Source organism: Benincasa hispida, chromosome 6 (genome assembly GCF_027475165.1).
Source record: "Benincasa hispida cultivar pf3 chromosome 6, pf3_genome.v1.1, whole genome shotgun sequence".
NCBI lineage: Eukaryota > Viridiplantae > Streptophyta > Magnoliopsida > Cucurbitales > Cucurbitaceae > Benincasa > Benincasa hispida.
In genome coordinates, this window is record NC_143483.1 from 52330149 (window position 1) to 52402237 (window position 72089).

At 34.7% G+C, this 72089-nt stretch overlaps 4 protein-coding genes across 4 annotated transcripts; 2 read left to right on the top strand and 2 right to left on the bottom strand.

Moving 5' to 3' along the window:
• Positions 1 to 18513: 18513 nt before the first annotated feature.
• LOC120080014 (light-inducible protein CPRF2) lies at positions 18514 to 23123 on the top strand. The gene is made up of 6 exons (XM_039034536.2): positions 18514 to 18989; positions 20972 to 21059; positions 21250 to 21472; positions 21964 to 22039; positions 22138 to 22263; positions 22462 to 23123. The coding sequence occupies exons 1-6, from the start codon at positions 18585 to 18587 to the stop codon at positions 22846 to 22848; spliced, it is 1305 nt and encodes a 434-aa protein (XP_038890464.1). The 5' UTR covers positions 18514 to 18584; the 3' UTR covers positions 22849 to 23123.
• Positions 23124 to 26050: 2927 nt separating this feature from the next.
• Positions 26051 to 28881, top strand: LOC120080274 (Tetratricopeptide repeat (TPR)-like superfamily protein). Its single transcript, XM_039034896.2, has one exon. The coding sequence runs from the start codon at positions 26329 to 26331 to the stop codon at positions 28282 to 28284; it is 1956 nt and encodes a 651-aa protein (XP_038890824.1). The 5' UTR covers positions 26051 to 26328; the 3' UTR covers positions 28285 to 28881.
• Positions 28882 to 29186: 305 nt separating this feature from the next.
• On the bottom strand, positions 29187 to 53934 carry SWP (RNA polymerase II transcription mediator). Its single transcript, XM_039034398.2, has 8 exons — positions 53543 to 53934; positions 38002 to 39066; positions 37165 to 37262; positions 35922 to 36096; positions 34768 to 35785; positions 33632 to 34638; positions 31620 to 32704; positions 29187 to 30548 (listed from the first exon to the last, which is right to left on the bottom strand). Exons 1-8 carry the CDS (start codon positions 53753 to 53755, stop codon positions 29744 to 29746), a joined length of 5466 nt encoding a protein of 1821 aa, XP_038890326.1. The 5' UTR covers positions 53756 to 53934; the 3' UTR covers positions 29187 to 29743.
• A 10118-nt stretch (positions 53935 to 64052) lies between these two features.
• LOC120079037 (auxin-induced protein 22D-like) lies at positions 64053 to 66088 on the bottom strand. Its single transcript, XM_039033219.2, has 4 exons — positions 65719 to 66088; positions 65135 to 65346; positions 64935 to 65034; positions 64053 to 64565 (listed from the first exon to the last, which is right to left on the bottom strand). The coding sequence occupies exons 1-4, from the start codon at positions 65925 to 65927 to the stop codon at positions 64487 to 64489; spliced, it is 600 nt and encodes a 199-aa protein (XP_038889147.1). The 5' UTR covers positions 65928 to 66088; the 3' UTR covers positions 64053 to 64486.
• Between the last annotated feature and the right edge of the window lie 6001 nt (positions 66089 to 72089).

Consider the following 72089-nt stretch of genomic DNA (forward strand, 5'->3'; position numbering starts at 1 on the left):
GGACCTTTTGTCTAAGGCGGGTTCTAGCTAGGCTGGGGTACTTAAGTTGACGGAAAGGTAACACCCCTACCAGGGAACCTACCTAGAAAGGTGAGTTAGATAGATTTTCAACAAGCATGCGACGATTTGGTCAAAGATTCCATTAAAGAGTTTAATAGATGAGGATCAAAAGTTGTTTCACTATCCAAGGTAAAAGTTACTCTTGCAAAAACCTAAAAGACACTTAGTTAAAATCCTTAGCCATGTTTTTTCTAAGTAAACTAAACCCTAGATTATAAAATACTCAGTGGGAGAAAGAGGCGTATCAGATATGTCTATGATTCCACTCACGTTTCTCGCTGTATGTTCACACCGTGGGATTCATGCTTGGCCTCGAGATGCCCAGGATGCATTCCCCTTCAGATGGTGTTTGCATGAGTCAATATCAAAGTGGACGGAGAGAGTGTTTAGAGTAAGTGGGTGAAGGGTGTGTGTCAACACATCCTATGGTCTCTATCATTAGTTCACACCATGAGATCATTCTGTATGCCCTCGTGTCACCTTCAAAGCGTCCCCTTTCAGATGGGTTTATGCAGTTGGTCAATATCAAGGTAAACTCCAGAAATGGATGGGTCACTTTAGGTTTTGCCCCAATCGGATTTTTTCCCTTTGGATTGGCCTTTTGGGACGGACCTCTAGGGCTTAAAATGGCGGGTCACACTTATGAGAAATTGTTAGTTAATGATCTCTTGGCCAAATCAATGATGGCTTGTCGTTATAGAAACAAGAGTTGTTCTAGTATTAATGACTGGTTGAGAACTTCTCAATTCAGAGGAGGAATAGCTGACCTCCCTTCGTCGGCTTTTGTCCTAAACCTTTGAAGCGTCATTGCAAAACTAGATGTCACACGGGGTTCATGTTGGTTTTGCTAAAACCTTATTGGATGTTGTTTTGTTTTACAGTGGGTATTTGCTTAAAATCTAACATAGGTCAATGTTTTTTCTTTTTAGCAACTCGTTAGTATTTCCGTTTAAAGCTTTTAAAAATGACCGACTACTTACAGTGGAAAGAATCATGTGAAACAAATTTCGTGGCAAACGACCTCCATTCCACTACTCTCCAAAAGAGGAGACAAGATAGTAAATATGATTTATTAGTCTTGGAGACATGTTTGGTAAAGAATGATGATTCTGCATAGATCCTCGATTCAGGTGCTACCAATCATGTCAGTTCCTCTTACCAAGGATTCAGGTCCTGGCAAGCATTGCCATGGGGAGAGATGACTCTTCGAGTCAGAACTAGTGAGGTTGTTTCAACTGTTGCTGTAGACAGGCTGATTTGTTGACAAGAAACGTTATCTGTTACTGGATAATGTTTTTATAGTTCCTCATATTAAGAGGAACTTAATTTCAGTTTTTTGTCTCATTGAACAAGGCTACATCGTCTCCTTTTCTAAGAATAAAGTGTTTATTTTCAAGAATGGAATGGAGATTGGTTATGGTTCAATGGAAAATAACTTATATGTACTAAGGCCGTTAGTCATAAAGCCTTGTTTAACACTGAACTGTTCAATACGGCAACAACAGCTAAAAGACCAAAGGTTTCTCCGAAGGAAAATGCCCATCTTTGGCATCTTAGTTTAGGTCACATCAACCTCAATAGGATTGAGAAGTTGGTGAAAAGTGGACTTCTAAAAAGTTTAGAAGAAAACTCCTTGTCGATATGTGAATCATGCCTCGAAGGCAAGATGACCAAACGACCTTTTACTGGAAAAGGTTACAGAGCCAAGAAAGCCTTGGAGTTTGTACATTCAGACCTCTGTGGTCCGATGAATGTTAGAGCTCAAGATGGGTATGAATACTTCATCTCTTTCATAGATGATTATTCAAGGTTTGGGTATCTCTTCCTAATGCAATGTAAGTCTGAAGCCCTTGACAAATTCAAGGAGTATAAGGCTGAAGTTGAAAACTTGTTAGGTAAGAAGATAAAAACACTATGATCTAATCGTGGTGGAGAGTATATGAACCTCCAATTCCAGAACTATATGATAGAACATGGAATTTCATTCCAACTCTCGGCTCCTGGTACATCTCAGTAGAATGGTGTATCAAAAAGGAGAAACAGGACCTTGTTGGACATGGTTCGATCTATGATGAGTTATCCTCATCTTCCAGACTCGTTTTGGGGTTATGCAGTGCAAACTGCATGTTATATCCTCAACAACGTTCCCTCAAAAAGTGTTTCTGAAACACCTTTTGAGTTATGGAGAGGCCGTAAAGGTAGTTTATGCCATTTTAGGATTTGTAGTTGTCCAGCACATGTGTTAGTGACTAACCCAAAGAAGTTGGAACCGCGTTCGAAGGTTTTCCTCTTTGTAGGCTACCCCAAGGAAACGAGAGGAGGATACTTCTATGATCCAAGTGAGAATAAAGTGTTTATTTCCACTAATGCTATCTTCTTGAAAGAAGACCACACGAGGGATCATAAGCCACGAAGTAAGCTCGTTTTATGTGAAATCTCTAGTGAGACTGAAACTGCTGAGGGTTCAATAAAGGCCGACAAATCAACAAGAGTTGTTGAGGTCGGAACGTCTAGTCAACCAGCTCAAGAATTGAGTCTGCCTCGACGTAGTGGAAGGGTTATGAACCCACCAGATCGCTACATGGGTTTGACTGAAGCCCATAACATCATTACGAATGATTGAGTCGAGGATTCGTTGTCTTTTAAGAAAGTAATGGAGGATGTTGACAAAGATGAATGGGTTAAAGCCATGAACCAGGAAATGGAGTCTATGTACTTCAATAACGTCTAGAAGCTTGTTGATCCACTTGATGGGGTAAGGCCTATTGGGTGTAAGTGGATCTATAAGCGAAAGAGAGGTGTAGATGGAAAGGTGCAAACCTTTAAGGCTAGACTTGTGGCAAAGGGTTATACCCAGTTTGAGGGAATTGACTATGAGGAAACTTTCTCACTTGTTGTCATGCTGAAGTCTATCAGGATTCTCCTGTCCATAGCCACATTTTATGATTATGAAATATGGCAAGTGGACGTCAAGATTGCCTTTCTTAATGGTAATATTGAGGAGACCATCTATATGACTCAACTAGAGGGGTTCGTAGTTCCAGATCAAGAGCAAAGAGTTTGCAAGCTTAATAGGTCCATTTATGGGCTGAAACAAGCATCTAGATCTTGGAACATCAAATTTGACACTGCTGTCAAGTCGTTTGGCTTTTATCAGAACGTTGATGAGCCTTGTGTTTACAAGATCATCAACAGCTCAGTAGCTTTCCTGGTACTGTATGTGGATGATATCCTACTCATTGAGAATGATCTAGGGTATCTAACGACATTAAGAGTTGGCTAGCTGCCCAGTTCCAAATGAAAGATTTGGGTGAGGCACAGTATGTTCTCGGGATTCAGATTATTCGGGATCGCAAGAACAAATGGTTAGCCCTATCTCAGGCATCGTACATTGATCAAATGTTAATCAGATACAGGATGCAGGATTCCAAGAGGGGTTTGTTACCCTTCAGGCATGGAATCATTTTGTCTAAGGATCAATGTCCTAAGACACCTCAAGAAGTTGAGGAGATGAGACAGATTCCCTATGCTTCTGCTGTAGGAAGCTTGATGTATGCAATGTTGTGTACTCGACCCGATACTTACTATGCAATAGGGATTGTCAATCGGTATCAGTCTAATCCAGGATTTTATCACTGGATGGCGGTCAAGACGATCCTCAAGTATCTTCAGAGAATGAGAGACTATATGATTGTATATGGAGATAAGGATCTGATCCTTATAGGATACAACGTTGCTGATCCCTTTACAAAGGCCCTCACGACTAAAGTGTTCGAGGGTCACCTGGAGAGTCTGGGTCTGCAGGACATGCGTCATCTTGTCTAGGGCAAGTGGGAGATGATGCTGGGGTATGCCCTAGTTTATTGTATATTGTACATTTTTATATTGTATTGTACATTAGTCTCCCGAGTCATTAGAACAAGTGGGAGATTGTTGGGATTGGTGTCCTACTTCTCCCAGAGTCTCATTGTTTTCTAAAGATACACATTGTTTAATGAATAAAATAAGTGTTATTGAATTCTGGCATTTACTCATATCCAATAAACAAAGCTCCTTGGTTATCTTATGTGAACTTAAGCATGTATATGTGATATACAAGTGGATCATGACTTAAGTGATAACCTAAATAGCTCTGTAGTATAAGGATTAAGGTGAGATAACTGATCCCTGTGACACTACGGATACGGCATGCTTTGTAAAGGTTTTCAAGTGTTGTACACTACTACAGATGGTAGATCCTGACCATTCATGTGGAGACGTGCGAGCGAGGGTGTCATATACAAAGAGTTTATATAACACCTGGACCACGAGATGACTACACTCTGTATATAACGCCGTTGATACTAGAGACTTACATCTCACCTAAATGACCATAGATGATACGATCTTAATCCTGAATGTTTTGAGAACTCCTACCTTTGAGGGCGGTTCTTTGATTAGTATGGGTGAGAGTGGCCAGATTGCCAACTCAACATACCTACCTTTTTGGGGACTTGTCTGATCTAGGAGTTGGGAACTCAATCCATAAGATGGAATTTACTCCTTTCCCGAAGTAGGGATAAGTAGAGAGATTGCTCCCTTAAGGGTTGATTCTGGGGCTTGAACATAGTGGCCACAGCTTCTCTTTGAAAGAGAAGATCAGTCATAGTAGGACTATGACTTATGTTCATTAGAGGGATCAGTGGTACTTAAGGAGACAGATGTAACTATAGGGGCATAACGGTTATTGGCCCAGTTGTACTTACGAGCAATCTGTGAAGGGTTGTCGCACTGCTGATTGGTTAAGATGGACACATAATATATCTATAGTAAGAAGAGTTCAGCTATCGGTCTTTAGTGGAGTGCTGGCAGTTAATGGATGGTGAATCCCGTGACTAAAGAGTTTAGTCAGTTATTCACGTAACGTTGGAGGTTCGAGCTACAGGTTCATGAGGTCCCCTTGGTAGCTCAATGGATTCAGTTGAGGATCAATTCTTGGTGTTGACTTAAAATGTTCAATTGACAAGAGGTATTTTGATTATATATGATATAATCGATATGATGTATGAGATACATCTAATGGAGGATTGATGTAAATGAGATTTACATTAAATATCATGGAATAGAAAAAGAACTATGGTTTATATGTTTCATGAGATGAAATATTAAAACTATAGATTATAAATATAGTATGATAAATTGGTTATCATTTATATTTATAATAATATTAATTATTGGATAATTAATTCTTTTTATTTTAAATAACCATATGAATGGGTGGTTATTGAATCATGATAACTGTAAGTTTAAAAGAAAAATGGTTTTCCTATTTTAAAAAGAAGTTTTTGACAAACGCTAAAAAGGTTTTGAGTTTTCTCTCCGCGCAAAAGAAACTCACGAAGTCGTCAAGTAAATTCGAATTTACTAAACGATGGCTGGACGAGCTAAAAGATCGTGCATAGTAGAGCTAAACGATCGTGCAGTATTTACTAAACGATCATATAGTTTTGCTAAACGATCACTGGTCCACGGTAAACGATCATGTAAAGTCTATAGGCGACAGACCGAGCTAAACGATGAGTTAAACTATCGCATAGCTAGACAATCGCTTAGCTTTATCTAAGCGATTGGGCATCGATCTCCCACTTGCCCAATCGTGTACGCGATCGGTGTTTCCTCCGTTCGTCTGCCTCATACCAAGTACGAACAGAGCCCACCCTCTGGATTCTCACACCGAGAATACCAAAGTCGCCTTGTTGGTGGTGTCAAACTCAACTCGACACCGTCAAGGTTTTTTGGAGGCCGTTCGTGGTGCTGTCGAGGTCGTTCGTTTTGCAGAAGAGTTCGTGACCAAGGAGATCGTTGAGGACGAGTGCGAAGTGCTCGTGTTGTGTTCGTTGCGGTGTCGCAGTCGTGTAGATCGAGTGCTCAATGTTGCTATAGTTCTAACGGTCGTGCGCATCTGAGCATAGAGACGCTTCTGCCATTGTGCGTAGAGTTTTTCTCATTGTTCATTTGTTGTTCATGCTGTAATTTCTGCATTTGAATTGTATAATCGTTTGTTTGAAGTCGACTATAAATGTATTGTTCATTCATGATTGTGATTTGGAATAATCTTGTTCCGCTGCTCATGAAAATTTCAGTTCTGATTTCCTTCACTTGTCAATTTGAACATTTCAAATTAACCCAAACACTGGTTCTCGAATTTATCCAAGCTACCCAGGGGACCTAATAGATCTGTAGCTCGAAGCTCCAACGATCCGTGAATAGCTAACTAAACTCTTTAGCCACGAGATTCACCATCCATTACTGTCAGGCATTCCATCAGATATAACCAATCATGAGTACGATGACCCTTCACAGATGCTCGTAAGTACAGCTGGGTCAAATTACCATTTTGCCCCTGTAGTTACATCTCACTTCTTAAGTACCACTGATTCCTCTAATGAACAATACAACATAGTTCAACTATGTGTGAACACCTCTCGGGCAAAAAGAAGGTGTGTGGCGCCACATCGTTCAAGCCTCGAAATCAGCCCTTAAGGGAGCTATCTATCTACTTATCCTTGCCTTAGGGAAAGAGTGAATTCCATCTTATGTAGCTGAGTTCCCAACTCCTAAATCAGATGAATCCCCAAAATGGTAGGTTTGAATAGACGACCTGGCCACTCGCACCCATACAAATCAAAGAACCGCCCTCAATGGCAGGAGTTCCTAACTCACTCAGGATTTAGGTCATGTTACCTATGGTCATCCTAGTGAAGTGAAGTCTCTGTCATGAACGATGTTATATAATGAGACGTTAAAACTTCGTGGTCTAGCCTTATACAAACTCTTTGTATAGGACTCCCTCACTTGCATGTTCCCAACACGAATGATCAGAATCAAATCATCTGTGACAAGTCATAACACTTGTGACCATTCCACAAAGCGGGTCGCATCCGTAACGTTACTAGGATAAAGTTTCCCTCCTATATCCATATACTACAGACCATTTTGGTTATCACTTAAGACATGATCCACTTGTATGTTGTATGTCACCATATACATGCTTGAGTCACATACAGATAACTAGGAATTTTATGTTTATTGGTTTGTGGTAAAGCAAATAAAACAAGCAACTGAGCAAAATACAAGATGTGAAGTAAATATCATATATTAACAACATAAGCGTTCGTACAAACTGTTTACAAACTATAGGACACGAGACTTTACGGCATCAACCCCAACAGTTCAAGCCCCAGAATCAGCCCTTAAGTGAGCAATTTATCTACTTGCCCCGACATTGGGGAAGGAGTGAATTTCTTTTTGTGTAGTTGTGTTCCTAGCTCCCTAATCGGACGAATCCCCAAAATGGTAGGTTTGTTGAGTTGGCGATCTGGCCACTCTCACCTATACAAATCAAAAAACCACCTTCATAGGCAGGTGTTCACAACTCACTCAGGATTCAGGTCACGTTACCTATAGTCATCCTGGTAAAATGTAAGTCTCTATTATGAATGTTGTTGTAATGAGATTAACATTTTGTGGTCTGATCTTATACAAACTCCTTTGTATAGAATATCCCCGCTCACATGTCTCCACATGAATGATCAGAATCAGATCATTTGTAGCACTTTACAACAATTGTAACATCTACAAAGCGGGTCATACTCATAGTGTCACCAGGATAAGGTATCCAACCTTATCCATCTACTACATGATCTACCTATATGTCTCTACATACATTTTAAGCTGCAAGATAACCTTGGATGTTAGTTTATTGGTTTGTGGTTAATGCAACTAATTTTGAAATAAATCATCGCATATTTTATTACATAAATAATATGTTTGTATAGTACAATTACAAACTATGTGACCCTACAAGATTTAGGGCATCAATCCCAACACTCGTATGCTAACACCTACCATAATTCATAAACAATTATAAAAGAAGAATAAATAATAACTTATATTGTAACTAAAATAAGTAGATCTCATACGACCAATGAATGGATATTACCTGGAATGCATGAAGGAAATCCCAGTAGGTTGTATTTGACAATGTAGTTCTTATTGTTCTTGGACCTTTTTTTATAGTCATCTCCCTTGCGACTCAATCCTCTTTGTAGTCTAAGTAACGTCCTCTCCCATAGCATGTTTCCCCAATTCATGGAATTAAAGTAATCCAAATCCTCCTCATCAATTAATAATATCTTGTCAACATTAGCCTTCATCTTCTCCTTCCCCATCATACCCAATTCAGTATAATATATCAATGTCTTCTTCACAACATCCATGTCATTATCAAACACCATGTCCTTGTACACTGTCTTTAAGGTACCAATGTGAATGTCCCCCCAAAATCATGCTTAAAGTACCTACTACGTAGTGATCCAAATGTTTCACCCCTTCTCACAACTGTTAGGTTAGGTGACCACCACAATCCGGTCACCAACAGGGAGTCTTCTTTGGAGAATGTAACAATCGTACCATTCAAATCGAAGGTCATTGCATCCTTCCTATCGTCTATAATCTCCCTCAATAGAATATAGTGGACCAATGGGTTGTTGAAGATAATATCCATGTCCACGTCCACGAATCGCCCAAATACCATCTTCTTGAAGAGGGCAAGCTGAGTGGGAGTAAGCTTCTCTTTCACAATCTTGTTAGTTGCCTCAATGTGAGAGGATAGACTGGTCGCTTAGCCTGGAAAACGATCCTGAGGAGGAATCTTGAATTGTCTAGTCATACTGCACAGAATAACAAAGAACGCCAGAAATTAAGCATTATGTTCAATACTCAATGCACAATGTACGATACTCGGTGCACGATATACGATACTCAATACTCGATACACGATACACAATACATGATTACTGGATAGTAGATACACGATGCATGCTACATAATGTCCCTTACTCGATACATGCTACATAGTGTCCCTTACTCAAAACATGCTACATAGTGTCCCTTACTCGGTACATGCTACACAGTGTCCCTTACTTGATACATGCTACATAGTGTCCCTTACACGATACACGATGGCTCGATTTGATTTTCCACCTTCATGATTTATCCTACTCAAATCCTACACTCTAGACGGTCCGAAATACCCAAAAATATGAAAACCGAAATGAAAAAAATCTGAGCTCCAGCCAAACATGCAAGCTATAAAACTGAAATGAAAACCGTTTTGGTTGAGTATCGAGGAACATGCAAGTACATGTCAGGAACATGATGCCAAAATATAACAAAAAAAGAGATGAATGATGCCAAAATATAAACAAAGAGAAAAATGTTACCTAGAGAGAATCGAGAGAGTTTTGAGTATAGAGGTGCAGTCGTCGGGAGATATAAAATTGGAAGACGAGAGAGAATAGTCTAAGAAATGAGTTGAAGTGGTGAAATAATGGACTTTAAGTGGGTTAAGAAGTCAAAAAGTTCAAAAGGATTGAGCATACATTAATCGAGTATCGAGTATACACGTGTCGATTGCACTCATATCGAGTGACCATGCATTTAGGTATCGAATGACCATGCATCGAGGATCGTGTGATGAGCCAACAAAGATTGTGTGATGAGTAATCAAGGATCAAGTTTCTTGGTAGGCTCAGGCACACGAGGTGCATCTCAAGGGCGAAGCGGTAAAATCACACGTGGATGACATCAGCAGAAGACCACTTTCCATTACCTTTTCTACAGGTGGCCATTTTTCATTTGGGCCTCCCAAATGAGGCCATCCGTACACAAAAAAAAAAAAAAAAAAAAAAAAAAAAAAAAAAAACTGTGGTTTGAGGTGCATCATTTGCCATTTTACCTATTTAAATTCATCAAAGTTGCGGTGCATCATTTGCAACTTGAATCTACCAATATCTTGAGTTGCTTTAAGGATTGAAGAGTCGTCGAGAATAATACATTGAGAACAAAAAAGAAAGATTGAAGTTTTTTTTTTAAGTGTTGGTGGAGAACTATGAAGCACAGACACAGATACGGCTACACGATACGGATACTGCGATTCGTCAATTTCTAAAAAATTAAGATACAAATACGTCTAAGGTTGCGTCATTTTTTATATATTTGTTTAATATATATATATATATATAGGATATAGATAAATTTAGCATATAAGTTAATAACAATAGCACAAAATAGAATACAAACACTGAAATACAATACAAAAAAAGCAACATCCAAGATGTTGAAGTACAATAGTTAATAAAATACAATAGAAAAGTGACTTATATTGCAAAGAAAAAGAAGAAGATTAGAGGGGAAAGTATGAAGATAAACGAAGAACTTATTGTTGAAAATATCCAAATGATTTATATTTTGGTGGACTTCGTGGGGACTCAAATGTGAAGATGAAGATTGGATGATTCTAGTCTAGGGTTTGGTCCGTTATTTTTTTTTTTTTTTTTAAAGTTTTGGACTCGAGTAGCGAGCTTTTCAAATAGGTTGCCTAATTTTAGATTGGGAAAGATTAGATGAGTTACTTATCTTTTTTTCTTTAAAAAAAAAAGTATGCATAGAAATGTATACATCAAATCGCGTGTCCGATATGTATCTGAGAAGTATTTGGAAGTATCGGTATCTAATACGTGTATTTGCCTCACATGAAGTATCTATGTTTCATAGGTAGAGAATAATGATTAAGAAAAAAAAAACCCTTTTTATTGTAATAGAAGTTATGAGTTACAAAACTTTTTTAATTCTAAAATTATTAAATTTTCATTTTTGAATTAAATTAAAGAAAAAAATCACGTAGGAGAAACTTTTTACATCCTAACCTTTGAGTTTTTATTGAACTTATTATTGATAATTAATAAGAATCAATTGTGTACTTTATTGATAACTAATAGTTGATTGTTTATACACTATTTATAATTAATCTTTAATGACATATTCTGTAAATAAGTAAATTAAAGAAGGGACAAAAGTGCCCAAAAATGTTTTTTTCAAGATCTCACGTTTTACTAGTCGGAACTATGTGTGATGCACTTGTTATCGTAACATTGAAAATGAAATTTACATGTATAAATTGAAAAGATTACTCAATCTAAATCTCAATCTCACACAAATTTTAAGAAAAAACACTCAATTTACTTTAAATAATAAGAAAAAAAATAAATAAGATAACATTACCTTAGGCAAAAAAAATCATTTATTTAACGTGAAGTAGATATTAGTTAGATATAAAATATGATTTTTAAAAAAAAATAAAATCATTTATTTAACGTAAAGTAGATATTAGTTACAAATAAATTATAATTTTTTGAAATAATATTTTTAAAAAAAATAGATATTAGTTAAAGATAAAATATGATTTTATTATTTAAAAAAAATTCTCTTTAGTTAAGGTGAAGTAGATATTAAATAGACATAAAATGTGATTTTTAAAAAATATATTTTTTCTTTATTTAAAATATTAATTATAGATAAAATATGATTTTTTTTATAGAAAAATGGTTATTTATTTAACATGAAATAGATATTAGTTAGAGATCAAATGTGATTTTTTTTTCTATTTCATTTTGATTATTTGGTTATCTTGTTAATTTCAATCTTTGATTTAAACAAAGATTTTTCTTTTTTGAAATTTTGTGATAATCCTTTTTTATTTTTTTAACTTTTTTTTGTTGGATGATTTGATTACCTTCCTACTTTTAAACTTTAAATTAAACCAAAATAATTATTTTTATTTTTTAAATTTAGTGATAATAATCTCCAAGTTAGTCTATTTTTTTTAAATATTGTGATCATTTATTTATTTAATAAAAAAAACTATTGGATAATTTGATAAGCCTCCTAATTCTAAATTTTAAATTAAACCGAAATATTTTTATTTTTTTATTTATTTTGGATGGGATGATTTGATTATTTTCTTAATTTCAAACTTTAATTTAAAACCAAGTATTATTATTTTTCATTATAATCTTGTCTATATTGATTTTTTTCAATTGATTTAGATGGTATGATTATCATGTTAATTTTAAACTTTACTTAAAATAAAATATTATTGTTTTCTTTTTCCTATAGAATTTCATGATGGTTTTTTCTCAATTGAAAAAAGATATTTGATTATCCTCTTAAATTCAATTTTTTTCAATTTTTAATTTCAACAAAAATCTAATATTTTTCTATGCAAACATAAACCTTAAAAACTTAATCTCTTTTAATTTGCAATGTTCTTCTTAATCTTAAATTTTATTTCAAATTTTTATGAATTGGTATGTAGTTACAATAAATTTGGGAAGAGAAAAAAAATAACAAAAGCATGTAAAAAATAATAAAAATTATTATAAACTCCTATACTTAATAATAAGCATTTACAAAAATAAAAATTTGAAAAGAAAATACAAAAGCATTAAAAATAATCATCATCTTCTTTGTCACTTTGTCAGTGTTGAACTTGGAGAAATTGAGAAATGTGATGTACATTAATCAAAAGAGAGAGGTAATATCTTAATAGATAAATTAAAGTTCTTTAAGAAAAAAGAAAAAGAAAAGAAAAAGGAAATCCTGTGAAAGATGCTGTTCTTGACGAAATTTTTTAGAAATACCTGCAACAAAATTTCTAAAAAAAAAGAAGGTTAAATTAAAAAAAAAAAAAAAAAAAAAAAAAAAAAAAAACTCTAAATTTTATATTTTGAGTAAAAAAAATACCTCTAAAGTTTCAAAAGTTTCAAAAATACCTTAAACTTTCAAAAAGAGTTCAAAAAATACCCTTGCCCTTAGTTTTGGGTGGAAACCGTTAAAATTTTATTCCAAAAATATCCCTAGACTTTCAAAACGTTTCAAAGATACCCTTAACTTAATAAAAGTTCAAAAATACCTTCATCGTTACTATTTGAACAAAAACCGTTAATTCCTTAGGACAAAAATGACTTTAAATTTTTTTTAAAAATGCTCCTACTGATCAATTTTTTTGAAGTTTTCCTAATTCAAAAAGAACTAATTTTAAAATAAATTATATAGATATCCTCATTTTTTTCATATAGATATCCTCATATTTATCTTAATTTTCTAATTCTTAACTTACACATTTTCTCAACAACCAAAATCAAAATCAAAATTTATGTTAAAAGTATAAAATACCACAAAATTTCCAAAATTTCCAAAATCAAAATCTCCTCTTGAAATGTACCAAAACGATAAATAGTCAAATAAAAAAAGTATTAGGTTAAATCATATTGGTTCATAGGAGTTTAATATCTATTTTAGTTCTTAGATAAGTTGTCGAGCAAAAGAAGTCGTCGGGACGTTCAGAATGCAATTCAGGTTTAAATGGAGCAATTTGCAATAGGACTGTGTCATTCATAGAGACAGTCTGCTACCTTACAGCGCCACTACACTCTCCATTTGATACGCGCATATGAAGAGGCACTCCTTCCAATTTTCTCTCCAAGGCATTTCGTGAGAGGGCTGTAGCATGGCAACATTTTGATATGTTTTGATTGTTGAGAAAATTGGTGTAAGCTCAGAAGTGGAAAATTAAGATAAATATGAAAGTACCTATATGTATGATAAATCGTTTTGGTATGTTTGAGGAGGAGATTTTAATTTTGAAATTTTGTGATATTTTATGTTTTAACTTAAGTTTTTGTTTTTATTTTCGTTGTTGAGAAAAATGATGTAAGCTAAGAATTGAAGAATTAAAAGCATATCTATATATGAGAGTATCTATATGAAAAAAAATTAGGATATCTATATAACTTACTTTAAAATTGGTTATTTTCGAACTTAAGAAAACTTAAAACAATTTGATAAGTAGAAGCATTTTTTTTATTTTTTTATTTTTAAAGTCATTTTTATCATGAAGAATTAACGGTTTTTATTCAAATACTAACGGTAGAGGTATTTTTTAACTTTTATTAGTTAAGGGTATTTTTTAAATGTTTTGAAAGTATAGAGGTATTTTTTAAGCAAGCAAAACTTTAACAGTTTCCCTAAAAAACTAACACAAGGGTTTATCTTTAACTATTTTTTAAAATTTTAAAAAAAGTTTAAAAATATTTTTTAAACTTATAAAACATTAGGGGCATTTTTTATACAAATTATAAAGTTCAGAGATATTTTTTATAATTTAACCTTATATATGATAGATTTGCGTCGAAAAATGGGAATATACTTAAAAAATTAAATAAGATTATATATTAAAGTGAATATATTTGTATTTTTTTATATTTTTTATCCTCAACCTAGATTGACCAATGAATTTTTATTTTTTCACCAAATATTTAAATAAAAGTACTTTGAATATAAAGGACCCAAATAAAAAGACAGTAAAAAAAAACTTTATATATAAAATTGTTTCTGGTTAACTATAGGAAGACACACGCTATTTTTATTTAAATCCACCAAAATTGGGGTGCATCATTTGCAACTTGAATCTACCAACATCTTGAGATGCTGTGAAGAATGAAGAGACTTCGACAATAATATATAGAGAACAAAATGAAAGATGTTTTAGGTGTTGGTGGAGAATGATGATTAGGGGGAAAAAACTCAATTTTATAGTAATAGAAATTCTGAGTTAAAAACTTTTTGAATTCTAAAATTATTAAAATTTCATTTTTTTAATTAAATTAAAGAGAAAAAAGTCAGGTAGGAAAAACTTTTTACATTTTTTATTACACTTATTATTGATATAATTAATAATTAATCAATTGATGTAGTAACTAATAATCAATTGTTTATATACTATTTATAATTAATCTTTAATGACATATTATGTAAATAAGTAAATTAAGGAATAAAAGTGTCCAAAAATATTTTTTCTAAGATCTCCCTTTGTAATATATTATAGATTATAGATCGACGATGAAAATGGGAATATACTTTAAAAAATTATATATTAGAGTGAAAAAAAAAAAAAAAAAAGAGAATAATAGCCCTTGGGCCCACATTGGCCCACATAATGTGGGCCATTTTCTATATGGGCCTCAAGGTTGTGTTTATCCATTTTGAGTCACCGTACGTATCATTGGAAAGCCATTCATTGGAACCCACTTGGCCTCTCTCTCTATCTTCAATTCAAAAAGTGTTGGTGAAAATTTCATATGCACCACAAATTGATATTATCCTTTTTCATTTCCACAGGACTTTTTTTTTTTTTTTTTTTGGTTATTCACGAACCAAATCATTAAAATAATGAATAATATCTTCCTCCTTTTATTAAAAAAATGTCTAATTTTATAATATTATCTAAATATGATCCGGTTGTTCTCCGACTAAAAACTAAATTGAATTCTAATATATAAAGAACTAGAGTCTCACCAATGTAAACATAACTCAACTGTTAAGATATTGAATAATCTTTTTATAAATTAAAAAAAGGTCTGAAATTTCATTTCTAAATTTATTTAGTGTTATTCGAAGAAAATAGAAAATGTTTTGGGGGGAATCATTCCATTCCATGCAAAAAGCAAGTTGATGGTGATCAATAGCCTTTTAGAAAGATCTCCATATTTGCCTTCCTTTTTATTGCACAAGTGGGAGGGTGGGGAGACAAAAGCCTATTTTAGGGACATTAAAAGATTCTTTGTTTTTATATATAAATATATATATATATAAAGTTGAATATATGTATTATTTAGTCTTTAAAACTTATATTAATTCACCATTTACTTTCAAGATATTAAAATTTTTCCATTTGTTTAATCGCGTTGTTTAAATTGAATAAAAACCAGCATTATGCGACATTTTAAATATATATATATATATATTTTATTTAAATTTAAGATCAAATATCTATCTTATCAAATTCAATAAAAAAACAAACTTATTCAATTGAGCAATCCAACCTGAAAAATAACATTTATAGTATTTTAACAAAAAATTATCACATGATCACTTATTTATGTATTTGTTTATTTATAGATATGGAATTGATTTTTGAGTGAAAAATAAAATAAATAATATTTATTAGAAATTTTTTTTAAAAAGGGGGGCTAATGGGCCCTCCATATGTGGGCCATGGTTATACATGGGCCTCAAAGTTGTGGTTATCCATTTGGAGCCGCCGTACCGTATCATTGGAAAGCCAACCATTGGAACCCACTTGCCCTTTTCTATCTCTCTTCATTTCAAAAAGTGTTTGAAAATTTTCATATGCACCACAAAATGATATTATCCTTTGTCTTTTTGGGTATGGCTTTTTCGTCATTTCACTTCATTTTTCCTAAAAAATAGGTTGAAAATCTAGTTTTATTATGTCCACCTTGTATTTACATTATCCAAAATGTTTTTTAAAAATTAAAAAAAAAAAAAAGAAGATCAAGGGGGTTTAAGTTTTTTCCTTCTATTTTGTTTATGAAGTTTGTTTCTTTTAGTATAAATGAGTTCAATCGACTTTAAGTAGTATTAGATACGATCATTATAAAATGTCGTTATTTAATTCTATAGAGGTTTAGTTGAGGATGGTATGTCAATCAAGGAATATGTAAGATTGAGGGCTAGGTGTCGTGTTGTTTTTTTTATGTAGTCTTGTCTATTGGAGATAAAAATGACTTCTTGATTTTTGTCCCCACCTCATTTGATTTCCCATTCTCACGAGGAACTTGTAAGGATTGAATTCTCCACCCCTTCTGTGCCCACTTTTTTTTTAAAAAAAAAAAAAAAAATCTTAATTCAATGATTTTTATAAGAAATTTTCAATTAAAGGATTAATTTTTCAAGAAGAAATTTAAATTCAATGGTTAAATGTCTGTGAAAATTTCTATTTAAAGGTGGTTAGATTAGTTTTCTAAAAAATATATGTTTGTCTCCGTTGGATAATGGAGAATTTGATTCTCATTTCCTATTTGATTAGAAAATTCTTTTTCTTGGTTGAGAAGAGATGATTTTCTTCATTTTCTTTAGAAAAATCGAAAAAAAAAAGGAAAAAATTCTCTGTAAATTAAATGAGGACGGAAAATACTATTTAATTTTTTAAAAAGAAAGCAGTGGTTTTAGTAAATTTTTTGGTTAAATAGAGATAAAGGGAAATTGTATGCAAAACATATTAATCCTTGACAATCACACTGAACTTCTAATGTGCAAACAAAATATTAACCCAATAAAAGAGTTCTCTTAAAACACTCATCACTAAAGAGACCTTATGCCATGAACCAAGATTCTTTCTTTCATGTTTATCTTCATTATATCTTTTGTCTTCAACAAGTGTTTTATAGAATTTGTTGCAATAATAAGAAGTTAATACCCTTTATATGAAAATCTCAATAGTTTCAATTTAATCTCTTATGTTTGAACAATTTTCAAGAATTCGTTGGGTTGGTGAATATTAAAATTAATTGAAAATCATAAATTTTTATAGCATACTACTTATAGGGCGTAAATAAAATTACAATATAAATGTCATCTCCTAAGAATGGAACAATTTATCTGAGAAGTTAAAAATTTTGATTTTTCTTATTTCTTTGATGTCCTGATTTCTCTTTTAAATGTATGTTATCTTACTGGTATTGTGTCATGTAAGCTTATCATTAGTCTATATTAACATCCACCTATGAAAGTGCTATCATTGAAAAATATTAAAATGTATAAGTTAACTTTCAAACACAATATAAAATTACAAATTTAGACTTTCAATTTTTAGTTTTGAGTATAATCATATTGAATAGGTCAATAATCTATTAGACACAAAATTTGAAGTTTCATATATTTATTAGACGCAAGATTAAAAGTTCGTGAACTTACTAGTCGGTTTTTAAACTTCAAAACCTATAAAACAAAAATCTAAATTTCAATGACTAAACTTGTAATTTAATCTTGAAATAATGGTAATAAAGTAAAAAAAAAAAAAAAATTGCAAATAAAAGATATATTCTAGGTTAAATTACAAATCTAGTTTTTGAACTTTAAAGTTTGTGTTTTATTTGTCTTATGAAGTTTAAAAAAGGTCTAACATGTTTATGAACTTTCACTATTGTGTTTAATAGATTCCTAAACTTCTAAAATCCTATAATAGGTCTCTCGAGTCACAATTTTTAATTTTATGTCTAACAGGTTCTTGAAAAATTGTACAAATCACCCATGAACCATGTGATTTATTATAATTACACCCCTAAATTTTTAATTTGATCATTCACTCTCTAAACAATGTGGTTTACTACAATTACACTTCTAAACTTTTAATTCGATCATCTATCCCTATGTAGTTTGTTAATTGTCGCAATCAACCCCTATGTTAGTGTTGATATCGATATATTTATAAAATTAAATTTCATCAAATATTACCTCAAAAAAAGAAAAAATGCTAACACACACATATATAACACTCACGAACCAAAGTGAATATAAATTTTTAACATACTACAAGGAATTGATTGAAACAAATAAAAGAGTTTAGAGATATAATTGCAATAAATTCGTATATGTTTTAAAAATGGTTCGTGATTTATGAGATATATAATTGAATTTTATGTTTAATAGTGTAATTTGCACACGTGGAACTTATTATATATGACGAAAATAACCCTGCATCGGAGCTAAAATGTTCTTTAAGCATCAGATTTGCAAAGGAGTCGACAAGACAAAGAAAGACAATTGGAGAGAGAGAGAAAATGGATAGGGTGTTTTCAGTGGGTGAAATTTCTGACCAGTACTGGTCGTCGGAGCTCGCCGCCGCTCCTCCGCCGTCACGGCCGTCGCGACCGGCTGATGAAGGCTCCAAAATGAACCGTAGCGCATCGGAGTGGGCCTTCCAGCGCTTCCTTCAAGAAGCCTCTGAAACTTCCCCTCATTCCTCTGCTGCTGACCATGGGGAAGGGGAAGTCATCGAGATCAAGGACTCTGCCTATAATCAATCACACAAACTTAATGCTAATCAAGATGGTGTTAGTAATTGTAATAGCAGCAGCATTTCTTCCAATGCTGTGCCGCCGAATATTCCGATCGATTCTGAGGAATATCAGGCCTTCCTTAAGAGCAAGCTTCATTTGGCTTGTGCTGCTGTCGCCATGAAGAGGGTAAACTTTCCCCTCTCTTTTCTTTTTTGCCTTCTTATTGATGGGGATTGTTGATTTCTTTTCCGTGTTTTGTTGATGAGGGAATTTTCAGAGAGTGGACTATATATTGGAAATCTGAACAATGATTTTTGACATTTTGGAAGTGTGTTTGGTTGTTTTATCCGTTCATTTATGTACTGATTCACTAGGGGGCTGGTTGGTCGAAGCTCAACTTCTTTAATTTTTTCTATTTCCCTTTCTCATTCGGTTTTATTCACATTTTTAGTTTTTCTGGAAGATGGGAGTTAGCTCTAACGTGATGGATTGCTGGGTTAAGATTAGGAGTTGGGGGGTTTTCGTTAATTATCTTCTGGGGTGTTGTAGCGATAATTAGTATGATCAAGCGTTTTCTTATATTTCTTATGTGAATTTCAACTTCTTCATATATTAAAACGAGATATTATTTTGATTAATGCTTGTGGCTATGTTATCCCCTTCCCTCAGAACCAATCTTCATTTGAAAAGTTGCTTCGATTGGAACTGATTCATTTTGATTATTATTATTATTATTTTAATTGTTGAGATTCGAATTGTCTCTGCTGCCTCTGGTCAGATAGGAAAGAAACCTGTAGCTAGTGACTAGAATAATTGCTTGTCTGCAGAGTTTTTAGGAAAAAGAAAAAGCATATTCTGAAAGTTATCAAGTTTAGCTGTCCATGAATTTGTCGTTGATAATTTATTGAAGCTGGAAAGTCTACTGTTCATCAGTGTGAAGAGATTTCCTAGAAGGTAGAGAGGGTTTAGCAATTTTAGAAGCTCCAGACTCTAGGGTACCAGTATGAAAGGCTTTTCTTTGAAGTAAATTTTCAGATGAATTACAGACAATAGCTCTTACTCGCCTTCTTTGCTTTTGGTGAGGGAAAGGCCAACACAATTCCAAAATCAATTTATTGACAATTGACTCAAAAGCGTTACGACCTTACTTGAACATGATCTGTTCTATAGGTTGTACAAATGTGTCTTTGAGTTCTAAGGAGAGTTAAAAATGTTGTGTCTCATGCTTTTTGGTGCCATTCATGATATCTAAAATTTCATCCCATAGTAGTTTTAACATGGAGTTTACAACTTTACTGCACTTGACTCAGCGATAGAGGTTGTATGACAAGTTGAAAACAATATGAAGGGGAGTGCAGCTGCTGTGATCTTTACAGGTTTGGAAAACTAGAAAGGAAATATTTTTTTTAATTGATGTTAGGGGAGATAAGGAAGAGTTTTGAGATATTTGATAACCACTGATATTTATTTTAATTATTTATGTGTCTTGACTAATTCAAATGAAAAACTGCAAAATTTTACAAGGGCCCTTATAGGATGTTTAATATTTTTTTGGTAGCTGCTACCATAGATTGTATTGTATCTACGATCTTCATGACTTCAAAATCTCCAAGTTACTAACTTACTACTTAGGGCCACTAGAGGCATATGATTTATTAGCTGAATGCTTTCTTTGGACGCACAATTCCAATGTTTTCTCAAACTACTTCATTTTAATGTCCTCTTGTATTCTTCTAGCCTGACTCCTAGTCATTGTTGATGCTAACTTTATACCTTTTTCTAAGAGATGAAACAAGCTTCATTAGAAGATGGTGATAGCTAAAACAAAACAACCTTAAATGACAAAGGGGCAAGACAATCCTTTTAATAGTTTTATTCAATTGTTTCTTCCATCACCAAAGGAAAAAAAAAAAAAAAATGAAGAAGAAAAACAAGTATTATTAGCCATTGGACAGTTGAAAAGTAGCCTGTCTGAAGAAGTAATATCAACTGCTGGAAATTAAAAAGATGATCTTTTCCTTCTACTTATATATTCTGCCTTGTGTACGTGATCTACAATCGTCAAATCCTAGCTAGATCTAGGATGAAGTAAAAGCCTTACTTTCATATTAATTGATCTGGAGAGTACCCCAGGCCTCAAGGTTGGTGACATGTTTTCCTATAAGCAGGGATCCTTTAGAATGACTCCAGCTTCGTCCACCTCAGCTGACTGTGGATCACAAGCATCTAATACGTTGGGAATTCAAGTTCCTAAAGGTTAGGATTACAGCATGTATATTTTTTATTTGTCAAAGATAATATGGGATGTAATTAGATTTTTTGCCTTTCTTTATGTAGTTTATATGTATTGTGACTATCTTCTTTCTCTCTCATCATGCGGATGATTAAATAAACGAACTGCTGAATTCAAGATTTTAATTTTTATGTGTATCCTTCTCGTCCATAGCTTCTAATATAGGAGCTGGGAATAATTCATTAAGGTCACCAGATAAGGATATAAATGGAGCTGCTGGAGTCACTTCCTCATCCATTGTGCCAAAAATATCTGAGGTTCGAGCTCGGCAAGCTACTAGTGGATCATCAAGAGATCTGTCGGATGATGAGGAGATTGAGGGGGAAACCGAAATAAATGAAAGTAAGGACCCTGCCGATGTAAAACGTGTAAGGAGGTAAGGTTATGTAACTATCTGCTAAGTACTAATTTAGGGATTGCATTGGAGCTTTTGAGCCTGTCCTCACTTTTCGTGTTTATTGACAATATTTATGGCGGAGTTAGCTTTGCATAACAACTAACCAGTGTTATTGCGAATGCATTGTGTGAATTCTGGTGGTACAAATAAATTTTAAATCATATCTGATTGGGCTTTCTATGTCATATTTCTTCTGCTGTCCAAGATAATATGTTCTTTTGGATTTGAGAATTTCTCATTCAGCAGAAGCTGTTCTGGCTTTTGTGTAAAATTATCCATTATTATAAGTCATTTCTACACATGTTATGGAACTTCATAGGGGTGATCTCTGCAATGAAGTGGTTGTTTTAGTTGCATGGTAGATCATAGTGCAAATTAGTCATGGAGTTCTCGTTCCTACTTTATCTTAATAACGCGACAAATTTTTTATTTCTTATCAAACATTTCATTGTTCTCTGCATTGTTTTCAGAATGCTTTCAAATAGAGAATCAGCTCGACGATCAAGGAGAAGAAAGCAAGCACATTTAACTGAACTTGAGACACAGGTGTTTATTAGCTCATGTTGACATTGTCCAATGCCTTCATACCTCTTTTATAATCTCCTGAACTGATACACTGATTCATTTTCTTTTCATGAACCAAGGTTGCCCAATTGAGAGTTGAAAATTCTACCTTGTTGAAGCGCCTTGCCGATCTAAGCCAAAAGTACAATGAAGCCAATGTTGATAACCGAGTTCTAAAAGCTAATGTCGAGACATTAAGAGCAAAGGTACACAACAATCCTTTGGTTCTCAGTTTTCCTAACGTGTCAGAAATTTTCTTGCTCACGAGCTTTGTTAATAGATGCAATATACTTTTCCTCTCATTCCGGAAAAGAAAAGTGCTTGAAACGTAAAGTTACCACTAGTTCAAAGATGTAATCTTGGTCGAGCACACAATGCAACTAATATTATTTCCATCTTGGCAGGTAAAGATGGCTGAAGAGACCGTCAAGCGAGTTACTGGTAATCCAATGTTCCATGCCATGTCAGAGATCTCCTCCATTGGCATCTCTTCATTCGATGGTAGCCCATCTGATGCATCAACAGACCCTGCTGTTCCTTTGCAAGATGATCCATGTCGTCATCTATATCAATCAACATCTAGTAACCCCGCAGGCCCCCACGACATAGTAGTCAACAACGGAATGGCTAACATTTCACAGGTAGGCAATGGGCAGCAGAATTCTCCATCTCAGGTACCGTCAGCCATATCGGGGAACAAGACCGGAAGATCAGAGTCTCTGCAAAGAGTGGCTAGCTTGGAGCATTTGCAAAAGCGGATTTGTGGAGTCAAAGCAAATGCAGAGCAGTAGTAGATACACATCAGGCAAGAATTAGAGGTGGCCCTTGTAATTATGAATGATTTATTTTTGTCCTCATGAGCTGAAAATGAGCTTTAGTTGTGGAGATTGATTCAAAAAAATGCTTTACTCATATGCTAACACAACATTGAGATTGATCATTTGTCATTGATCATTGGATCATTGATGCTGTTAATTTTGTGGCCTCCTCCCATTTATTATGTAATAATTCTGAATGAAACAGGGTAATTATCATTCAATGATGCACTCTTTGTATATTTTTGAAATGCTTCTTTTGTTAAAATTGGTTCAAAGCTCCATTTTTTCCCCTTAAACGTGATTTCATTTTGCTGGTTGGCGTACGGTTTTTTCTTTTTTGCTTTTGTTTTCAATCAACACAAATGTTCACTCTCCCTCTTTCTTTAAACATTCTTTATAAGTTTTTATTATTTTTTCTTTAGCCGTCTCATTTTCATCAATATATTTTTAGATTTTCTTTTTATTATTTTAATTTATCATATTTAAAGAAAAATCATTTTTAACTTGACGACGACCATAGATAACATAAGAAATTCAACTTTGCCTACTATCAATTTGGAAGGTGATAGTCATTTGGATGATAATATAGAGCATATTATTATTAGTACTCAATTTGATGAAGTTGAAGATCAAAATATGGAGTTTACTATTGATTTTCAATCTGACATTGTTGAGCCAATAATTGGGATACAATTTAGTTCATTGTGTCAATCGTAAAGGAGGAATTGATTTTAACGAAAGGAACCGATATCACATAAAGAGAAACTAATGGAGACATTTTAAAAGTAGATTTTTGTTGCTCAAAACAAGCGTTTCGTCAAGTAGGCAAGTGAAAAAAAGTGTTTCGTGAAAAGAAAGTTTTTCATACACTCAACGAATTAGATATATCTTTAAGTATAAAGAATATTTTGTTGAATGTTACATAAGTTTATATGTAATTTTAAATATTTATTTATAATTTAGTTGTATTTTTTGTTACATTATATTGTTATTTTGAATCTTCAAATTTTAATTGATTATTTATACAAGTCTTTAATTTAGGGTACGTATATTCAAACCTCTAATTTTTATAGTATGAATTGGCTATTTGACGTTAGAATTTAAATCAATGTTGCTAATCGTAGCATTTGACAATCATACTGAAAAATATATAATCATGTGTGCCTCTTAATTGGATAAACAATTGAAAAAAGAATCAGGAAGAGAATAATTTAATTTCATAAAAAATGGATGATTTGGAGATATTCAAGCAAGTTTAATTTTTTTTTCTTAAAATATGATAAATTAAAATAATAAAAATAAAATTTAAAAGTATATTGATGAAAAATGAATGAAAATGAGACGGTAAAAAAAAAAAAAAAAGTCAATAAAGGCTGATAAAAATCTATCAGTGTCAATTAGTGATAGAAATTGATAAAAGTCTATCTTTAATATTATGTGATAGATGCTGATAGAAGTCTATTAGTATCTATTAGTGATTTTTTTTTTATTTCTGAAACTTTTTGTAATAAAAATAAAATTTAAAAGTATATTGATGAAAAATTAATGAATATGAGACGGTAAAGGAAAAAAAATGAAAGGTTAAAAGAGAGAGTGAAAAGTTATATAGGGTAAAAAAAAATCACGCTTAAGCAAGAAAAAAATAGAGTAATCGACGTGGCACAATAAGACTATGCCACATGGAGGGTCTGCAGCTGCAGGTAAGTTAGTTTTTCTCTAAAATTATAGAAGCTTAATATTTGAAATTTTAAAACAAATAATTTTATTCGTTGAAATTTGAAAAATAATTTTGAATTATTTCTAAGTTACTTTGATGGTTAGTTAAGTAATGATGAGATGATTTAGTTCTGACAAACTTTGTTGATTTGACAAAATTAATTAATTTAATAATAGAAAACATATTTTGTTGGTCCATAAAATTTGGTTTAAGTTCATTTGGTCGCTTCATCTTCATATGAATAATTTTATCTTTAAACTTGTTTTTGGTAGCACTTTCTATCCCTCCATTAGGTTTTTTTTTGTTAATTCTTAATTGAAAATTGACGTGACACCTATTTTTTATTTAAGAAATTTTTTTCGTAATTTTTGTTGTTCTCCCTCCCTCCCTCTTATGGTTGCCACGTCACCATCCACGGACACCGTGTCACTTTTTTTTTCTTTTTTTTCTTTTTTTCTTTCGTCTCCTTCTTTCCTCTTCTTTTCTTTTCCTCCTCTTTCTAGCAAACAAAAATCAACAAATAACAATCAATGTTTGTGGTGGAGTCCACACATGTTGGATGATCACTATTTTCAAGCCAAATCTATATTACTCGTTGTCTGTATGCATATGTAGTAAGTTCGCAACAGAATTACAATTATCATTAATATGATTAGTGTACTATTTTTATTGATTGATGTTAAAAATTTATTGATGATAAATCTATCTTATATGATTCATTTTAAATGAAAAGAAATATATGTATATTACAAACATGAAACTATAAAGCCGAAGACTATCAAATAGTATTATTTATACTTTTCATTAGTGAATTTTGACATCCATCACCATTGAAAAATATACTTTTTAGAAAGGGACTGAGTTTTTAAGAATGTGTGTTTGGTCTCTAATGCTTCAAATTAGTTATTTTAGTCCGTGAGTTCCAAAGAATAGATTTAAAATGTCCTTAATTAATAAATCTATTAAATTTAAATATAAAATTAATTAAAGATATGATGTGGAGAATATATTTTTTCATATCTTCCACTTCTCTCCTCTTGTCCTCTCTTCTTCATCCACATGTCTCCTGCTTTGTGATTATATGTTTTTATTTATTTTGATTCCGTTTGCATTAAGGTTGGCTCTGTGATTTGTTTTCACATATTGTTTGGGTTTGTATTGTTCATGAATCTTTCATTCATTTTCTTGTGGGGAGGAGAGGACAAGAGGGAAAGAAGAGAGAAGTGAAAATTATTTAAAGAAAAAAAAAATTTCAGTTCATCTCAATACATCATATTTTTAATTAATTTTATATTTAAATTTAATACATTTATCCGTTGAGGAAATTTCTAAACTTATTTTGAAAATTTATGAATTAATATGGTTAATTTAAAACCTTAAAAATCAAACGTATCTATCCTTGAAAACTCGTACCAAAACTATATTTTTCCCTTTTAAAAATATTATACAAATCTTTATATTTACTTCTTCCCTCCAAAATTCTGTTCTATCCTTAAAGTAACCATTGAACATGCTGTGGAACAAAAATGTCCTGATTTGTGAAATATACCCTTCCAATGGAGTTCAAATCAAGAACCAGGATACATAAAAGGATCTGCCTTGGGAATTCACCCCTTAAACCCTAATGCATAGAACAGAAATTCTACAACAAGATTTGAAATCGCTGGCGTTGATCTACCGTTTCAATCTCTAATGATTTATAGAAATAATTTAAGTTTCCTTTTGAATTTTTACTTATGTATCGCTTTGGGCGAGGCATTCGCCTTCTTAGTTCAGCTTCAACAGGTAAAAGGATCAACTGGGATCCAACTGTGGACCTTAAACTCAATCACCCATCTCTTATTTTGCTTGAAAAATGCAATTCAAGAACCCAATTCAAACAGATTTTAGGACATATGATGAGAAACAATTTGGTGGGTCAAACATTTCCCATGAGTAGGCTTCTCTTTTTCTCTGCTGTTTCACATCCTGAGAATCTGGAATTGGCTATTCTGTTGTTTAATCACTTTACTCCTTATCCAAATCTTTATATATTCAACACAATGATCTTAGGGTTTTCTTTTTCAACTGAGAAGGCCTTTACCATTTATAGTTCTATGCTCCAAAATGGCACTTACCCAGATAGGCAAACATTTCTTTACCTTCTTCAGACTACAAAATTTGTTGCTGAAGTGAAACAGATTCATTGTCATGCATTGGTTGTTGGTTTTCTGTCAAAGGAAGAATACTTGCAAAACTCACTAGTCAAGAGGTATATAGACAATGGATGTTTTGGTTCTGCTCGCCAATTGTTTGACGAAATGTCGGGTCGGGATATTGTCTCTTACAATATCATGATTGTTGGATTAGCTAAGATGGGAGACATTTTGGGAGTTTTGGAATTATTCCATGATTTGGGGTCTCATGATCTTGAGCCTGATGATATCACCATGTTAGGCCTTCTCTTGTTATGTGGGCAGTTGGGTGAGGCAAAGTTGGGAAAATCTGTTCATGCACAGATTGAGAAGTCCAATGGTTCTTCAAATTTGATACTATATAATGCCCTTTTGGACATGTATGTGAAGTGCAATGAAATTAAGCTTGCTCGAAAAGTCTTCGACAGGCCAATGGAGAAGGACACCGTTTCCTGGAATACGATAATTGCAGGATATGCCAAGATAGGTGAATTGGAACTTGCTTGTGAGGTTTTTAATCAGATTCCTACAAAAGATATTGTCTCCTGGAACTCTTTAATTTCTGGTTATGCAGAGAACGGTGCTTATGTGATGGTCAAAAGCTTATTTACTCGTATGTTTGCAGAGAATGTTAAACCCGACATGGTCACTATGGTTATCTTGATCTCTGCAGTAGCAGAAATGGGAGCTTTAGATCAGGGGAGATGGATCCATGGATTAGCAGTGAAAATGCAGACAAAAATAGATGCATTTTCGGGTTCGGCATTAATTGACATGTACTGCAAGTGTGGAAGCATCGAAAGAGCTTTTGTTGTTTTCAATCAAATTTCTGAAAAAGATGTCACAACATGGACAACAATGATCACTGGATTTGCCTTTCATGGATATGGAAAGAAAAGTTTGGAACTATTCTCCAATATGCAGACCGAAACAAAGCCTAATGATGTGACTTTTGTTTCAGTTCTCGCAGCGTGTAGCCACAGTGGATTAGTTGATGAAGGGCTCAAAATATTTAGCAGCATGAGGAAAAGATACAGTATTGAACCAGGAGTCGAACATTATGGATGTTTGGTTGATCTGTTGTGTCGGTCGGGGAGGTTGTTGGATGCCATTGATGTGATAGAAAAGATGCCTATGGAACCCAGTCAGTCTATTTGGGGTGCAGTATTGAGTGCATGTAGGATGCACAGGAATATGGAACTAGCAGAGAGAGCTTTAATGGAGCTGCTCAAGTTAGAGCCTGAAGAAGAGAGCGGATATGTTTTGTTATCTAACGTGTATGCGACGTGTGGGAGGTGGGGCTATTCGGACAGCATTAGAGAACTGATGAACAGCAGGGGAGTGAAAAAGATTGCAGGCTGTAGTAGTGTGGTGGTGGATGGTATGGTCCATGATTTTACAGCTGCAAATAAACAGCATCGAAGATGGATGGACATTTGCTCTATGTTAAGCTTTCTAACAAGTGAAATGAGGTTGGAAGCTAATGTTCCATCACAAGCAAACTTGGCTACAAGTTGAAATAACGTCAAAAGGTTTCGAGAGCTCAGTTTGAATATCGGTCTTAGCTTGAATTCATTCTTTGGGTCAGTGAAGGAAGTAGGTATGGTTACTATAAGAACTATGGCTCTTTACTATTTACAATACCTCAATACCCTTTTTTGCCATCCTTTTCCATAAACAACCAACCTCCTCTAACTCAATTTTTAAAAGAAATTTCATGGTTAGTATACTACTGCGCTCCAAAGCCTTACTTTTTATAGAGTTGTTTGCAGCTCGTGTCATGTCACTTAGATTTGAACTTTCTCGTGACTCGCACTTTCACCATAGAAAGATCGTGTTGCTAGGCAATCTTTTATGGTTATTCTACAAAAGAGGGTTACTAAGGATGATGATAGTTGCAAGAAATGGGGATAGCCTTCTCAATCTTTATAGTTTCAAGCATAAAATGTGTCTTTTTAGCCATATTAGTGAAAGAGACATAGTTTGATGTGTGCTTGGACGAAGTATGGATCAAACTTTGTGTTCAATTTAAAATTACAATACTAATGTAAATTCTTACCTTTTGGAATACAGGTTGATTTAAATTAAGATATCAATGTGAATGCTTCCTTTGAATCAGATATGACCTTGGAGATTTGTTTGTGAAAGCAGAGAATTACATAAGCTTGCTTTAAGAAATGTGTGCAAAGATTTATGAAGAGGTACTCTAAAAGTAACAAAAATTTGTTTTTACTCTAATGCCAACATGTAGCTATCAACTATCATTTTAATTGTTATAAAGCACTTCATTCAGTATATAGCCAAACATCACATCCCATATACAAATAAAGTCCATGGTAATATGTCATTCCCTACAACTGCCATTTGAAAGACAAAATAAAAGAAAGAATTGTTAAAGGAATAGAGGAAGTAATGGGATCTTGCACAACTTTGATATTAGATTAAAAAATTGAGTACTTTCTATAACATGGATGAACCTATCTTCTAAGGTTGGACTGAAACCGCTGAGGCAAAGTGGCTATGGAGGTGTACAAGTGTAACAGAATAAATTTACAAAGTAGTTGCCTGATTAGTGTGATATTTACAAAATCAGAGCCAAAAAAATGATTTCCCAATGTTACAATAGGCTGAGATTAAAGCATATTATAAACCCTAATATCATGACTATTATCTGGATCCAATTCAAACTTGCAGCACCTATCAATCTGAAATTCTAAATCAGCTAATTAGACCAAAACTTGCCCCAGATATGTTGCCAGAACTCCAGTGAAGTCTAATGTTACAAGACCCTCCAACTTTTATCCCACAATTTAATCATCAAACCTGCCATAAACTTCTTTTCTCCGTCCTTGCACGATTCTCCAATTGAAGATATCAGGACTCATAAATGGAGAAGGCACAGGCAATGTGCAAAATTGTGCGTACCAATTCATCGATATTGAACAAAGTTACAAATGAGAGCCGTGTACAATCCTCATCACGACGTTGAACCGGTAATTGCAGTTATTTCACTGCCCTCTCTCAATCCTTGAAGGCACATATGTAATGTCCTCTGGACACTATCTGCTACAATTCTCAACCTTCCTTGGCTAACATCTCCGGTTGAACTTCCACTCACCTCAACAGTTCGAGCCACCCTCTGTTTACATTTTTCCCAGTCATCAATGCGTAACCAGCATGCTCGGCCCCCATGGCTTCCTTCCATACCAAGAAAAGAGACAACAGGGCTTTCACCAAAGGAATATCTCAACTTAACTGAGACACAATAGGGCAACCAGGCAGCGCCACCTGCTGCATTCATGTGAGGTATATGAGCAGGATCGAGTACAACTGTCAGGGCGAAATCAACAGAGTTGTGTTGCCTATCATAATGGATATTGCTTTTGGATGTGGATCTTTCAGAGTTTTCATCTATACTCAACCCAGAATGATTCTCAAGACACAATTCAATGCGGGGTTTTTGGGCCGGAGCAATATCTCCACCCTGAGCCTGAGCCACTCCCTTTTTCCATGCTATCAATTTCAAAAATTCCCTTAAAACTGATATTGGCAAGGTGAGGAGAGTAATGAAGGATGCAACACGAGAAGCATCATACGGCTCTGATGCAACACGACGGCTAAAATAATCACATATTTCACCAATTTCTGACTGTGTCAATTCCTCTTGTGCTGTAGTGGAGTTTTGCTGCTGCTGTTGTTGCTGTTGATGATGGAAACGCTTCACACTAAGCACTTGGAGAAGCAGTTGGACTCTATGAACGCTTACAGCAAATACATATCCCCTACATAAAATATGTAATGGGATGAAATGAATGACTCAAAATGTAGACTAAACAGACCGGCTTTGAAATTATTGGAAATTCAAAATTAAGTCATGCCCCAATGTTCAATGGTTCAACTCCCTCGTATTCACGTTGTAACATACAACACAAGTTGCAAATTCCTTCAGAAAGTGGCATAAAAACAAAGTTCTGTGGCACAACACATGTTGAAAGTAATGAACATGTCTTCATCATTGCATCTTTAGCAGAAAGTCTGGGAGAAATTCAGAATTTCTCGGGTTTTTGTGCAAAAGTAAAGAAGAATCGAATCAGCTTTTTGGAGGACAGTTCAAAAGAAAAGCAAAATTGCTATGGATAAATAAGATTAAGGCCACCGTTTTGGGGGAATTTGTTTGAAAAGAAATTATGTTTAAAAAACCTTTGAAGAAATATAGAAGAAAATGTGAAAAATGATTGGTGGGAGAAAATAGTTGTTGACAATGAAATCTTGCTTCTTCTACATGGAAGGATTTTGTTTGTTTGTTTGTTTTGTTTTTTTGTTTTTTTTTTTTTTTTTGGTGGTTGTTTTTGTATTAATAGAAAAACGATTTCATTGATATATGAAATTTACAAAAGTGGGGGAAAACTGAATTACAAGAGACCTTCCACATGGACAGATTTGAAGAGTGGAGGGTCGAATTTCTCTAATAAAAGCCAACTTCCATCGTCTCCTTTCCATCATCAAGTTGGCACCCACAAGTGTGGGTTTCAACAAAAGACTCTGTGTCCCAAAAGGAATTTTCCCCTACACGTTTTGTTGTGGATGGCTAAATCCAACACGTAGAAAATCACATGTACCAAAAAAAAAAAAAACACACACACAACACAACATCTAGTTTTGTGATGTCAATGGCAAAAAGGGGGAAAATGAGATTTCCATGTCATAATTCACAGCTTGTTTCAAATATATACCACTAATAATGAAGTCAAATAAGAAATATAAACAGATGATGCAAGTGAATAAGATTGGTAACTTTCCTCACAACAATAGCAAAACCAAACAAATAAGATTAAAAACTGTAACACACTTACCCCACAAAGAAACGTAAGGCAGGCTGCTCAGGATCCAAATTCAGCAATGCACCTTCGTTGTCCCTCAAAATTGAACCTAGGATCTCTTTCAGAAGATCTGGAAGCTGAGCAAACAGCCAAAGAACTCCAAGGTATTTGAGAATACCTCTCAAAACTTTCTTAAGAGCAAGAAGAGGAACCCAACCTCCTCCATACCCCCCATCATCCCCAAGTCCAATAATAGCTGTATTCAGTTCACCTCTCACGTGTGCAGGGACACCTGTTCCTGGTGATCTCCGTAATGGCAATCCTGAGCCCACAGAAGCCAAATTTGAAGATCCAGACAGAGCACTTCCCACACGATTTATATTAGCCACCTGATTTCCTGCCCTAGTCAATGCAGGAGAACCAGGAAGACTAAGTCTATTTCCATTTGCAGCAGTCATCTGTGAACTTGAATTTGGATTCTGATTGTTTGGAGCTGACAATCCAACAGTTTGTTGAACACCTGGGAAGTTTGGCTCTACACCATTTAATTCTTGGGCAACATGCTCCATAATAAATGGCCGGAACTGTGGGCATGGTAATGACCCTCCAACTGAAGGGTTGACCTTGGCAGGCGTTGCTGGTTGCAACCATACCTGATCTCCTGCAAAGCAGCGCATATCAACTGCAAATTGTTTTCGATATATTATTCTTATCCAATACGGACCACGCAACACAACAGAAACATCTATTGGCAACAAGGAACTAGGAGCAATGCCAGGCCCACCACGGCCAGCAGCAGCAGCTAACATTGCAGCCCCATGAAGGCTATGATTTGCAAGAGGGCCAGAAACATTTGCAGAAACAGCGTTACCAACTGGGCCATTGGTAATTTGGCCAGTGTTCGTGGCTGAACTGCTAGGTAAAACACCCTGGGTAGGTGTGTATCCTCCATGTTTTGGAAGGGAAGAAAGAGCTGCAGCTATGCCAGGAAGTGTCGAAACAGGACCAGCTCGAGCAGGTCGGGTTGCTGCTGCAAGAGCATGTAGTGGTCCAGCAGTGAGACGAATGCAATCCAAAAGTGATGCAACTTCAGCTCCATTTATAAAATCTTCTAAAAACTGTACACAGCAGAAAATATAAGCACATAAACATATTTATGAAAACAGAATATATCTAAGCAAAACTTTGAAATCATGTCCTAATGACTTGAGAAAACATGGCCACGGCACATATCATCAGTATTCGAATGTATGATGGATTTAAATCTTTTGGAGCATTATGAAAATGAAAATTAATTTGTGATTTTATTATTTTTTAATTTTTGATTTTTTGACTTTTTATTTTGCCTAAAGATGGGAAGTAAACTCCATCTATTTGAATGATCGGTCTCAGCTAGGGAGGAAGAACAGGTAATAGACATAAAACCATCCATTCGGGTTCTATATTTATTCGAATAAAATGCTTAGCTAATTCCATACGTCTAACCAAAAAATCTTTTCTTCTTCCAACTTTTCGATCTTCCCATTCATTACCCGCAAGTCCTTCGCCTAAACTTTGAACTCATGTCCTAGTGATTTGAGAAAACATGGCCAAGGCACATATCATCAGTATTCAAATTCATGATGGATTTAAATCTGTTGGAGCATTTTGAAAATGAAAATTCTTTAAATTTTGTGATTTTTTTTTTTTAAATTTTGATTTTTCGATTTTTTATTTTGCCTGGGAAGCAATACATTGTTTCCCATCTTTAGGCAAAAATAATAATAATAAATAAATAGACGAAGAAGAAGAAAATAAATAAAAAGGAAAAAAATTATAATACTCTCGTTATCCACAGCCAGAAACAAAATACTAATTAAAACAGAAACAATCAAGGAAATTTAAAACTAGATTAGTAGGAAACTTTATTAATATCTTCTTAGATGGCCAAATGTTTGAGGAATGCTTTTCATTTGTTTTGTAAACAATGAACGACATCCTAAACGGAGAATGAAAAAAAATTACACTATGATAAAATAAATAACAATAAGGGGCATTAAACAAACCTTTGTATGAGGCCAAAGTTGATCAGGTGAAACGTGCATAGTGCAACCCTCTTTACCTGATTCCCACTCTACGACAAATCGTGCCAGCACGCCAGAACCAAAACTAAACCACAAGCTCATCAACCCAACTGCCTCAATTCTAAATGCCCTCCTCATCTGTTCAGATAACTTATCCACAGTGTCGGGTGCACCTTTCATAACTAGTGTCTTTACATCTGAGGTCATACTACTTTCTTCTAGCCTCTCATCTGTTCCAACCCCAAGCAGTTTACGCATCCCAATGGCAAACATTCTTGCATTGGAAAGCCTTCGTATATCTGCCACTAGCTTGTCTATGCTATCTGCCTCTACTGATTGATAACTGAGAACAACACCTTCGGGATCGTAACGAATGTGAGAGTCTTTGTCGGATGTATTTGCTATTCGAACATCAGGACCCCATGGAGCCGTACAGCTTTTCTTCTGAAGCTCCCACAAATCTCTGAAGTGCTGATCATGTATCTTGACATCCCAACACATGGTTCCAGGCCTTCCAAGTCTCAAGCATATGTGTTGCCATGAATCATCTCTGGCAAATGGAAGTCGAAACCATATATTTGTTGATGCATTTCTTAAACCAACTTCTTCAACATATGGAATATCCAGTGCATCCATCTGGCTAGTAAGCCTGGCATGTTTGATACATAGTGAACAGTGCCTGATTACATGAAGCAGAGCAGAGACATATGTACTCGAAGGTGCACTGCCTTTGTTAGCTTCAGCAATAAGGTTACCATAACTGTATTCAGTTTTGGAAACCATTTCTTTTGAAATAAGCAACTGTGATGAGTGTTTGCTAAATCTAGGTGATTCTGAAACCTTCCTTCTCTTAGAAACTCCATTATATGCATCAATACCTTTAAGTGAAGGAATTAAGTTCAGCATATCTGAAGCAGTACGCTTCCGAGAACTATCATTTTTTAAACCACTTTCATAGAAGGGACTAGAGCAAGAATCTTGATTCTGGGCTGAAAAATTACATCTCTCAAGTTAGTGAAAGTAAAACATCTATCCCTTTTTTTTATAAGTTCAGTGCTTCAATTGTTAAATTACACGCAGTCAACCAATAACATAGAAACTTAGAGTAAGTATCTTACATACGGGAGTTGAAACAGACGAGCAAGATCCAGAAGGCCTTAAAGACCCTGTTGGAGCTGCAGTTGGTGAACTTCTGGATCCATTAGGTTTTATACTTGCAGAAATTCGAGAGCCACCATGTTGAGATGGAGACAATAGCCGGGAAGACCTATTTGCATACACCCCATCCTTTGACGTATCATTCGGCATACTTATATGATCATCATCCAATGCAGTATAAGAACCAACCTCAGCAGGATTTGGGTATCTAAGGGAAGTTAAATCCTGTTCAGATTTTGAATTTGAAAGTCGTCTTGTAGTAGCACCCCTAACAGGACCAGAAGAAATAGAACCCAGGGATGTGGAATGCACTGGACCCTTTGAATTGCTAGTTGAATACAAGGAACCATTGCTGTGGGAAGGGATATTTGAAAGTTTTGCAACATTATTACCCTGGGATGGCTGCATACTCACTTCCCACTTGGGAGAAGGAACTCCCTTCACATTATGAATATTAGAGAGAGAACTATAATGAGGTGCAGATGAATTGAAAGATTGAGACAGATTTGAAACAGAAAAAGCAGGTACAGGGGGAGGCCCCTTCTCCAACTCAAACACTTCATCAACAACAGATGAGAAACTGGACGGAATATATCCAGCAATCTGCAGAGCACCATCAATGCTAACATCAGGAAGAAGACCATTTTCGGAAGTTTGATTACTGACAGAACTTGGCAGAGAGGGAAATAGCCTTTCCCAGTCAAGCAGACTTAAGTTCAGCTCATCTTCAAGTATCTGAGCCTGATCAATGTCAATTTTCTTCATGCGTATCACATTGTTTAGATCACTGAGACGATGGGCTTTACCAGAAGAATCTGGTTTTGTCTCCAGCAATTTAAACTGGGGTTTGAAATCCTTGTCAAGCTGCATTAACAAGAAGTATGAATTCCCACAATCTGGAAATCCCATCAGCAACATGGTTGAACCATTTGAAATGTTCTTTGGCAATCGAACCGCAGAAAACCCATTTTCATATACCTGCAAACATTTAGTATTAGATTTTTATTTAATATAAAACCCATGTTTGATATACAATTAGAATAAACAAAGAATAGCAATCACAATGTATCACGTCATTTCCTTCTTTACAAAAATATAAGATACGCAACCATACCTCAAGGCCCAAAAACCTACTAATAGATGCAAACAAATGCAGAATACTTCGGCTTCTCAATCTTATAAAAACATCAGCTGCATTCATACTTCCTTGATTTAAAGCTTCTTCATACTCTGTCAGTGATGCGGTTGCAAGTTTATTGTGTGAAGACTGGAGAAGAAAACGACCATTCCTACAAACAAAATCATAGGTATGAGACAAAGAAGCTCAAATATATCTATGATAAAATAAATCAACTGAAACATTTTTTGGACTATTATGTTTTTATGATGATCACTTGCATTTCCCACTTTGCAACATTTAATTGACATTTATAATTTTTCTCTCGAAAATTAGTTAGCACTCGAACTTAGGTTTCATTCCCATAAATAATATGGTACTATTCATTTAATGTTAATCAAATTCTCAAACAATGTCAACAACCAATTAATAAAATGAAACAAATTTATAAAATCATAACCGTATTCATAGAAAAGAAGTTCTATAAAGAAACCAAAAAAAAAAAAAAAAAAAAAAAAATCTCTTTCACTACTTTAACTATATTGATTGTCATAACCATCAACATAGAAAGAATGTTAAATAAAATATGAAATCATAGTTGTATAATCCTTAAATTGTATAGATTAAAAATGATATGAAAATACAATTGACATCTTCACATTGAATAACCCCAATTGTCAAACAAATTTCCATTTACCATCAGTTCTACCCGTTCCATTGTAAATCTACATCTATCCTCAATCCATGCAACTTTTATTTAGCACTGAGATATGTTGAATGTAGCATGAATTCTTTTTTTTTTTTTTTTTTTTAAAGCACTGTAGCATTAATTCCATTAAAAACAAACAATAAAATTTAAGGAAATGCAATTCATAAAAATAATTATAAAGAGAATTTTTAGAATTTGTCAAAAATATAAGCACGGATACATGGGAAATAACTCTAATTGATGGAAAAGTTCAAATTCTAGCATTTTGTACCTTCTTGTTTTTTATTTTAAAGAAGGATAAATTGTATAGATTTAATTTTAAATTTCACAGTTAATATTTATCAAATGATCATATGGATCATTAGTTAAGTTTGCTTTACCATACTCAATTTACTTGAAGTTGGCTTGACGTGAAGTTTTAGTCATAAATAATTGAAAACCCATCCGACAGCAAATATAGTGTAGTAACCATTCTTTTTCCAAATAGTGTAGTAACTATTCTTTTTCCTAATATCATCTCAAGAACGGTACCTTGTATTTATTCCAAGGGTGAAAAATGATGAGCCATAAGCACGCACCCGCAATATTTCTTCTCCCTCATATGCAGTGGGGTCATGAACTTTATTCTTCTGCAAAGAATAGTAGACGTTATAACAAAAGTAAAGAAAATGGAACTCTAGTTAGTGTCATTGTATGTTACTAATGTGGCAAAAATAAATGAATAACAACGTCCTACCTCGACGGGAAAGAGAATAAAGAATGGAAAGCATACCCACTCCCCTAATTGCAAATAACCATGATTTGCAGATACCCAAACCATTCACTTGCAAAATAACAGAATAAAATAAAGGATCCGGAAATTATAGGGGACAAAATGATACCACAAAATGAAAGTCTCATGAAGCAATTTATTTTGCCAACAATCAAGAAATCATGTTTCTCTGGAGACTATGCTTCAATGAAAGATGGGAAGGAAAAAGAAAACCATACAAAAATTCTGACAATGGTAAAAAAACGGGAACCAGAAACATAAACTCCTATACACAACCGAATGCAAACCCTTCACCATTTCTTCCTCAAACCTGTAAATTTTCACTTTAACAAATTAAATTTTTCATCGAATGATCACTAGTCCTGAGCCCAAAAGCCACAAAGATACAAAATAGTAAATACCATCCCATACAGATGGTTGGGATGTGGGATGGGAGTAGTATTCAAAACAAATGACCCTTCATGTATAAATCAGTGGGGGAAGAGAGTAGTAACTAGACTAGACAGATCATCAACTTTATTTTTCAATATTTCCTGCCCTAGCCACAGTAAATTTTATGGGAGTATGAAGAAAATGAATCATCATAAACACACAACCTTTTTATGGTCAACATCAGGCTCGTCAACTTGGTGCTGAAGAACAACATCATCTGCCGTTCGACAAATTTGAATATTTTTCTTCAATTCTTTTTGAATTTCAAGAAGCCGCGTATATTTGTTACAACATATAGCTCTCAACAGCAACTTTTCAACATCAATGCAACTTTGATCAAGAGAAAATTCTGCTTCCTTGTTGGTTAACGGATCTATGACGAATGTACTGTGGATACACTTTATCTGCATATCTGGTCCAGGTTCAATTTTTATGAAAGGACATGATCCTGGATCAGAACTGCCAGTGTTTTTATCAAAATCCAACCAATACATGATTTTCAACCCTGGGGTTCGAAGACCAGATAAGTCCGATTCTCCATCATGGTTCAATTGTGTGGAACCACCAGTAATACCATCAGATATGACATCAAACCGAATAGCATCTCTCCATCTTCCTTGTCTAAGAGAATGTACTTGCTTTAAGACAGTGTCCATAACAAGCGAGATGCAAAGTTCATGCAAAATTGAATATAATGTAGTGAATGGATGTTCAGCTGCAGCCATTCTGCGTTCCAAATCATCTCCAAGAGCATGACGGTGCACTTCTTCCAGTTTCACAGGTCCCCTTCTCTCTCCAACTAGCAGCTCCAAATGCAGTATTCTCCACAAGGATAAGTGTCCTCTGTAGCCAAGAGTAACTAAAACCTTAAATTCCCCATCTACACGAAGCAGTGCTGTACCATCAGTGACCTTTACTTCGGAAATTTCTTTCGGAAGCGAAACTTCCAGTAACTTAGACCGTACTAATATCTCCAACTTTTTTAATGCATTCTTTTGTTGGTCTTCGGTCAGTGTTCCCTGAATACTGATATCTTCTACACATTTAGGCAGACGCTCATAGGTTCCCGTAAGAAGAATTTCAGTAGCAGATGGAACATCATAAATAGGTGCACGAGCTTGCTGTAGCCCCTCATGCATGAAGAATAAAGAATCTGCAGCTTGTGTAAAACAAGAATCATGACTCGACAAAGTCGATGCAAGTTGTTGACAGTATTGAATCAAAGGAACCTGCAAGCCAGGAGGTAGAGAGTAAAACAAGAGAAAATATGATTTAAGAATGACGAGAAATGCATCCATTATCCATATTATCAACATTGAAATTTAACATACAATTGATCAAGGTGAAAAAGGGAAATATCAAAATGTAAAAGGCCAAGAGGATCAACCCATGTCGACGTTATACATACAATTCTTTAGGGAACATAACTGCTCCACCTCACAACGGTGTAAATTGATCTTTTCTTTATCTTTTTGTAAGAACCACCTTATTAAGAAGAAGGAAGAAATAAAAGCATGACCATACAAAACGTAAGGGCCAAATATCTGGAGCTAATCCCAAGTAAACACCCCTAATATGCAATATCAATAAAAATAAAAACGAGGAAACCCTTAAAAACTGGACACAGTAGCCCTTGGGAAGGGGCTCAGTTGAACAGAAAAAAATACTACCACTATCCAGGATCCTCTTGTTTCTCCCAAGTCAAGTCAAATACAAATACTACTACATGTGTGCGTGTGCACGTGCACACGTGTGTATAAAGTGAGAGGAAAGGTTATGTGAAATAACACAACATTTTCCAGAAAATGTTCAATGAATTCCATTTAACTGGGAAGCTGAATGCTTGTATCAATGAGAATTTCATTTGCCTCGTTCCTAAGAAAGAGGAGTCTTTGTCGGTCAAAGACTTTAGACCAATAAGTCTCACTGCATCTTCTTACAAAACAATCACTAAAATACTTGCTGAAAGATTAGAAAGAGTCATGCCATCCTTAATTGCAGATACCCAAAGTGCCTGTATAGGAGGAAGACCTTAGACCCAATGCTAATTGCCGAAGAAGCAGTCGGGGATTATCATGCAGAGAAACAGAAGGGTTGGATTCTGAAACTAGACATGGAAAAGGCCTTTGACCATGTAGAGAGGAACCCACCAAGGTGATCCTTTATCAACCTTCTAATTTCTCATAATTAGTAAAGTCTTAAGTACCCTTATTTCACAAATTCATGAGAATGGATTGTTTGAAGGATTCTTGATAGGAAAAGAAAAGGATCATCTTTCGATATTACAATTAGCGGATGGTACACTCTTATTTTGCAAGCATGACCAATCTATGTTGGATAATCTTACAAAAACAATCAGCTTTTTTTAATGGTGTTCGGGCAGAAAGTGAACTGGGAGAAGTGGGCATTGTATGGGGTAAACATTGATGAAAACACTCTGCCATCAACAGCTTCTCGAATTAATTGCAAGGCTGGAACTTTGCCTTTCGCATACTTGGGGCTGCCACTAGGTGGTTACCCAAAAAAACACTCTTTTTGGCAACCAATACTAGACAAGGTGCACCTGAAACTTGACAGATGGAAGAGATACAATCTGTCCAGAGGAGGCCAGTTAACCCTTTGCAATGCAGTTTTGGCAAATCTTCCCACACACTACATGTCCATTTTTCAAATGCCAAATACAGCAGCAGCAAAATTAGAAAGGATAATGAGTAATTTCTTCTGGGAAAGACAGAAAGGTTCTAAGATGAACCACCTTGTGAGATGGGAGGTAGCCGCAAAAGCTCTGCAAGGAGGGATAGGAATCGCAGTCTGAAAAATAGAAACTTAGCCTTGTTATTCAAATGTAGCTGGAGGTTTTTGAAAGAACCTATGCATTTTGGTGTAAAATTGTGAAGAGCATACATGGAGTTGATCCACATCAGTGGCACACTTCTAGGAAGCTTGATATGAGTTTACGCAGCCCATGGATTAATATTTCAAGATTTGGAGTCGTTTTGAATCTCTTGCAGTCTTCAAGATAGGGACCGGAAAAAACATCTACTTTTGGCTTGACCCATGGTGCTCAGACCAGCCTTTTAAGCTGACCTTCTCTCATCTTTTCCGAATTGCTTCTGCACCAAATGGCAGCATCAATGACCATTGGGATTCGGTGACGACTTCATGGAACTTATTGCATAGAAGACAACTAAAAGATGAGGAAATATCAGAATGCCAGTAGCTGCTATGGAATTTAGAAGGCCAATGACTCTTTATCCCCCAATTTAAGGCGTTGGTCCTTGGAATCCTCTAGTAAGTTCACAGTTAAGTCTTTATCAAGATATTTGAATGCATCATCTCCACTTGATAAAGAAATCTTCCAAGCCCCGTGGAAATCCAAGAGTCCAAAAAGAATTAACATTCTTATTTGGATTATGATGTTCGGCTCCCTCAACTGTTCATCCACAATGCAACACAAGTTTCAAGCTCATTATTGATCTCCATCTATTTGTTCTTTTTGCTTAGCCAATGGTGAAGACTTGCACCATCTGTTTTTTGAATGCCCCTTCTCTAGTAAATGTTGGTGGAAGTTGCTCTTCGCATACTTTAATGCACTTTAGGTTTTTGGGCCTTCATTCCGAGATAATGTTTCCTAGTGTTGAGAGGTCCTTCACTATCACCTAAAGCTCAAATATTATGGTCGCAATCAAGGCCTTATTGTCAAAAATTTAGTTTGAACGCGACCCACGGGCAGTGTTTTCGAGGCGACCCGCGCCTAAGGCGAGAGGTGAGGCGACCTTGAGCCATTGCACCTTGAAGAGAAATAGGGCGAGCACCTTCAACCATGCGCTCGCCTGGTTGCCTTTTGTCGCCTTGTTGCGCCTTCATCATACATGAAGGTGAGCGCCTGTCTTCCTTTCTCTTCATTTTTTCATTCAAATTTTTTGTAACAAGTGAGAAATGAAAAATCACGAGAAGAAGATTGATTATTGTCGAAAATCAGCTTGTAACCCTAGGGGTAGTTTAGTAATTGTTTGTACCCTAGGGCTTCCCCTAGTCTATTTATTTGGCCTATTCTCTTGTATTTTTGTGTATCAGAATTAATAATAAAAATCAGTCTCTATCGTGGTTTTTTCTCCCTGATCTAGGGTTTTCCACGTAAATCTTGGATTCTTTTCTTCCTCTTTTTTCAACATGGTATCAGAGCATGGCGACGAAACCCTAGCCATCATGGATGAAAATAGACCAAATTCTCCATCAGCAACCTTCATTGGAACTAGTCGGGAAGCCGATATCACCAAAGCCGTTCGGGAAGCCGTGGAACAATACCTCCAAGCCGCACTGCCCAAAATAATTAAATTTGTTTCAGACCCAAACCCTAATCGGCCAAGTTCCAGCCGTTCTTCCCCAGCCGAACAGCAGACAGCCCAGTCGCTCGATCCATTCCAGCCACTCGATCCCGGTGTTCTCTAGCCGTTCGACAGATCGCAACCACTCGAGCCGTTCAACAGATCGCAGCCGCTCGAAGTGGTCCTTCCTCAGCCGCTCGGTCCCCCACCGACCAGATCGCAGTGCTTCCAGCCTCACCTCAACCCCAGCCGCACCTCTTCATCGGTCGACCCTGCCGGTGCGACGAGCCAGCCGGAGCAGATCTTGCCGATCGCAACTTCTTATCAGCGGTCAGATTCGACGTGTTTCCGGACAGCAATTGTGGTCCAACCATTCCAGGAGAAGCCAGTAAGTCCTTATGCGTCGGTCTTCTGCCCAAGAGGGTCGATGGCACCAGCGGTCGGATTTGCAGATTAGCCTTGCCGGGGGTCTACAAGTGATCTCCAACGGCGTTTTGCCCATCTACAACAGCAGATTGCAGATTTCGGGACGGTTCTTGGGACAAACTCTCAACCTGATTTTTCGGCCAACATACCAGTTTACCCTAAAAACCCGATAAATTCTTTCCCTATTTTACCCACTACAAATATCTTGTCTTGATCTATGGGAAATACTGCAGGGTTTATTACTGGAGAGAAATTGAATGCCCAAAACTACTTTTCCTAGTCTCAATCCATCAGAATGGCCTTGGAAGGACGTCATAAGTTTGGATACTTGACTGGAGAGATACCTAAGCCCGTTCAAGGAGACCCTCAGGAGCAGATCTGGAAAGGAGAAGACTCGTTGTTGAGATCCGTTTTGATTAATAGTATGGAACCCCAGATTGGCAGACCGTTACTCTATGCTGCAACTGCCAAGGATATTTGGGATGTTGTTCAACATCTTTATTCACAAAGGCAGAATGCATCCCGGCTCTATACGTTACGAAAACAGGCACATGTATGTAAGCAAGGCACTATGGACGTAACGTCCTATTTTAATAAAATGACTCTTTTGTGGCAGGAGATGGATCTTTGTAGGGAGACAATCTGGAAATGTGCTCATGACGGAGCACAGTACACAAAAATTGAAGAAGCAGATCGTGTCTATGACTTCCTGGCCGGTCTAAATTCGAAGTTTGATGCCGTTCGGAGTCGGATTCTGGAGCAACGCCCTACTCCCTCTCTCATAGAAGTATGCTCAGAAATACGTCTGGAGGAAGATAGATCAACTGCAATGAATAACCCTATCATTACCTCTACTGATGCTGCAGCTTTTGCTACTAAGACCTCCAATACTAACGGCGATAAAAGACCTACTCCTGTCTGTGAGCATTGTAAAAAGTCGTGGCATGCAAAGGACCAGTGTTGGAAGCTGCACGGACGACCCCCAAACTGTAAACGTCGTCAGTCACATGACAAATCAACATCTGGACGTGCCCTTGTGAGTGACTCGGTAAATGAGAATCCTCAGTAATCCTCAACAGATAGTATGACCAGCCTAAGTACAATTGGAGTCAGTGCCATCGCCCAGTCAGGTAATATACAGTCTGTTGGTCTTATTAGTATTAATGGGAAAAAACCTTGGATTGTTGACTCAGGGGCGACAGATCATCTTACTGGTACCTTTGATCAGTTCCTCTCATATTGTCTAAGTGCCAGTAATGAACAAATTAGGATTGTAGATGGGTCGTTCGCATCTGTTGCAGGAAAAGGACATTTATCTCCATTTAAGGGTTTGGTTTTGCGAGATGTTTTGCATGTTCCTAAAATTTCATATAATTTGTTATCCATCAGTAAGATTACAAAAGATCTAAATTATCAGGCAGTTTTTTCACCCGACTCTGTTCTATTTTAGGATCTGAGCTCGGGGACGATGATTGGCACTGTCCGGCACGATAGGGGACTCTACTTCCTGACTGATGATGCTTCCTCTAGGAATGATTATAGGACTAGCCTTGTCTCTTTAAAATTTTTCTAATTCTGAGAATGATTTTCTGTTATGGCATTACCGCTTAGGACATCCAAATTTTCAATACATGAAATTCTTATTTCCGCATTTATTTCGCAATGTTAATATGTTTTCTTTAAATTGTGACGTGTGTATTCGTGCCAAACAGAGTCGTGTCTCCTTCCATTCCCAACCCTATAAACCATCCAAATCCTTCACCTTAGTCCACAGTGATGTTTGGGATCCCTCACCAACCACTACCTCCACAGGGAAACGCTAGTTTGTCACCTTTATAGATGACCACACTCGGCTTACTTGGGTATTTCTTCTCACTGATAAATCCGAAGTGTTATCTGTATTCCAGCAATTCTATGCTACTGTGGAAACCCAGTTTAGTGCCAGGATTGGTATTTTGAGAAGTGACAATGGGCGGGAATTCTTTAACACTTCCTTCCAGGAATTCCTTGCATCCAAAGGGATTGTCCACCAAAGTTCGTGTGCCTACACTCCCCAGCAAAACGGGGTAGCCGAAAGAAAAAATCGTCATTTGGTGGAAATTGCCAGGTCCTTAATGCTATCCACATCACTCCCGTCTTACCTATGGGGTGATGTCATCCTTAATGATGCTCACTTAATCAACCGAATGTCTTCCCGAGTCCTCAACTTTCAAAATCCATTAGACTGTTTGAAAGAGTCCTACCCCACTACTCGTTTAATCTCCGATGTACCACTTCGAGTCTTTGGCTGTGTTGCTTTTGTTCACTCCCATGGTCCAAACCGCACGAAATTTACCCCCGTGCTCAAAAATGCGTGTTTGTTGGGTATCCACTTCATCAACGTGGGTATAAATGTTACCACCCATCCTCTCGCAAATATTTTGTTTCCATGGATATCACCTTCCTTGAGGATCAACCTTTCTTCCCTGTTAGCCATCTTCAGGGGGAGATATCTAGTGAAGAGCCTAATTGGTCCACTTATACAGTTCCCTTGGAGTCATCTCCCATTCCCGAACATGTCGGTCCTATCTTCCCTACCAATCAAGTCCCATGGATAACATACTATAGGAAGAATCTCAGGAAGGAAGTAACGTCACCTGTTGCACCTTCGACTCCGGTCCATGAGTCAAACCCGACATCAGGTACGTGTATTCCTGAAACTAATGAGATTGATACTTGTGCTTAGACTAACGAATGTAGAGAGGAAAAAGGAGAAAAGGGTGCTGAAAGCATCACTATAGCGGATGGGAAGACTACGAAAATAATGATTCGGACACAGCTCTAGAAAATGTGAGTGATACTAGAGATAATGGTGAAAAGGTGATGTCTGAAGATGAAACCCGAGCAGAGGAGATGAGTGATCACAGTTGAAATTCTGACATACTGAAGGAGCATGATGCTTCTCTTGATCTTCCAATAGCCCTGAGGAAAGGTATTTGGTCATGTACAAAGTACCCTATGCATAGTTACATGACCTACAGTAACTTGTCACCTGAATTTAGGGCGTTTACCACCAGTTTAGATACAGGGGTGATACCGAGTAACATACAGGAAGCAATGAAAACTGAAATTTGGAAGGCTGTTGTTATGGAGGAGATGAGGGTTCTTGAGAAAAATGGAACATGGGACCAGGTGATCCTACCCAAAGGGCACAAAACAGTTGGATGCAAATGGGTTTTCACTATAAAGTACAAGTCAGACAGGACTGTTGATCAGTACAAGGCCAGGCTAGTTGCCAAAGGGTTTACCCAAACCTTTGGGGTAGATTACTCCGAGACATTCTCTCCCGTAGCTAAACTTAATACTATTCGAGTTTTGCTATCAGTTGCAGCTAACAGAGATTGGCCTTTGCATCAACTGGATGTAAAGAATGCCTTTCTCAATGGAGAACTTGAGGAGGAAGTCTACATGAATCCTCCCCCGGATTTGGAGATCAGTTCAAACAGCGAGTCTGCAGACTGAGAAAGTCGCGATATGGGTTGAAACAATCTCCGAGAGCCTGGTTTGACAGATTTGCCACCTTTGTCAAAAGACAAGGGTATAACCAAGGGCAGTCAGACCACACACTATTTACAAAAAGGTCAACTTCAGGGAAGGTTTCCATTCTCATTGTGTATGTTGACGATATTGTGCTCTCCGGTGATGATAATGATGAAATTGTGAAACTCAAAGCAAAGATGGCCAAAGAGTTTGAAATTAAAGACCTTGGGAAGTTAAGATACTTTCTCGGAATGGAAGTAGCCCGGTCAAGGGACGGGATCTCAGTGTCCCAACGGAAATACACGATTGATCTTCTAACGGAAACAGGAATGACTGGGTGCAAACCTGCTGACACCCCAGTTGAATATAATTCAAAGCTCAGCAATACCAGTAACAGTGTCCCGATCAATAAAGAAAGGTATCAGCGGTTAGTTGGGAAATTGATATACTTATCTCATACGAGACCTGATATTTCCTATGCAGTGAGTGTTGTCAGTTAATTTATGCAGGCTCCTTATGAGGAACACATGACAGCCGTTGAACGCATCCTATGATATTTGAAAGGTACACCAGGTAAGGGGTTAATGTTCAAGAAGTCTGATAAACGCTGCATGGAAGCCTACACTGATTCTGGTTGGGCAGGGTCTATTGTTGATAGAAAATCAACATCTGGGTATTGCACATTTGTTTGGGGTAATCTAGTGACCTGGAGGAGCAAGAAACAGGGAGTTGTGGCCAGAAATAGTGCGGAAGCTGAGTATCGGGCCATGAGTTTAGGGATATGTGAAGAAATCTGGTTGATGAAAGTGTTGTCAGATCTTCATCAAGACAATGAGCTCCCAATGAAACTGTTTTGTGACAACAAGGCAACAATAAGTATTGCAAATAATCCTGTTCAGCATGACAAAACAAAACACGTTGAGATCGACCGGCACTTCATCAAGGAAAGACTTGACAACGAAAGTATACGCATCCCTTATGTTCCCTCAAATCAGCAAATTGCAGATGTGCTCACAAAAGGGGTTACTGAGATAAAATTTTGACTAATGTGTCAGCAAGTTGGGCCTTAATGATATTTACGCCCCAACTTGAGGGGGAGTGTCGAAAATCAGCTTGTTACCTTAGGGGTAGTTTAGTAATTATTTGTACCCTAAGGCTTCTCCTAGTCTATTTATTTGGCCTATTCTCTTGTATTATTGTGTATCAGAATTAATAATAAAAATCAGTCTCTATCGTGGTTTTTTCTCCCTGATCTAGGATTTTCCACGTAAATCTTGGGTTCTTTTCTTCCTCTTTTTTCAACAATTATATAAAGACTAGAAGAGTTAGATGATTAGAAAGATAAAAAAATGAAGAAGAAGAACAAGAAAGAAGATACAGAAGAGGAGAAGAAGTAAAAGTGGAAGAAAAGGTAGAAAAGTGAAAAATTACCATACAAGAAGAAAAATAGGATGTGTCAAGGAAGATAAAAGAAGAAAAAGAAGAAGAAAAGTCTAGTTATGAAAATGCACGCCTTCATTTTTCAATAAAGAGAGTTGGTTGCATGTTGCATGTAGTATATCTCCTCCATGAATGCCAGATGGCCATCTATTTCTCTCGTCCACTTTCCATGACTGCCAGATGGCGTTTAGTTCTCTTTTCTAATCAGTATCTTGCTAGTATCATTTTCCATTTAAGAAGAAAAGCCAACTACTAAACAAATAACATTATAAACATATTCAATTTAATTGCATAAACTCACTCTCATAGAACTATTTGTTTTCTAAATTACATATGCTTTTTTTTGTAATTATCACAAAAATTAATTTTTATTTAAATATAAAATAGCTTGATTGATATTTTTTGTATTTTGAAAATTAAATACTCTTATATTTTACCTATTATAGTTTTAGATAATATTTATTTATTATTTTATTAAGATGCACCTTGCTTAACTCGGGCTACGCCCTTTTATCGCCTCTCGCCTTGAGGCAATTGGGAGACTTGTCGCCTTAAGGTGCGCCTTGCGCTTTGAAAACACTACCCCCGGGTCTCTCACGACAAGTCGATTGAGTGGTCGGATCGCTTTGGTTCTACTCGACTCCTTGCTTCTTCTTGGGGTTCACAATCCAAACTTTTTGCTCATTATTCAATCCAAGACATATGTCTCAATTGGAATGTTTTCATTTCTCCAACTTAATTTACATTCACATTTTACTAATGTATTGCCATAGAACTCTATGATGTATTACCTTTTGTTCTCTGGATATATTTTGCATTCGAAATGATGAGTGCTAAGGTTGTGTCAACCGTTGAGATGGCCAGGTGCACCCACTGACCCTACTTTTAGTATGTCCTCTATGATCATTATGTCGCATTGTATTTTGAGCATTAGCCTCCTTCATTATATTAATGAAAAGTTACGTTTTCGTTTCAAAAAAAAAAAAAAAAAAAAAAGAGAGATAACACAAGATAAATAAATAAGATCAATCTTCATGTCATTTGCACCAAAGATATCCCGTTGATGCAACACAACAATTACAACGAAGATTAAAATAATAGTCATCATTTATTATTTTATATCTTTTTATTTTTATTATTACTTTTATCCTTTCCCTACCCCAAGCCACCTTGGCTTTCTCCTCTTTGGAAGGTTAGCATCCCTAGAAAGCTAAAAGAATTTGTGTGACAAATTTTATATGGGATAGTCAACATTATGGATTGTGTTTACCGACACACTTCCTTTGTGTAATACCTAAAATGTTGCATTCTTTGTAGGCGTTAGGAAAGTGACCTCCATCACTTGTTATGGGGTTCTCAATTTGCTCGTTCACTTTGGAATCAAAGGATGAGTTCATTTGGCTTATGTTTAGATTAGAAAAGTCATGGTATGATGGAGGAGGTGCTTCTATGTTCGCCTTTTCTAGAGAAGGGCCAAGTTTTGTGCATGCTAGTTTCTCTAACATTATATGCATAATTTGGCTCAAAAGAAATAATCGAATTTTTAAAGAGGGTAAAGAGGTGGTGTAACGAGGTTCGAAAGGTGGTGATGTTTAAGGTTCCTTGCGGGCGCCCGTCACTAGGTTTTTTTGTGATTATAATCTCGGTATAGTGGTCAATTTTTCTATTTTCCCTCGTCTTTACCATCTTGCTCTCAATCCTAATGATAGTGTGTCAGATGTGTGGATTGCTGATTCGAATGCTTGGGATTTGCGTCTTCGTCGTCATCTTAATGATTTGGAGATTTCTGAATGGGCTACTTTATCTCATCTTTTGTGTTTTTTTTTTTTAATAAGAAACAATTTCATTGATGTGTGAAATTACAAAAGGGAAGGGGAAAGAAGCCCCGAGCCAAAGGAGTTACAAAAGACATTTCCAATTGGTCAAAAGAGAATCAAAACTATATGAATGGAATAGCTTCGACAATTTACACCAAGAGCGATGAAAATAACATGCTCTAAAAAAATTTGAATTGTTGAGCTTTGTCGTTGAAAAGACGGCTATTTCGTTCAATCCACACCGACCACAAGAAGACTCTTATGAGTTGCATCCAAAGGAGGCTCTTTCTCCCTTTAAAAGGATGTCCCTCAAGTAATAGAGATAGAAAATTGGTGACATCTGATGGAAAGACCACATTCCAATTAAAAGCATAGAGAAAGTGGTTCCAAAATCTGTTTAGAAAAGGGCAGAAAATGCAAAGGTGGCTTTGAGTCTCATTGTCGTTCTTGCAAAGTGTGCACCAACCGGAGGAAACCACCAAAAAGGACAATCAGCGTTGAAGCTTGTCATAAGTATGAACAGCCTTATGGAAAGCTCACACAAAAGAATTTAATCTTTTTAGGGTAAAGGTCAGACCATATAGATTTGGAAAGGCAAGCAAAAACATTAGTATTGATCTTGTGCTCGAGAGCAATCAAGGATTTGGTGGAGAAGATCCTAGATGATTCATGCTTCCCTAAACATTTGTCATTTGTTGAGGTTGGATATTGGTTAACACGCAATAAATCAGCCCATTCACATATTTCCAGCTCGTTGAGGTTCCTACGGAGGTTGAGGTCCCAACACCCCTCAACCTCTTTCCATGAATCGAATACCAAAGTCTCCTTAGCAAGGGCGAGAGCAAATAAGTTGGCAAAGGTCGTGTGCAAGGGGATGGGGCTCACCCAAGAATCGTACCAAAAAGAAACAAAACACCCATTGCCTAATGTCCACTGCAACATGTGGACCTTTGGCAGTGGACAACAAATGGGAACCAGCTTTGTTATCACATTTAGTAGAGCCAAATTTGGATGTGATGACCCTTCTCCACAGAGCACGTTTTTCCACCCTATATCTTCAAATCCCTTTGGCAAGGAGAGCTTCATTCCTCTGCTTAAGATTAGTAATCCCCAAACCGCCGTGACTGAGAGGAGAGAGAATTTTATCCCAACCAACAAGGATATCTCATCTTTTGTCATCAATCAGAATTCATCTTTCTCCTAATACTTGGTCCTGGCCTCTTGATTGCTCTTCGATTTTCATTGCTAAATCTCTCATAACGGATTCAGTGGGTATGGTCGATCCTCTTTTGAAGGATTTTTATTTTGTTATTCCAAAAGATCATTATCCAAAGAAAATTAAAATTTTCCTTTGAGAGCTGAGACTTGAAGCTATTAATATGGTTGATAGGTTACAACGACGAATGCATTATATGCATTAGAGATGTCCACGAGGCGGGACGAGGCCGGGGATGCCATTCCCCATCCCCGTCCCCGCTCCCCATTTCATTCCCCATCCCCGTGAAATTCCCCACGGGGATCGAGGCGGGGATTCCTCGTGGGAAATTGGCTGGGATCAGGTTCCCCGCGGGGAATTTTCCCCCGTTACCTTTTTTTTTGTAAAAAACCAATTAATTTAAATCACTAATGTGAACAAATTTTAATTAAATAATTAACTTTATCACTAAATTGTTTATTATGGTTAGTTTTACATGACAATTTGAATTTAAAGATAAATTACTAAAATTTTGGCCTAAAAAAACTAATTAATTTTTTTAGTAGAAAGAAATAAATATAAATCAAATTATTCACATATACAATCTAAATTTAAATATTCAATTTAAACATATTCATTATCTTTCTCAATAAATAATCAAATTTGAAATTTAAATGTAATATTTATATAATAATAATAATAGTATAACATTAGATAATTATACTAAATAAATATGTAGAAGCTAAGGGGCAGGGACAGGTAACAGGGCAGAGGCGGGGGCGGGGGTAGGGACGGGGAATGCGTTCCCCGTCCCCGTTTAGCTCGCGGGGAATTTTTTTTCCCCACTACCTCCCCCATTCCCGCCTAATGGGGGAATCCCCGTCCCCGTGGGGAAATTGGACATCTCTAATATGCATCTTTCCCCTTCTTGGTGCCCCATGTGTCGATAACATGTTGAACCTCTAGCTCACCTATTTTTTTATTGTTCTTTTGCAACTCGCTTCTAGCGTATTATTTTGGAGGCTTTTGGTCGGTACATGTCGTGTCCTAATTTCATTTATGATCTTGCTTCCTTTTTAGTGAGTCATCCTTTTGGTTATACTAAAAGGACAATTTGGTTCACTGTTTTGCGAGCTTTCTTTTGGCTGCTTTGGGGTGAGTACAATGTACGTCATTTCAAATATTCTTTTGATTGTTTTATGGATTTCGTTCTATCTTCAGCATTAATTGGGTGCAAATCCAAGTATCCTTTTACTCATTATAGCGTGTCTTATTTAATTTCCAATTGGAGAGCTTTCTTCTAATCACCTCTAGGTGTTGGGGTTTTCCCTTATTTCATCAATCAATGAAATGTTTCTTTTTCTAAAAAATGATCTCGGTTTGACGTTGTTGAATTATAGTTCTTTTGTTGTTAGTTCCAGGACTCCCATCTATTGGACTTTTTTTAATGCCCTTGTATATTCTTTCATTTTTTCCCCAATAAAAGCTCAGTTTCTTACCAAAAACAAAAAACAAAGCAAAACAAAAACAATCAAAGTCCACAACTTATAGGCATCAGTTCTTATTTTAGAAAAATCAGCATTGAACATAGGAAGTCAATAGTCAACATCTACTCTCGTCTGGACAGTTGTTTTTTCCTGGCATGTGAACTTTAGAATTATATGGTTTCTAAAGGGTGTAGAGATACTCCAGAACACTTCCAGATTTTTCCAGAAATGAGAAGTTCGAAGAGGCATCCAACTTAGGTTTGATCATTTTTGGATTCAACATTCCTCATTTTTTTCCAAAAAACGGATGGTTGGTGGAAATGGAGGATAAACTTCAGAAGAAATATCATGGAAAATGAAATTCAAGAATGGGCAATCTTTCCAGTTTGATTTCCAATATGAGGCATCTCAACGTTCACATTGCATTATTTGGAAGTTGGCTCAAGGGAGTCTAGAGGATTTTTCTTTTTCTTTTTCTTTTTTTTTCTTTTTTTCTTTTTTTTTTTTTTTTTTTTGGGGGGGTAGAAAATTTGTCTAGAGGTTCAAGCAGTGTGATCTCATTCTACTCGTTAAGTACTAGCTGTGGATGCCCTTGGGTTGATTGGTATTTTCGTATAGATTGTAAGCACAATGCAAATGATTCAACTTTCCCGTAGGCATTTTTTAAAGGTGGTAATTATAATCCTTTTGTTGTCTGTCAACTGGGGCTTTCTTGTAAACTCTTTAGCTAATTAGAGAAAGCCAATCTTCCTCTTTCTCCATGATCCTAGGTGAATGGAATGGTTTCTTATCAACTTAAATAAACCAATGTAAACAAACTAGCCAAAGCCCACTCATCTCGAATCTTGATATTGTTGGTTTGATCGCCACAGGCTACCCCAACAAGATAATTCCTCAAGGGCATCGAAAGCCTTCTGAGGATTATAAAAAGACTCCTCGTTAACCATGATGTCGCCCGCAGACGGTAGTTATATGAAGTGAACACCCTCCCTACTAACAACCTTCAAAATACCCTTTTTCCACCCCTCTATCGATCATTCTGCTTGGGCAACGAAGATAAACCATAACAGAGAAACGTGGTTCCTTTCCTAGACGGCACAGAGAAAAGCCTCCTCCTTGGCTCGAACCAAAAAAAAGATAGAGAAGATTGTGAATCTTGGAAAAGTTCAACACATACCTTCCACTCATACAGTTATACCTAACCCTGTCTTCATTCCCCAAAGCTTAATCAACATGATCATGAGCATTTCAAAGTCAATTTTAAGAAGAATAACCTCCTGAATGTGGTAAGTCTAATTCCCAACGACCTCACCTAGCATTACTACCTCCATGAGACACAAACAGCTAAAGAAGTACCCAGTCTTCCATATTCATGGCGAAGAAAAAATCACAGTATACTCAATTTCGAAGTAAGTCGCGAGCATAGAGAATTGGGAAGACAATAATTTAAAAATTCGAAGTAAAAGAAGACAGAGGGAAAGCAAGCAACCAACCTGTTGACACCACTTGGCAAGGGCATAAAGGCGGAGTATCCTCTGCTGGGTCTTGAAGACATACTTGAGGATATTAACCTTCTTATCGGAATCGGATTGGTCGGAGGATTTGGACTTGTCAACAAGTTCTTTGAGGGAGAGGAAAGAGTCCTCAGCAGCACGGGAAACCAGGGCAGAGAACTCGACCGTTTGTTGGCCTAGCTCGGCCGCCATGATTAGGGCAATTATGTGACCCAAGGAGGAAGTGGGAGATCTATAATGTGAAAATCATGGGAAGCTAGGGTTTCGGAGAAGGGAATTTGAGGAAGACGATGAGTTGGGAATACACAGTTTATCGGCAGAGAGAGAGAAAGGGGAAGAAAAAAAAAAGATTTCTCGTTCCAGATTGGTTTTCTATATATATTTTCTTTTTTCTTTTTATGATTTACGATTTTGGAGGCCGCCTCCTTTCAACTGGTGATTTATGTCCACGTGGCATTTCATTAGTCAACGTTTTGGTGGTTTCTAAGTTTTTTTTTAAAAAAAAACACATGCCTCCCGTCGTGGATAGTATAATTTTAATGTCAGTTGAATTATATTTATTTCGGAGTTTCTCTTTTATTTTACTCTTGATCGAGTTCTTATTTGTTTTTTAGTTTTGAAGTTAAGCTAATACGTTGGCTCTTTAAATTTGAAATCGATTTCTATTTGATTTTTAACCTTATAAGAATGATAAACTTTGGTCTCATGATTTAAAATTTGAGATTTTAATTTGTTTCAAAGTTTGATTTTAGTGTCTTAAGGGTCTTCAAGTAGAGTTGACTGGCTAAAATGATGATATGAATTTTTTTCACAGTCAAGAACCAATTAAAAAACTAATTTCAAATTTTATGGATCAATTAAAAATAAATTTAAATCTTAGAGACCAAATATGACACATTTGAAATTTCAATTATGAATGATTAAATAAAAACTAATTTCAATCTTAATGTGCAAAAGTATCAGCATTAAAATCCAGTGTCTTGAAAGTATCTTTTGAAACATTCTTTTGTTCTCAAGATTTAAAATGAGTTTTTGTTGAGTGTTTTAAGGTTTCAAAAATTACTATTTATGAATTTGATCTTTAATTGATCTCAAATTTTGAAGTTAGTTTCTCAATGCATGCATAGCCTCTAGAATTGACGGTTAGCTAGTTAACATAATGGAATACGACAAGGATTTTATATATACACATTAAATGTGTCACTTTTGAAATTTGAATGATGAAGTAGAAATTAATTTCAAATCTCATTGACTAAAAGTGTTAGCATTAAAAACTCAGAGACCAAATAAAAAATAAATTATAATTCCAAAAATCAAAAGTATATTTTATCCTCAATTTTTAACTCGAAAAATAAAATAATACATGTTTTTATATATGTGAGGTCATCTTGCTTGCAATTTGACTATATATAGTCTATGTTGGTCAACAAACTTATTTCCCCCGCTTCTAATTAGAACGTTTTAAGTGTCCTTCTATTTTTACTTTGTAAAAAAAGAAAAACTGATCGTCTCATCCTTAGTTTCTATGATTTTTTTTTTTTGTTATTATTGTTGCTATTACTATTATCATCATTATTCTTCTTTTTATAAGGGATTTTGAAAAATGATTATGAATGCGAAAACCATGTTATGGGATTGTGAACTATTTATTGGCAAAAAAATAGGTGCCAGTTGAGATACTTTGTTAGAATAAGTGAAATGGATGAAAATAAAGGGAGTGTTGAAGTAAAATATGTATTCATAGTGATTCGATGTTCATAATTTAAAAAAATAAAATAAAAAAAAAAAAATCACTTAACAGGGTCTTGTTGAGCTTACAGAAGCAATGATCCTTCGAAAGTATGCCTTCAAAGGAATTGAAGTTAGTTTTGTTATAGTTGAAGGAATTGAATTCCTCAGCAAAAGCGCGTGAACAAGTGTGTTTTCAAATTTTGTTTTGGAAATCGTGAAAACAGATAAAACATTCAGAATACAGGACAAATATAAAACAAGTATGCTTTTACAAGAGAAAAAGAACATACCTTGTAGACATTCCTCAAAGCTTCCTTCTCTGCAATCCCACGAATCGCCACAAACTATTGAAATCTTCCTCGAACTCAAATCACATTCTAAGATCAATATCAACTATTGAGACACCACCACCGTGTCTTCCTTGTTATTCTCAAGACAAAGAATAGAATGGTGGGATCCTTCTTGTTTTGGAGATCAAGGGAGAGAATATAGAGAGATTGAGATTTTTCTTTTTGGTGTTGAGAGTGATTCTCTTCTAATGTTTTGTATCTCTCACACAATCAAAGAGAAAAATGATGGATTGAGAGATGATGAATGAAGAGGGAATTATAATTCCCCTCCATCATGCGATTATTCTAGTTTTAATACTATTTAAATAATATACTAAATCTAATTTAATATATAATTAAATAATATTATTAATTAATTAATAATTATATCATATATTTAATTTAATTTGAATCATATTCAAATAATGTTCTCTCACTTAACCTATGGTTTTAATATGAATCTCATTCATATTAATTTTAACCTGTAGAAAAAATTAATAGTTCTAAGAGAAATTTTCACAGTTAGAAAAAATGTCAAACTATTTAAAAAATGGAGGAAAAAAGTACTGATATACACTGATAGACTATCAGCCTCTATCAGTGTCTATCAGTGATAGACTTGTATCAGTTTTTTTCACTATAATGTCAATGATAAACTTCTATCAGTTTCTTCACTGATAAAATTCTATCAGCTTCTATCAATGATAAACTTCTATTAGTTTTATCATTGATATAACTGATACAAGTTTATTAACTTCTATCGATGATAGACCTGTATCAGTTTCTATCAATCATAGTATCAATGATAAACTTATGTCAGTTTCTATCACTAATAGACACTTATAGACTTCAACTAGTTTCTATCAATGGCAGAGTTCTATCAGTTTCTATACTGATAGTCACTCATAGACTTTTATCAGTTTCTATACTGATAGTCACTCATAGACTTCCATCAATGTCTATTGATGATAGACTTGTATCAGTTTCTATCACTGATAGACGATGGTAGACTTCTATCAGTGTCTAACTGTGATAGACATTGATAATAATGTCTATCACAACTATCTAAAAGCAACAAAAATCAACTATTGCATCCAACTTCATGGGTCAATTAATTTTAACACCGAACTTAATAGGTGTTCGAGAACAAAAAAAAATTAACCCAAAACACCCTAAATCTTACCTTTAATGGCCAAAATCCGGCGAACTCTAGCATCGGCAGCGACAAGACAACTGTAATGAGGATTGGGCTACATAGATATAAGAATTAGAGAAAGAGACTCGGGTAGAGAGAGAAAATCAATTCACTGGCGCGCGATGTACAACTAGATCTACCTTGTAGACCCAAATGACGCTGAATCGACGATTGGGCATGAATGTGGTGGCTGCTGGACGTTAGAGTACGTGGATTAAAGAAAGAGACCGATATCAGACCAAAGAATAAGAAGAAAGCATGTGGATAGAGAGAGGGACCGAGATCGGATCGAATAAGAAGTGCGAAGATGGAGAACAACGGTGAAGACTCCATTGAGTTCAAATGGAAGTTATTGGCAGAGGGTATCCTCCAAATGTGGTTTTGGTATAGAAGTGGGGAGTCATTCCAGCATGAGCAAAAATTTTATTTTTAGGGTCTTTTAGAAACTCTATAATTATCGTGACGCGGTTGCTAAAGCTCACCACCGAATAAGGTTCTAACACCGGCAAAAAGAAGACATGAGGAGTCTGAGCTTAGAGGAGCCTATGCATAAGAGAAGTCGGGGTTAGGCATGAGACATCTAGGCTTAGAGGAGCCTAGTAGAGATTAGAGGACCCATGAGAAGACCTTGGCCCATGGGAAGCCTAGTGGTGGCTTTGAAGACCCATATGGAGCTTAAAGAGAGCTTAAAGGACTCACAGTGAGAACATAGTAAAGCTCATAAAACTCATGTGGAGAGCTTAAAGTGAGATCAAAGGACCCATTAAGAGCCTAGAAGGGCTTATAGAACCCATAGGGAGAGTCTAGTGGAGCTCAAAGAACCCATGGAAAGCCTAGGATGTTGGGGTTGATGTCCTAAATCTCCTAGGGTCCTACAGTTTGTAAACCTTGTATGAACAAACTTGTATGTGATTAATAATATTTGATATTTTATTCACTTTGTCGAACATCCAAGGTTATCATTGTAACTTAAACATATATGTGGAGACATACAAATGAATCATGTTTAAGTGATAACCTAAATAGTCTGTAGTATATGGATAAGGCTGGGTACTTTATCCTTGTGACACTACGAGTATGGCATGCTTTGTAGATGTTACAAATGTTGTAAAGTGCTACAAATGATCTGATCTTGATCATTCATGTATTAGACATGCGAGTGGGGATATTCTATATAAAGAAGTTTGTATAAGACCAGACCATAAAATGTCTAGTCTCATTATATAACGTCATTCATAATAAAGACTTTCATTTCACTAAGATGACTATAGGTAACATGACATTAATCTTGAGTGAGTTGTGAACTCTTGCCTATGAGGGCGGCCTTTTGATTTGTATAGGTAAGAGTGTCCAGATCGCCAACTCAACAAGCCTATCATTTTGGGGATTCGTCTGATTGGGGAGCTGGGAACTCAACTACACAAGATGGAATTCACTCCTTCACTGAAGCAGGGGTAAGTAGATAAAATGCTCCCTTAAGGGCTAATTCCGAGTTTTGAACAATATGGCATCACACTTTCTTCTGGCTCGAGAGAGGTTCAGTCATAGTAGGACTATGATCCATTGTTCATTAGAGGAATCAATGGTACTTGAAGAGTTAGATGTAACTACAGGGGCAAGACAGTAATTTGGCCCAACTGTACCTACAAGCAATTTTGTGAAGAGTCATCGTAGTGTTGATTGGTTATATTCAATAGATATAAAAATATATCTGTAGTGCAAAGTGTGCAGCTGTTGGTCTTTAGTGGAGTGTCCGACAGTTAACAGAGGGTAGATAATGTTGTTAGAATTGGTGTCCTAATTCTCCCGGAGTCTCGTTGTTTTGTAAAGATACACATTGTTTAATGAATAAAATAAGTGTTATTTAATTATGGCATTTACTCATATCCAATAAACAAAGCTCCTTGATTATCGTATGTGAACTTAAGCATGTAGTGATATACAAGTGGATCAAGACTTAAGTGATAACCTAAATAGGTCTGTAGTATAAGGATTAAGGTGGAATACCTGATCCTGGTGACACTACAGATACGGATCGCTTTGTAGAGGTTTGCAAGTGTCATAAACTACTACAGATGGTAGATCCTGACCATTCATGTAGAGACGTGGAGCGGTGGTGTCCTATACAAAGAGTTTGTAGAAGACCTGGACCACGAGATGACTAGACGTTGTATATAATGCCATTGATACTAGAGACTTGCATCTCACCTAAATGATCATAGGTGACACAACCTCAATCCTGAGTGTTTTGGGAACTCCTACCTTTGAGGGCGGTCCTTTGATTAGTATGAGGTAAGAGTGGCCAGATTGCCAACTCAACATGCCTACCATTTTTGGGACTTGTCTGATATGGGAGCTGGGAACTCAATCCACAATATGGAATTCACTCCTTTCCCGAAGTAGGGATAAGTAGAGAGATTGCTCCCTTAAGGGCTGATTCCGGGGCTTGGACATAGTGGCCACAACTTCTCTTTGGAAGAGAAGACCCAGTCATAGTAGGACTATGATTTATGTTTATTAGAGGGATCAGTGGTACTTAAGGAGACAGATGTAACTACATGAGCATAACGATTATTGGCCCAGCAGTACTTACGAGCGATTTGTGAAGGGTTGTCGCACTGCTGATTGGTTAAGATGGACACATAATATATCTGTGGTAAGGAGAGTTCAGCTGTCAATCTTTAGTGGAATGCCTAGCAGTTAACGGATGGTGGATCCCGTAACTAAAGAGTTTAGTCAGTTATTCACGTACCGTTGGAACTTCGAGCTACAGGTCCATGAGGTCCCCTTGGTAGCTCAATGGATTCAGTCGCGTATCAGTTTTTTATGTTGATTTGAAGTGTTCAAATTGACAATAGGTATTTTGATTATATATGATATAATCGATATGATGTATGAGATACATCTAGTGGAGGATTGATGTAAATGAGATTTACATTAAGTACCATGAAATAGAAAAAGAACCATGGTTTATATGTTTCACGAGATGAAATATTAAAACTATAGGTTATAAATATAGTATGATAAGTTGGTTATCATTTATGTTTATAATAATATTAATTATTAGATAATTAATTCTTTTTCTTTTAATAACCATATGAGTTGGTGGTTATTGGATCATGGTAACCGTAAGTTTAAAAGGAAAATGGTTTCCTATTTTCAAAAAGAAGTTTTTTTTTACAAACGATAAAAAGTTTTGAGTTTTCTCTGCACACAAAAGAAACTCACGTAGTCTTCGAGTAAATTCAGATTTACTAAACAACGGCTGGGCGAGCTAAACGATCGTGCAGTGGCGAGCTAAACGATCATGCGGTATTTACTAAACGATCGCATAGTTTTGCTAGATTGATCGTTGGCCCAAGGTAAACGATCATGTAGTGTCTGTAGGCGACAGACCGAGCTAAACGATAGACTAAATGATCACATAGCTTTTGCTAGATTATCGCATAACTTTATCTAAATGATTGGGCATCGACCTATACGATAGGTTTCCACCATCTCCCACTTGCCCAGTCGTATACGCGATCGTCGTTTCCTCCTTCGTCTGCCTCATACCAAGTCCAAACAGAGTCCACCCTCTGGATTCTCACACCGAGAATACCAAGGTCACATTGTTGGTGGTGTCAGACTCAACTCGACATCGTCAAAGTTTTCTGGAGGCCGTTCGTGGTGCTTTGGAGGCTGTTCGTGTTATGGAAGAGTTCGTGACCGAGAAGATCATTGAGGACGAGCGCGAAAAGTTCATGCTATGTTGCGATCGTGTGGGTCGAGCGTTCAAGGTTGCTGATTGTTCGAGCGGTCGCGCAACGGAGCGTGGAGATGCATCTTCATTTGTGCGTAAAGTTTGATCTCTTTATGCATTTGTTGTTCATGCTGTAATTTCTGTATATTAATTGCATAACCGTTTGTATTTAAGTCGACTGTAAATATATGTTCATTTATAATTGTAATTTGGAATAGTCTTGTTCCATTGCTCATGGAAATCTTAGAATCCGATTTCCTTCAAATGTAATTAAAGAGTTTAATTAATTATTCACATATCGTTGAAGCTTCAAACTATAGGTCCATAAGGTCCATTTGTTAGCTCAAAAGGATTTAGTTGAAAATCAGTTTTTTGGTTATTTTGAATTGTTCGAATTAATAAGAGAGAATTTAATTATATATGAGATAATTAAATTGATTCAATTATATTTGATATAATTGGCATAACGTATTATAGTTTAATTAGAGGAAATAAATATTTCAATGAGATTCAAATAGTTCTCAAATTTTAATATAAATGTGAACATTAAATGTCATAAAATAGAGAAAAAGAACTATAGTTTATATTGTATATGATGCAATATTAAAACAATAGGTTATAAATATAATATGATAAGTTGGTTATCATATTTATTTATATTATTTTTGGATAATTAATCCATTTTTTCTCTCTAACTACCTTAATGGGTGGTTAAGCAGTTTAAAGCAAATGGAATAAATAAAATACGATTCTATTTTCTCCATAATCTGATCTACACGAAAAAGGACAAAGCCTATATGATAGACTACACGATCAAGAAGTTTCTATATACGATACAGAGTTTCTTCAATGTTCTTCCTCTTCCAAACTCGAAATCCCTCCTAACCAAAATAGTCAGAGTCCACAACTCCTAGGTTTTCACTCCGAGTATACCGAAGGTTCCAAGTGGTGGTGTCTTCCTTTTGATTCATGAGATTCTTGAAGAAAGTCTTCAGGGTTGTTGTGTTCGAGTTTGTGACCGTTCGAGTGATATACAAGAAGAAGTGTTCTGCAAAGGTATAATCTCTTGAACTCTATTTCTTGGTTAAAAAACATGCTGTAGTTTTACTTAAAATGCATAATCTGTATGTTTGTTGTAAGTTTGTGTTTTCAATCTAAATGGAATTTGGATTATCCGCTTCCGCTCATGGATCTCTTTGTAAACGAGTTCCTTCATAGAAGAGCTTAGAAGACCCATAATGAGACCTTAATGGAGCTCAAAGGATCCACGGGGAGAGCCTAATGGAGCTCAATGGACCCATGGGGTGCTTAGAGTGAACTTAATGTACTGATAGGGAGCTTAGAGAGAACTCAAAGGATCCATAGGGAGTTTAGAATGAGCTTAGAGCAATCTTGGAGGGAGTCCAATAGAGCTTAGAGGACTCATGAGAGACCTTAAAGCAATTGACTTTTAAGCTTATCCAAATTTACAAAAGACATGCCATGAAGGAAATGTTGAGAAATTGAGTGCAGGGTGCGCATAAGCTTCAATTGCAATAATGACATAACCGTCGAACGAATATCAGCTCAACGGTTCCAAAATTGATGAGAGGGCATTTACGAGCCCGAATATTAGTTACGCTCTACTATCTTATATAAGTGCCCAAAGCCATTAGTCGGAAGTACACCTAAAATAACATACTATTTTGTATTGTCAAATTATTCACAAACTCGAGGCTGACTTGAGCGTTGGAATATGTGTGGCTTGACACAATACCGGTGCTCGATCACTTTTATCTTGTAGGTACTTGGACAATTTTCCTTTATAATACAAATTTACGATCGATCTAGTTTTGGTATCAACAAATCTCACTCATTATGGATGGAGGTTGATTTTCTAATTATTCTTTTGATTTTTTTTATGGGTGAGGAGTGTTTTCGTAAATGAAACACAATCATTTTGTTGATGCATTCTGGTTTAATTTGACAAGTTTCTCTTTGCCAATCGCCAAAACAATACAACGATACTAGTCGCCCTCGAAGATTCAAACCTATCAAAAGCTAGCTTCAAAACCACCCAAATCGAGTGGATAATTATTGTCCTTAATAATTTTTTCTTTTAATAATAATAATAAAAAAACTCTTACTGTTTCTTATGTTTATCCTACTAAACAAAGGTGTCAGTATATTATTGATAATGGAAATGGTCTCATAGTTGTAACCCATGAGACAATAGGCTATGAAATTTCAAGTTGGTTACAATAGGCTCATCTCTCTAACCCTTGAGACATGTAGGAGAGAATCCAAACATAAATTTCAAAAATAAAAAATAAAAAACGAAATTATTATAAAACAAGGGTTAATTTTTATGGTATGATAAAAGAAATGTGACAATACGACTCTAGTAATATTTCAAGAGTCCATACACCGCTTTCTTCTTGAAAGTTAGAATCCACCTTCATATATGAACTAAAATGATAATAATAATAACAAGAACAATGTAGGTTGGGAATATTTTTTTTTTATTATTATTTCAATAATAAAATAAAATAAACCTTTTAGTGCTCTATTATTAAAAAGAAGAAACACCTTTAAAAAAAAAGTAGTTTTGTCTTCTAGATTTCAAAAATACTTTAAGATACACTTTAAAGAGAAGAACTGTGAGTTGTATGAAAAGTGGTATAGAGCAGTATGAAATTCAGTTAATCTTGATCTACCATAAATATATAGTGTAGATTTTCCAAATTAAATCATATCATAATTTGATCCATTTGAGAATAGAAATTGCTACATTAAAGTTCGTAGATAATTATTAAGTTTGTCGAATTAGTTGACTTTTATATATATATATATATTTATTTATGAGAATTTTTCGAAAAATGTCAAACTATTTACAGAAATGACATAAAAAAAAATATTGATAAGACTTCTATCAGTTTTTATCATTTGTAATAAACTTCTATCGGTCTCTATCAAAGAATATTAAAATTTTACTATTTTGTGTAAATAATTTTACTTATTTTTTATTTTTATTTTTTTTTGAAAGATTGTATTAGTTGCTTTAGTTGGTGGATTACCCAAAATGTTGGTAAATTTGATCAGATTTCCGAAAGGAATAACCAAAAACCAAATTAGCTTTAACAAATTGTTCAAAACTATTAAATCCTATATAATTAAACTCCATAAATTTAGATTTCTTTTGATCTAGCTTATTAATTATTATTATTATTTTTTTAATAGAAAATTGATCTTTTAGAGTCCATATCTAAACCATTGTTTTATATATCTAGATCTTTGAAATTTGGTTAAAATTGTAAAATCATTTTAAACAATAGATTAAAAATAACTTTGTAAACTAATAACAACAAAATTAATTAGGCAACAACAAAATCTCTTTTTCATTCTAACTTGCAAATTTGCCTATTATCATCCATGGAAGACAAAATTGAGGAAAATTAAGAAAATAAATTTTTTTAAAAAGAACATATTCAGCATTTAAAAACTCAATAAAAATGGATATAAAAAAAGGAGATCCTTCTCTTGGAATTGATGATTATATCACATCCAATTACATGTACAAACTCTTTGGGTAATTAACATAATTTTCAACCCATCTCGATCAATTACATTATCCCCCACAAGAATAAATATGAATAATCACCAAAAAAAAAAACCCTTAATTCCCTTATTTATTTTGGGTCTCGACTCTTGATCATCAGCCCCTCTTCTCTCTCTCTAAGAAAATCAAGATCTGATTTTTCATAAAAATTTACATGAGATCAAATTTGGTCGGATCATCGGAGAGGCGGCCGGCAGCGGTGCACTCCGCCGGCAAATACACGGCGGCTGCGATGAACTTTCACAACTTTTCCGATGATCATAAAAAAGAGAGCAATATTTTGGGGCGCCCTCTAATCCCTTTTTTCTCTTCCTTTTTTTTTCTTTCTTCACACTGATCCACAGCCCAAACCTTTGGCTTCTGATCCTTTCATGATCCTAAGCTTCTTGCATGAGCTCATGAACATTCTACAAAATTTCATATAAAATCTTTAATCAGTCTATTTATAGAGAAACAAAAATTTACTCACTCAAGTTAGTGTTTATTATTTTTTAGATCGTTTACTCGTTTGGATGTTATAGAACCACATATTACATAAATATAAATTGTTATTCAATAATCTCAAAACTAATCGATAATGAGAGGAATAACTCATATATTTAAAATTTCTGTCTTTTTAATGTTACGGTTTCACTGTTATTCCTATTTCTTATATACTTCTAATAATTTTTCGATATTGATTCAAAATACATTTTTTAGATTCTATCTTTTTCTATATTTAATAAAGTAAAACTACTAATGCATGCACTTTATTTACGTAAAGATTTGGAACTTACTCCCATGGAACATCGCCAACGAGCATCCAATCGCCATCTTTATCTTCATAAGTCGGAACAAATTCCGACCCATTATACCCTTCTCTCTCACAAAACTTGCCTGAAAAAACATTGAAGAAAAAAAAAATCTATAAACTTTCATCCTTAAAGAGATTGATCTCAAGATCTAAGAGAGATTATATTTAAAAAAAAAAAAATACCAAGAGAAAACTTGAACATGTTCTCCAAAGCTTGAAGAAGGTCCGGATATCCTTGATAGATCTTAAGATCAACTTTCCTTAGAAAAGGAGCTCCATCCATGCTCACTTTTATGAACATCCCGGTCGCCGCTGCCGCCGCCTCGTCTTTCTTCTTTGCTTGGAAACAATTCTTTCGAAACGATCTCACCGGCGGCCACCCCACAACTTGTGCCCTATTAAATATAAATCTTTTTGTCAATTTCTATTTTTTTCTATAATAAAAAATAAAACAAAATTCTACCTTCTAATTTTCTACACTCTTTCATGAATTAGAAAAATTAACTAAATTATTATTATTATTATAAAAATTTAGAGTTCAAATTTGAATTTCTCAATCAAATTAATTGATTTTACAGTTTTGGATCTTTATAATTTCCAAAACGTTAGAATTTGATCTTTATGATTTTAATAGCCATATAATTGGATAAAATTTCATATTTGATTAAAAAAAATCTCAAAAATAGTCTTTATGATTTAAGTTGTAAATTTTAATCATAAATATTACAGGAATTAAATTCTGAATTTACCAAAATATAAGTGCTTACTTGGTGGGCGGGGGATTTTCTTGGTTGCATTTGGTGGGATCGGAGTTAATTTCCCGGCGGGATTCCGGCAGGTTCTGGTCGTCGGACGGCAAAGCTCTTTTGTTGGAGTTGGCTCGGTTGATCGGAGAAGATTGATCGTCCGGCGAAGTTCCGGGCAGACCCAATCGGAGCTCGGTGGCTTCCAAGTTGAGATCTTTCTCGAAGGCCATTGGTTTTGTTTTTTTTTTCCCTTTCTCTGAAATGGGTTTGTTGAATTTTCTGATGGGTTATTTTTTTTTTTTTCTTTTTCTCGGGAAACAAACAGAAAGTGGAGAAGAGAATCGGAGTGGAAAGTGGGAAGAGGAGAAATGGAATGCTTGTTGGCTCAAATAACACCAAACGTATTTTATAGAAGTCGATTAAAGCAAAAGGGCCCATCATTTCCCCACTTCCCTACACCGTGCGTGTTCATCACGCGCTCTATATTGTGGTTGAGTATTTTCACGGTCATCTTACCTTTCTATTTCATTTCATTAAATCTTAAATTTAACCCTCTAAAATTAAGTTTTATCAAAATTGATTAATACTAATATTTTCTTTTTAAAAAAAACGATATCATCCGAATATGTTTTTACAACTTATAAGGAGAATATTAATAAAATTTTGGGAATAAAAACAACAACAAACAATATACACTAACTAAATTTAAGAAATTTTGAAGGTATAAGGAATAAAATTGAACATGTGGAGGTTTAGGGATTAGAATGAAACAAAATTCAAAGTACACCGTTTAAAATGATATTTTAACCTCTTTTATTTTATTTTTCTTTAAATTCTTCTTGATTAAATAATTTTGATCAGAATTAATTTTGAAAGACTAAATTTAAGATCTATTAAAATATAGGAATATAATTAGACTATTAAAAATATAAAGACGGAAATAAAATGGAATCTAAAATACATAGATGAAAACAATATATATTTATTGGATTGGATCTCTAAAACCAATATGAAAGTTGAATAATAATTGTACATTTTTTTTTCATATTTTAATTTTATTTGATGTCCAAGTTGTATTTTATTTTGTTGTCGTTTATTCTATTAATTTTGTAAAAGATTATTTTAGTTATTACGGTTAATTTAGTTACGTTCTTCAATTTATTTACCATATAACCCCATGAAGAAAATATCTCGATTAAATATTGGAAGTATATTTGAAAATAACCTTCACTCCCTTTTGTTTCTTCTAGAACTAATCCTCACTTCTTTATTATTTTTTTTAAAAAAAAGGAAAAAAAAACCTTACAATTTTACAAGAGTTTGAGAGTGGAATAAATGTAATTTAGATCATCATCAAATCATAAATAATTGAAATAATAACTCCAGTTTGATCCATATAATTAAATTACATAAATTTAGTATTAATTTACCAAACACCACAACTAATTTTTTCTAATTTAAACTAAAATTTATCAAACACTATTTTACTTTATTTCGCGGCTGATTATTCTAAAAGTACAGCTACCAACAATTATTTTAAAAGTTACAGTAATCCCAAATGTAACTTAAATAAACTTAGAAAGGTCTTGAATTAAAAGTAAAGTAAGTTCAAAACTCTGATTAGAATAGTAATGTGATTCACAAGATCTAACATTGAAAAATTGAACCATAGAAACATGATCACAACTTAAAAAAATTGATCCTATGATTTTTCAAAACCGCGTTGAATTACTACTCTACCCAAAAATTTAATCAATTAATTTTTTTTTTTAAAAAAAATGAAAAATAAGGAGTGGGGCCAATTAGGGGAGTGGGGGAGGGAACATGGGAAGAGCAAGAGGAATCAAATAGGTAAGAGGTGGGGACATGGGGCAGGTAAGGGTGTTTGGGTAATGAGCTACACAAATTAAAGGAGGCTGTCTTTAAATTTTTAAGGACAAAAGGCCCTTTTTAATCAAACGGCTGAGGGTGGAGATTAGGGAAAGGAGAATTAAAAGGTGATGCATTGACAACCGTTGGATTAGGGTTGGTCCCACATGGGGTGCTGTTTTTGGGTGAGACAAGTATGGTGGGTGGTAATGGTTTCCCCTTCAAAACCTTATTTTAAAAATTAAAACTATATGCTATGGCGGTTGGGGCAGCCCTCCCATGTGCTCACTTCCCACCTTATTAAAAACTCTTTTTTCTCTCTCTTTTCGTATCCGAAAATTATTCACTACAATAATGTGATTGATAGTTTTACACCGTTGAATATGTATGAAAGAAGAAAGATTATTGAATGCATTTAGAACTTATATAAGATAATCATTACTAAAGACGTTCAAATGACTCGACAGTCCGAACAATCTGGACTACCCGACCTAAATTATAAGTTTTTGGTTAGGCTACTTTTATATTTGGATTGATTGAGTTAAGTTTTTCTATTTTTATCGGGTTGGATTGGGTCTCGAGTTGATTTTTTTTAAAAACCCAATCCAATCCAAATTGCATTTATATTAATAAAAAAAAATACATACATTTGTCTTTGTTTAATGTTTGATTGATTATGGATGGGTGATATCTTTTTAGGATTGCTAAATGTTTGTTTGGTATTTAACATTTGAGTTTTATAACATTTTAGCTATTAGTCATATATTGTAGATAAATTTAAGTATTTTCGATTAATAAGAAAAAATAATAACCTGACAATCCAACTTGTTGAGTTCGGTTGGAGACCTTGTTAGAGTTTTCAGGTAACTAACTTGAGCAACCTAAATTTAGGTTGGTCAAAAAGATCATTTAAATTCAACCCAACTCAACCTATTTATACCCTTAGTCACTACGATATGCAAAAATTTTTAACATGCACATTCATGATCGGTTAAAGTATAAACTTTCGATTACAAAGTCAAAAGTTCGGGTTTTCTCCTACTCTAAGTGTGTTGATATAAAAAGGAAGAAAAGCAAAAATTCTTTGGTAGCACACATTTCTTAGGGTTTGGTAATTGTTTGTTATTCTTTCTTTAAAGAACGGTGGTTGAACGTTAAGGCCTTGTTTGGTAACCGTTTGATTTTTTTATTTTTATTTTTTAAAATTAAGTCTATTTCAATCACACTTCTTACAATGATGTGCATCTTTCTTAAGTACAATAGTTGAATTCTTAGTCAGATTCCAAAAACAAAAACAACATTTTGAAAAGCTACTGTTTTTAATTCTCAAAATTTGGCTTAGTTTTTTAGAGTATTGGTGAAAAGTAAATAACAAAGAAAGAAATTTGGAGGTGAGAGTAGTGTTCATAGGCTCGATTTTAAAAAACAAAATAATTACCAAACGAAACCTAAAATTTAGACATGGAGAAGAGAAGAAGCCTAACCTCTCTCTTTTTAGAGGTTGGTAAATCGTGTTACTCTCATTAAAAAAATTTGTGATAGCTATTTTTTAATATCACTTAAGGTGTGAGGTTCAAACTTCTCATAAATTAGGAAAGTTATTCATACATTGAATTATATTCACATGTACATGTTTGAATAATAATGGTTATTCTCTCTCACTTTTTTTTAAATATATATTTTAGGTAATTTTTTATTCTCATTCATTTGTTAAAAGTTTGGATATGATTTTCTCTCTCACACACTTTTTTTTTTTTTTTTTTTTTTTTAAGGTTTGGGTAATTCTTTTTCTCATGTTTTAAGGTTTTGATGATTCTGTCTTATTATATACTTTAAGATTTGGGTAGCTCTCCCTCCCTCACACACTTTTTAAGATTAGGGTAATTTATGAGCCTATAGCTCTCACATCCATTTTTTAGGGCTTATGGACTAATTATTTATTTCTCTCTCCCATTCTCTAGAATTTGGGTAATGTTTCTCTCTCCACCAAACACTTTACTAATTTAAGTTTGAAGTTGGTAATAATCTTTCTCTTTCATTCCTGAGATTAATACTTCTAAATGAGAAGGTTCAAACTTCTAACTTATCATCAAAATGAGCATAGTTAAATTAACATAGTATAGTGCTTTTACTATCAATCTCAAGGTTAAAGGTTTGATTCTTCTGGCATATTCAATACAATTGTAAAAAAAAAGGTTTAACTTATAAATTACAAAGAGTATGATATTAATATCCTGATTGACTATTGTTACTAATATATATATATATTTGTATTTTTTTTAATTCTAGTAAATCCTACATCATTTTTAAAATAACTCATCAAAGAAATGAACGGAGGAAAGTATTCATGGGTTGGGTTGGATTGGGTTGAAAGACTTTTTAGACCCAACCCAATTGTTCGGGTTGTAAATTTTTTCAACCCAAATAACCCTTTTTAAAAAATGAACCCAACCTAACCCAACAATCAAATATTTGGGTTGAGTTGGTTCGGGTTAATCGGGTCGTTTATTTAAATTTTTGTTCTAAAAAGAAGCAAAATGTAAATATGTAAAAATCTAATTTAATTATTTTCATATATTGAATTAAGATTAACAACTCAATTTCAATTTATATAATGAAAAATTAAAGTGCAAAAAAACTACTTTTAAGAGTTGTTGAAGAATAAAATATTAAAAATATTGAAATTAAATAAAATTAAAATCAATATATGTACAAATAATTGTGTTATAAATAATAAAAAAAATATATTTTGTAAAGTTAATAATAAATTCGGGTTGGTTCAGGTTGGTTTGGGTTATATTAGGTGAACCCATGAACCAACCAAACCCATAAAATTTTCATTTATTTGATCCCAATCCAATCCAAATGAGTTGATAATCCAACCCAAACTGCATGAGTTGGGTTGGGTCGATTGATTTTTTCGGATCATCGGATTTTTTTGAACACCCTGGTATTCATACTCTTTTTAGTAGGGTAAAACTTTACCTTAATTATGTTATGTTTAAGCTGAACTAATTTCTTTTTATTCTTTCGGGATTTAGGTATTTGTCTTTCTCCTTAAAGATAAAATTAAGTTAGAGAACTATTTTCTCCCAAACTTGAATTCTACATAATGATTTTAGGTTAGCCAACAAGGATTCAATCTATTTATAATTTTCTTAAAGCTAAATGACATATAGGGAGACAAACAATTTAAACTTTTAATCTCTTTATCAATGTTATAATATAGACCTTGTATGGTTGAGTACGCTTATTTTAGTCTTTATCAATTATCAGGAAATACCTCTCAGTTCTATTGCAAGAAAAATTGTCACAATCACACAAAACAATTCTCTTTACAGCTTTTGACTACTCATACATTTTTCACACTCTCCAACTAGATAATACTAAAAGAATTTAATTAGAGTTAACACACTAAGTTTAAAATGTTTCTAACGATGACGGCTTAAAATTAGAGGTATGAGCTCTTTTTATAAGTTTGGAGCCAATCCCTATTATTCAATTTAACCGATGTGAAACAAACTGCCAACGTCGATATTATACTTTAATTGAATTTCTACTTCGGTGTTATTTTATTATTCTATACGTTTAGATTCCTTATTTGCTTAATATTAGTCATGCAAATAGAAGAATGTTGGTTACCAAGAAGGTAAATAATGTAATATTGTAAAGAAATTAAAAGAGATTTAATGTAAATTTTAATTCAACTATATGTACTAAAATTAAAATGAATAAACAACTTTTTTTGAAAAATTTTATTCACACTCCTAGAAGATTGATATCATTAATTATTTTTAAATTTTAGTCTTACTCACTCTTAACATCATCTATATATATATATATATATATATATATCATTAATAGTAATCTACTTTATTATTATTATTTTTTTTGGAAAGAATAATCTACTTCAAATTTTAAACTTTATTTTTTAACAAACATATTGATATTACTAAATGACATAATTTTGACAAAAAAAGGTAAGTTAACCTAACTCATGTTACATTGCCTACAAAGTTACCTTCATTCTATGAATAATAAAAATGGCTTTTCATGATGCGAAAGGGCAACAACCAAATTTTGATTTTGATGGTGAAAATAACTAAAAGGTCATTGATTATATAATTACCATTTTAAAGTAAAAGTTTTTTTTTTTCTTTAACCTAGTTCTAATCCTAATTCACACAAAGTTTTTATATAAAAATGGTGAATTGCTTAAATCGTCAATTGCATCATGATTCTATCAAAGACATGTCAATATTCGTCCATGTATATAAATTAAATGAATTATTTATTTTATTTAGGTTACACAATATTTTATATATAAGAAGTGATTAAATTGATAAGTTAAAAATATTATATTATGGAAATAGATAATGGTATCTAATTCAAATATATTAAAAAAAAATTCACAGATGGAAAAATGTCAAACTATTTATAGAAATAGCAAAAAAGAAAAAAGAAATACTAATATCACACACTATCAACAATAGATTTCTATCTGTTTCTATCCACTTCTATCA

Excerpts from the sequence above, each read along its gene's own strand:
- LOC120080014 (XM_039034536.2), top strand. The coding sequence starts at position 18,585 with ATGGATAGGGTGTTTTCAGTGGGTGAAATTTCTGACCAGTACTGGTCG. Across the intron at positions 21,473-21,963 it reads GATGTAAAACGTGTAAGGAG|AATGCTTTCAAATAGAGAAT; the intron begins GTAAGGTTATGT and ends CATTGTTTTCAG. Across the intron at positions 22,264-22,461 it reads TCGAGACATTAAGAGCAAAG|GTAAAGATGGCTGAAGAGAC; the intron begins GTACACAACAAT and ends CCATCTTGGCAG.
- LOC120080274 (XM_039034896.2), top strand. The coding sequence starts at position 26,329 with ATGTATCGCTTTGGGCGAGGCATTCGCCTTCTTAGTTCAGCTTCAACA.
- SWP (XM_039034398.2), bottom strand. The coding sequence starts at position 53,755 with ATGGCGGCCGAGCTAGGCCAACAAACGGTCGAGTTCTCTGCCCTGGTT. Across the intron at positions 35,786-35,921 it reads GTAGGTTTTTGGGCCTTGAG|GTATATGAAAATGGGTTTTC; the intron begins GTATGGTTGCGT and ends AAATGTTTGCAG. Across the intron at positions 34,639-34,767 it reads GTCTGTTTCAACTCCCGTAT|CCCAGAATCAAGATTCTTGC; the intron begins GTAAGATACTTA and ends GTAATTTTTCAG.
- LOC120079037 (XM_039033219.2), bottom strand. The coding sequence starts at position 65,927 with ATGGCCTTCGAGAAAGATCTCAACTTGGAAGCCACCGAGCTCCGATTG. Across the intron at positions 65,035-65,134 it reads CATGTTCAAGTTTTCTCTTG|GCAAGTTTTGTGAGAGAGAA; the intron begins GTATTTTTTTTT and ends ATGTTTTTTCAG. Across the intron at positions 64,566-64,934 it reads GTTGGCGATGTTCCATGGGA|AATGTTCATGAGCTCATGCA; the intron begins GTAAGTTCCAAA and ends GAAATTTTGTAG.